The 60,948-nt window shown below is 40.4% G+C and overlaps 1 protein-coding gene across 1 annotated transcript; it reads right to left on the bottom strand.

Moving 5' to 3' along the window:
• Positions 1-4,927: 4,927 nt before the first annotated feature.
• On the bottom strand, positions 4,928-20,164 carry LOC117225180 (uncharacterized). Its single transcript, XM_033478928.2, has 3 exons — positions 19,703-20,164; positions 19,244-19,323; positions 4,928-10,981 (listed from the first exon to the last, which is right to left on the bottom strand). Exons 2-3 carry the CDS (start codon positions 19,316-19,318, stop codon positions 7,259-7,261), a joined length of 3,798 nt encoding a protein of 1,265 aa, XP_033334819.2. The 5' UTR covers positions 19,319-19,323; positions 19,703-20,164; the 3' UTR covers positions 4,928-7,258.
• Positions 20,165-60,948: the final 40,784 nt, after the last annotated feature.

Genomic DNA, 60,948 nt, shown 5'->3' with positions numbered 1-60,948 from the left:
TCGCGTACAAGTCATTTGGACAGGCTGGATGAGTCGGTGTAGGCACTGCGCATCCTGCTCTACTGTCTCGCTCGCGAACCAGGGATGTAATGCTACCCGCGGACCTAGAAGCACCTAGGACTCGGAAATCACATTACAGAAACACCTAACAGTCGGACTCCCAGCGAAATGCTGTCGAGTCGCGTTGCGGTCGACCTTTTAGATCCGTGAGTGATCGCGGCACGGCGGCTAATTACTGCTGATTGGCCGTTAGGCACTGATTTCAGTGCTAGATGATACGGTAAGCCGCGCTTTCGCTACCGGAATTTTGCGAGATACGTAGGATTCGCGAGTCCCACTCTTTCGCGCACGGCAATCTTCTCGAGAAAAACTTACGAATCATTCGCTTTTGAAAGAGAATGGCGATTCATCGTGAGAAAGAGGATTGACGACGATCACCAGTTGCCGTATTTTGGCTAAAGCGATCTATTTTTAGACCAACGACAAATCTATCAAGCAGCGTCTTCTTATGTGTGTCGCTCACCTGCTCGGCAGCGCTCTTCGTGTGGCAACTTAAAACAGTATGCCTTGCACGTTTTGCGTTGTCACTCGTCTGCTGAGTAACGACGTTTTGCCTGTATGATCGACAGCAGTCGACCCCTGAATGTGATGAAATACTTTTAAATTAAAAATGAAAGGTAATTGAAAAATTACCTTTTAAAATTAATTCTTTGTTTTGATTTCACAACAATAAATAGTAATAAATATTCATTTAAATGGAGTTTAGAAGTGAGAACAATTTCGGACAGCTCTCTCTCTCTCTCTCTCTCTCTCTCTCTCTCTCTCTCTCTCTCTCTCTCTCTCTCTCTAGGACCGTACGTGCGCTTGATCGTCAGAACAGCACGTCCCGAGGAAAAAATCTGGTGAAATTACGCATTTTCTAATTCATATTCTGCGGGTCGAGCCCATCGGAGATTTCAGCAGAGTGCCACGTACTCATCGAGCCTCTCTGTATGGCACCCCGTAGCTAACGATCCCAATACCAAGTATTGGGATCATTCTATAAATTGCTGGCCACTCCAGAGAATACTGCGTGCAGAAAAAGGAATATCATCTCATATACGAGTGGACAAACCCAGAGACCAGCCATCCCAACACAGGAGTTCTCAGGAGCGTCCACATTTGATGTCCTGTCGGCGCCTAGTGCCGCGAAGGAAGGACTCCGTCGAGCGTGAGTGGTGTGGAGACGCTCTGAAGATGTCGATGATTTCCTCTAGTTATGAAGAAATCGAAATCGGTCTCGGGCCGGCGGTCCTACCGAATTTTAATGTTGTGTGTTTAGGCAGGCTAATAGGGGCTAAGTCCCGATAATGAGTGAGGTGGGAGGTACGCAGGATCGGCTTCCATTATCGCCGAAAATCGTGTGCCTGGCGTGCTAACTACTTAGGCCATGCGGGCCTAATTAGTCCAGAAGTCAGAGGTGCCGTCTAGCGGGAATGAGCAAGTCAAGGGCGTACTAACGACTACCATTCCATTCCTACGCGGTGAGCATTTGAGGAATTTTCACGTCGTTTCGTAGTGCTCGATGGTTCTCCTCGAGGACCTTGCGTTGAAGTAAGTGAAGTAACTAAATAAGAAGTGTAACAATCGTCAATTCTGTAATTTTCGATCAGCTGGGGGATTCTAGCTCGTTTCGCGACCAGTGTAATTCCAATGAATTTCAAAGATCTCGAGTATCCTTGTCTCTTTAGCGATTGCTCTGTCGATCTCCTGTAGACTGTTACCACGCTCTTGTACGTTTTTTGTCATCGCGTGCCAGCCACGCCGAATTGCGTCTTGCTCTGCTACCGAGCTCGAAAATCAGATTGTAATTACGTCGATTATCTGCGTTTTACGACCTATCGTGACGCGACGATTCTGTACAAAGTACATACCGCATTATCGTACTGCCATAGCATCGAGAAATCCGACAACTTTGTGCCGCGAGTGAACATCTCTCGTAAATATTGTATAAGGAGTGGGAGCTCTCGGATCCAGTCTCGTTCCTACCAAATTTGTAATTCTCTGACGAAACGATTAAAGATCAATCTGGAGCTTATGCTCGAGCCATCATTCAATACTGGGAGATATGCTCTGCCGTAAGGGCAAATCTCCGCTATTCCTGTGTTCGAATCATTGAGTCATTGTCGTGTTCATTCCATCGCGCGTGCGCCGGTGTTCAACAGCCGCCGCAGAAATAGTTTGCGTTTCACGTTGCACTCTTCCGATGCCTGACACCTGAATATCTTATCCAACTTTGCGTCGGATTCCTGGATATCGCGTCTTGTGCCAGATAGATCACGTCCGTACGGCCATGCGTGGTCCGACCACAGGGCCTTAGGATTCCGGAGTCGCGTTTTAGGACTCGCGAATGAGGTACCACATCACAATACATACATGCTATTTAAATCAGTAGAAAGGAGGAATTTTAAAAGAATCATCAATAATCACCTATAATCATAAAATATTGTATGTAATACGTAACATCATTTAAATTCATATTGTATATGCTTTTTTATGTTATATCTGTCTTGCCTTGCAACGGGATAATGGGGCTATGAACATATGAAATGTTTGAGTGATTTTGACTGTGATGTGGCGCTTTCGTGACGCCACCTCGCTATCGGGTAGAAGCGGAAGAAAACGCCGCGACAGAGGAGCGGATCACCCCCCCCCCCCCTATGGTGTACATGAATTTGCAACTGGCATGAGAGCACTCCCCGGGAGAAGAATTCGGTGTATTTTCGCCCGGATATTCGGAAGTTCGGTGGATTTTCGGAAGTTTTCAGGAGCGGACCTAGTGCCCGCCACCGACCCGCTAAGAAGGCACCCTTTGGCTGCCGTCGGAATGGGACCGTGCCCTATTGTAGGTCACCCTCAAAACGTCCTACACGCGCATAGGTGGATGACACTTCGCACACGGGCCAACCAACCCGGGGGCGACCAGGACCAAAAGCCAAAGGAACTTTAACCCTTTCGCGCCGAGCGCCGCATATTCGCGGCATCCGCTCGACGACCTATGGGTACGGGCGCCGCATATATGCGGCATCGAAATGAAGTGTACACAGAAGACGCGGATGTGTAATTTGCAGCAAAAATGATAAAAGAACGGATTCGCGCGGTACGAGTGCAAAGATTGCGACGTTGGCCTTTGTATAGATCCTTGCTTTCAAATATATCACATAGAATTATATTATTAGTTTTTACATATTATTATATTTTAATAATTTTTCTCTCGTTACTAATTATATCAAACATTTAACCGTTAGGCTTCGTAATTATGTAAATACCTATGTTACCTATAATTTTGTAAGTATTTTGCAATTATAAATGTAAATATACTTGTCACATTAGAGCGACGATTGTTTTATTCGGCACAGTGATTATTTAAGACTTCGAACAACATATATACAGAAACCACGCGCATTATGCATATCTCCGGAGCGAGTTTCCGTTCGGTACTTCGGCGGATGGGGCTGCCGTAGCGAAAGGGTTAAGGAGGAAGGAAGCGTGGATGGTGCGAAGGTGCGCTGAATGGATGTTAGGAGTACTCGGGAAAAGTCGGATGCAGCCTCGGGCCGCAGGCCTTCCGCGGGACAGTCCTGCTTCAATTCCTTATCGCACAATTAGGCAAGCCAATTGGGCTAAGACCCACGAGCGAGTAGAGTGGTGGGGGGTACCGAGGATTGCGCCCCGTCGCGACCAGAAAATCGCGAAGGATCACTATTAAGCGAACCGCCCAAGCGTAGCGTACGTATCGGAAGTGTGAGCTAAAGTCAGTGTGTAAAAGAGCGAGCACGAGTGTAAGCGAGAGAGAGAGAGAGAGAGAGCGAGAGGGTGCCAGCGAGCGGGAGAAAGAGCGAAGTCGCGGTGATGAGGAAGACACAGGAGACCGAAGGATGACGAGCGGTGAGAAGGGTCGGAGGCGGTGAGTCGTTTTCTGTGATCCTTCGCGTAATATCGCGTGGTGGCTCGGAGCTAGGCGCGGGGGAAGGCGAGTAGACCTTCGAAGAACTCAGAGCTCTCGCGCGTGGAGGCGCCTCTCGTCGCACGATACCGTCTGTTCCTGAGGGGTGACGTTTACGGAGTTTCGCGGAATCTCCGTCACGCTCGGAAGGTTTGCTCGGGGACTTGGTATTCCGGGAAAGTGGAAAGTGTGACGATCGCCGATATCGCGTGCGTTCGGTCAACTCGGGGATTCTGGTACGATTCGCGATCCGATTTGAATCCGAGTCCGACGATTTCGACGAGCTCTGGAATCCCCACAGTGTCGGCGTTTCGGGCCGCCTTCCTGACGGCCGCCGCCGTACTTTCGTGCCATTCGCGCTGCGTGGGCGAGCTCGACAGTCAAATTGAAACTGTGCTGAATATCTGCATGTCGAGAGTACTTATGTTTAGGCCCTCCGATTGTAAGGAAATCTCGACAAGCGAACCACGGACGACTATCCTCCGCCCACTGTAAAGAGCGCGGACTTTCGGGTGCAGCCACGGGGCAGCGCAATTCTGTAAACATCGACACGATTAAACATTAATCTAGAGCTCATTTTGGCGTCGTAATTTCATCCGCGAGATCCGCCTGGCCGTACCCACCCCTATTCCTGTGATCGAAACCTAAACCCCGTTTAATAGATCCTCTCGCGCCCACCGGTTTCCGATTCGGCGGTGGAGAAACACATTTTGCGTTTCGCGTGGGAGTGGTCTGGTGCCTGGCGCTCGGACTTGATATCGCGTTCCGCGTTGAATCTTAAGGGGATCGAGCTTGCGCTGGGTGGACCACGCACGTACGGCCGTGCGTGGCCTGGTCTAACGGCCTTAGAATTCCGGAGTCGCCCTTGCTTGCATCTGGGGACTCGCGGGGACCGAGGCGACGTCGCATGACATAAAAAGTTAAATCAAATGTGCACATATGTTTGTTCAAACTACATTGTTTGCTACAGAATTTATTAAAGCATACGTAGTATTTGATATAAAATAAGTGATTACATTGATATAAAAAGTAGTTTCCTAATGCAAAAGGATACCATATGTACAAACCAACATTGTCGTAGCAGAAGAATTGCTAAATATGAAATGTCATCTTACTGACGCAATAAAAGTTAATCGAAAAGGTATATTTACACAAATACGGAAATCAATGTTTTTAATAAAAAAAAACTTGTAGAAGATTATAAGAAATAACATTTTGATTTTTTTTGCAAATGTCAACGATATCTACAATTCATATAAATCAAACATTATGGCAATACCTTACTTGGTTCCAAAGCTATACTATATAATGTGACAATTCCTAGGTGCGCGTTTTCGCGACAAAGTGTGGAAGACGCTAAAGAATGGCGCCGAGTGCAAAGGATTGAAGTAAAACAATTTAGACGATAGCAGTGTGTAAAGAATTCTAACAGAATGGATAAACCAAAGGTGTTTAGAATACTTTTAACTGCATCGTTCATACCTTGCAGATGGTATGCTATATTCTAAATAGATCATAGTTTTCAAGTTTAGCAAACTTGATCAGCGTTGAAATTAAAGTTTCTATGAACTTTTCAAATTTGACAAATTCTGTGCTCAGCTACATTCACTAAATTTTATAATGGAGATAATTTGATTAAAATATGCTTGGAATAAAACGAAACTTCAAGGCTAATTAGGACACTTTGATATAGGCTATAATAATAAATTTTATAATGGAGATAATTTGATTAAAGTATGCTTGGAATAAAACGAAACTTCAAGGCTAATTAAGACACTATGATATAGACTATAATACGCAAAATTCATTCCAATATAGACCAACTCGAACATTACTAGTTAATATGTGACACTAGAATACAGACTATAAACAGCAATAGATAGTTTCCAAAATGTCAAAATATTATATTCGACACAATAATGTCACATATAATTTCGTATAAATATACAAATTCGCTTCAGTAGCAAAATAATGTTAGACGGTACTTAGGGAGTCACCTAAATCACGCTTGTCCAAACACAGTAAAGAACTGTGAACGCTCCAACGTAAACGACAAGTACTCCACAACATATCAACCCCTTAATAACAAGACCATTAAATAATACTACTCAAGTTAACTATATTAATAATACTAACTACTCAAGTTAACACTGACGTTTGTTTTTCGAAAAAAAGAAAGGAACAATAGCTTCGAAAAACCAGATCTATATTATCTTGGCAAAACCTTTGATTCTCAGCTTGCTATCAACACTTGACCAGACTGATTCAGACATTGATACTGTTTTGTCATAGTTAGCTATAGAAGTGTGCTCACTATAACACAAAATATAAACCTCAGGATCGTCCTGTTCCCCAATCTGTTTAACAGCATTCACCTTCTTTTCCCAAACGACTTCCACCGTATCAGTGTTTTCCTTCCTGGGATGAACAGCTGCTTCTTCACCGCACGTACACGATTTGTTCAGCTGTGCCAATAGGTTATGTTCTTTAGTGAAAACGATGCCACTGGTCAGAAGGTAGACGTGCTCTAGCGAAGGCCAAGGCTGGTTATAGATGATTTCCTCAACCGCCGACCATGCCCATTTTTTAGATGCATCACGAACATTGCCGGTGATGAACATTTGACATTTGTTACAGACGCGGCAGATCTCGTACACAGTCTTTATATTTACATTCTCAGTCTGTATTTCCTGCTGGGTTGAGATTGCACTCGTATCCGCCACTCAATTAATTTTTGCTAATTATTTTTTACTGTTACTACATTCATTCACATTTGTTACTACATTGGTTGCATTAACAGTTTCACTATTCGCAAAGGGAATCGACCGGTCTGCCAGGGTATGTGCTCGATGCGATGATGTGTCACGTTCCTCAATATGTAATAGCTCAACAGCTTCAGGATCATTCTGATCCATGATAAGATGAGAAACCTTGTCTTTCCTGATGTCCTTCGAGTGAAGATGGATGATATGCTGATAACGGGCCTCTAAACTGTGGAATTTATCATTGCACCAAGGACACGGGTAGTTTAGATGTTTGATTATGTTTGACGTTATGTTTAGATGTTTGACTATGTTTCTTTAAATGATCCTTCAGCAGGAACGCAAACCGGAATTTTCTATTGCACTGCTCGAAGACATAGCACTCTTCATTCGAGTAGCGAACTTTGCGATGGAGCAGACCCCTCGCGGAATCAAACGTCATCATACAATCGGGACACTTTGACAACTTGTTCGGTTGACTATTTGAAACTAGCTTAGGCTTAATATCTTTCTAGTTGAATTTTTGTGTATTTTGAGCATCACTGGTTAATGGTTTCTCTATTGGCGTGCTTGGGTGTAAGTGCATCACGTGTATCCGGACATTAACCTGATTTGTGAATCCTTCGCGACACACGGGACAGTGATATTTAGATAGAATGAAGTGCAAATTCGTGTGTCTCAACATGTGGACCTCTAGGTGATTTAGCTTTTGGAAATGACGGTTGCAAACATGGCAATTGTACAAGCCTTCGGTCGAGTATGCCATGGAATGATATTTCAATTTTTCCAAGCATTCGAACTTCGTGTCACAAATAGTACAGCTAAAAGTGTTTGCAATGTCTTCAGGTGCTTCAGTAGTTTGATTCGCGATTATTTGATTACTGCAGTCATGTTGAGAGCCGCTCATCTCCGGGTGAAAGTGTATTTTGTGAGACTTCAGTTCTGTATACGAGGGTAACACTTCATTGCAGTAGTGACACTGATAACAATCAATGAAGTTGAAGCAAGTATGAGATGAACTCACATGCTTACTGAGAATGACATCTGTAAGACATTTTCTGGTACAGAAAGAGCAAAAGTAATTGCCGTCATTAGTGTACTCCATTTTGTGTTGATGCAGGTCTTCTTCAGCTATAAAAATCATGTGGCAAATATTGCAGTTGTATTTCGGAATCGGTCCATTCGTCGATTCCATTCCATTCGCCGCACTAACATAGGCATGATCTTGTAGGTACTGCGAAGTCTCATGCAACATCGAATGTACGTGCAATTTATGTGCATGACAGTGTGACTCTATGATGAAGCCCTCGTTGCAAATGTCGCATGTGAACGTGTACTGTTTCTTCACATCTTCCGTGTTGTGCTCGGATTTAATGTGACTGTGCAGCATGTACAATCCTTGGAAGGTTTTACTGCAGAACGCGCAGGTGAATATTTGACCCTTATAGTAAAACATATTGTGCTGAATGAACTGTTCGTTGGAATTGAACTCTAGCTTACACACGCTGCATATTGTGCTCACCTCCCAGTCTTCGGTGCACTCTAACCATGGTATGGGAATGATGGGTGTGTGACCAGCATGAAAGTGTCTCGTGTGAATCTGAATCTTCATCTTCTTCCGGAAACCCTGAGTGCAGAACGTACAGAAGTACTTGTGCTTTGTAAGAGTCTTGAACGTGTGGGTGAATTGATGATGACGGTGCAGTAATGTCCTGGTGCTGAACGCGGTGTTGCAGATCGTGCAAACATGCGTGGCGGCTTTGGAGTAGGTCTGTTCGTGCATACATAAGTTTCGAAATGTTCGGAAGTGCTTATTGCAAGTAGTGCAATCGAATGTGTTCTTATTCACGCCAGAATAGTCTATGGTGTATCCCTTCGCAAAAGTGGTACCCCTCAACAACATCTTCGTTTGTTTCATTGGCGGTGATATAGCCCCATTAGAATACTCGTTGATCAAACATAACTTAGATTGTGGCGCATTCAATTTAATGTTCGCGTCATCCAATACTCGTTTCGTTGATGTTTCCACGGTATTAGACACGTTTTGCGACTGCTTCTCCCTCCCCCTCATTTTAGTACACAGTTTTTGGTGTTCCTTCAAACAGGACTTCAACCAAAATCGCTTGCCGCAAGCCTTGCACGAGCACTTCTTATCGGGCATCCTACACTTGATCACTTCTTTGATACATTGTTTCTTGCGTTTAGGTAGCAGTACTTGGGTACAGTGTAGTCTGAGGTGCTGCTTCAACATCACTAGTGATGAGAACTTCTTTAAGCACACGCAACACTGCATGCGCTTGAAACCGCTGTGTTTGTTCATGTAGTGTTTCTGCAATTCAAATTTAGTTTTGCACTTAGCGTCGCATATGCTCGATTTGAAGAACACGTGGCGCAGCTCGAAATGTTTACGTAAATTTTTCTTTATGGGGAAGCATTTTTTGCAAGCTTTACACCGGAACAGTATACGCGAATTGGCTTTCGTGTTGTCTCGATGTGCATTAGACACCTCTGAGCATAGGAACGGTTCTTTAACTTCTACTTTTATGAGTTCATTCACTTTGACTAGTGGAGCATTTTCTCTATTTAGCGTCACCTTCTTTTGCCACATTTCTGCAATTTTTTCGTCTCCTTCCACTGAAATCTGAGTGACGTCAACAGTTTCTGTTTTAACGACCATGTCGCATCTAACTAGATTAAGTTTTAAGTTTTTACATTTGAATTTTGCTCTCAGTTCCTTCTCCGTCGACTGATGCTCAGCTTTTTCTTTAGGCGTGCTAGCGGCTCGCTTTCTAAACCTAATTCTTTTAGGAGATTTTATCACAGGAGTTGTATTTAAGTCATTTAACGATCGTCTAAGACTACTTCTTGTCACGCGTTGAAGGTTGTGATTTTCTAACGCGAAATGACAAGGTTCAGCTTTTAATTCGGTTTTTATGATCTTATTCAACAAGGCCTTCATCATGTCGCAACCAATGTGTATTTTGACAAATGAACTGTTTTCCTCAGTTGTGCTGCCATTCGGCGTAGAGCTTTCAGTGGTAATCAATGTTTTCTCATTGGTAAGAGTGGAAAGTGATTTTACTACTGTTCCGCTTTGTCTAGTTATCTTCTCCTGAGTTTTTAGATGTAGATTAACTTTCTCTCTTGTCGTGCCGCTTCGTCTAGTTACAATTTTCCTTCGGCCTTCCCCTTGAGGTTCGGATGCCTCCAATATCGTTTTCATTTGACTAGGTATGGCTATTTTCGGAGTTTCGACATAATGATCAATTTTCTCTGTTAGTGTCTTATTTTGTCTAGGTATCACTTTTTTCAGAGTTTTTTTTGGATTACGAACTTTGTTTGGACAAAAATCTTCTGTTATTCTCGTGTACTCTGAAAGGAACTGAGTAATAGTCGTTTGTTTCATTTTTGTGGGAGAAGGGTCGATTTTATCATTTCCGTTCTGATGTACAGAAGGACTTGTTACGTAATTATCAGTGTTCTCTGTCAATTGCATTTTACTGGTTTTATCAATTTCCCTAGTTTCTCTAGTTTCACAATTTTCACTAAGTTTGTCAGTTTCATTAGTTTCATCAGTTTTGATCTTTTTAATTTTACTAGATTTATCAGTTTCACTATGATTATCAGCTTTCTCTGCAGAGAAAGGTAATAATTTACTGTGGTTGTGGAACACGTGGCATTTTAAATTCGATTTCGTTCTGTATTTAGCCGTACAGAAACGACAGCAAAATGATACCTTTGTCTTGATTTTGCACCTACGCATCCATTTCTGTTCATCTAAAAAGTGAGCTGATTTACAAATTGTATGATATTTATTACAAAAAGGTAGGGCCCCGTCAGTCTGATAATCTGTGTGAACCTTTGACGCCATCAATGACTTAAAGTTTAAGAAACATACGTCAGATTCAATCGTTGCTTCGATTGATTCCGGCGACTTAAGTCCAACGCCGAGTTTTTTCTCAGACACTTCAAAATTCTCAAATGCTAAACATTTACGCTTTTGCGTATTGACGACGTTTGTGCCTGATAGATCTGTATCATTCCGGTGCTTGGATAATACAAGCTCATTCTCTTGATTATTTACGTTATTCCATAGTTGTGTTTCCCGAACAATTGTTTCACCCGTTACGGTAGTGGTATTGGTATTGATATCCGCCAATGGCAAAGTACTGTCCTGACAATTGTCATCTGTAGAAATTGGCTCTTGTTTGATCTGCAGTGCAGTTGTAACATACTGAAAACAAATGTAAAAACGTTGAATAATCAAACACGCAATTCTTGAAAGAAGCTACAATACAAAGGATTAGTCTTATTAAACGACATGAGACAATGTACAAAAAAACCTACAGATACATCCCCGTTTTTGAGATTCGTCGTGATAGACATGGGCAGGGTAGGATATTTTCCTGGTGATCTTATCATACAGCACGTTCCGAGAAGTTCCTTTCATTGATATCACTCATAAGGGAACGTTGTCGAATATGATACTCATATTTTAATGAGATTTTAGTATAATATAGTTTGCTGTGTAAATTACTTGATATGCATTTTTTTATATTAGCAATGTTTCATATCTAAGGAGCGAAAAAAATAGATTCTGCCGCAAGAATAGAATAAAAACCATATATTTTTTTAAATATCTTTAGAACTAGAAGGCACAGAACAATAATATTTTCTAAATATGTTTTTGATCAACAAATTTAATCGCTTAAAAAAATTGCCGAAAGTTATTTATTTAAACAATATTTAAAAAATAAAATTTTTCTTTTCAATTTGTTTTCTTATGTAAACACGTAATTATCATTAATATTCGAAAACAATGTTATATCTTTACCTTTTTATTTGTATAAGGTGCGTGATTCGAGTATCACATCACTTATTGCATATAACGATGCGCCATTACTTACCGATTGAAAATACACAACAAACAATAAAATTAATTTATTTATTTATTTATTTATTTATTAATATTCGAACATTTTGAAAAAAATAAATATTGTATACATAAGTTATGAAAAATTCCAACCTTAATGATCTGTCAGAAATTCGATTTTGTAACGCCATTTAATCCTTTATAATAAGAAAAATTGAGAAGAAAAATTTTATTTTTTAAATATTATTTTCATTTAATTTGTCGATCAAAAACAAATTTACTCTATATTTTGAGGGCAGGAACCATTTTCATTGCTCATATAAAAAAAATGCGTGTTAAATATTTTCCAACAAACTACAGGGTGTTCCACAATTATTTTAACAATCGAAAATGAGGGGTAGCTGAGGTCATTTGAAGTAACTTTTTCCTTTGCGAAAATGCAATCCGCGGCTTTGTTCGCAAGTTATTAACGAAAAACATTGACCAATGAAAAGCGAGGACGCGAATTACAACGTGGTCAATCGATCGAGTGAAACGTGCTTCGACCGTGGAGTGCGATAGAAGAAGGGGGACTCCGTGCTGCGCTCGAATCAATGAACAAGTCAAGGTGCGCGAACTTCCGAATTTTATTTTACTACGTGACAGTGATAATTTTAAGAAAAACGCTATTCATCCTTATTTCAAAATGTCTGCAGAATATTTACTAATTTTTCGAATCCAAAATAATAAGTAATTTAACCGTGACAGCCGTTTTAATTTTCTAATGTGCATGGCACCTCATGTGCACCATATGAAGTTTTTAACCAAGGTGTATAGTGAATATTAACAAAGTAACAGAATGCAATAAAGGATTTTCAAAGCTAATTTAATAATAAATAATCGCGTTAAAGGACGTAAGTGTGTTCAGATTGCGACTAAAGCAGGCGCAGGGGCCTGAGGTGGTGATAGTAATGGAGACAAAATTGAATGGAATGACAAATATGTAGGAAGAAGTACGTTATACCTAGGACTATGCTTAAAGCTATGACTAGAACTCTGTCCACAGCTATGCCTGATACTATGACTGAGCTACCATTTTCTAGATCATCCATAAACTGAAGGCAATGGTATCTTACTAAAACTTTGCGGACTGTTTCAGATAACTAGACATCCAAATCTAGAACTGGGCAACAAGTCGTGAATTAACTCGTCCATATAGCTTGAACGTTTCTTCTTTTGCTATGAGATCCAAGTCAAATAATTAAAACTGTAGCAAAGGAACATATTATCTTTTGGATCGAACTGAGCCCTACAATGAAAATAGCTCAGGAAAAAAATATCTCCACAATATAAGTCCTTTCATCCCTCTTATAGTGGGTGGAGATTAGGAAAAAGAATGACCCGTTAATATTGAAGAAATACTAACACTAGTAACTGTTTAGAACAACGTCCTTTTCACCATTTTTTTGTGCCTTTGTTATATTGTATTGTTTGAGATAGCAAACATACAATTTACATTGCATATAATTTAGCACAAATTAAATATAGCATACATATACATTTTAGTACACAAAATGAAAATATTAGAATTTACAGCAGTAAACATCAAGAAGCTATGATGGTCACGAGTTCATCGCGAGCAACCCTAGACCCGGCGACGAAGAAAACCTGGCCCTGACCAATGTCTAATTGTAACTCTACCTGTTGCCCATATGACATATTTAAAACATTAAAATTTGCTAAGAAATATTTTTTAGTGTATTAGAGTTAGGATTAAATTTAATTTTTTTACTGTGTACCCAAATGTATGCATGTATGACGAGTTGTAACTGTAATACACATAATTGCATGCTTAACCCTTTCACTACGGCAGCTCCATCCGCCGAAGCACCGTCACCGAACGGAAACTCGCTCCGGAAATATGCACGGCGCGCGTGGTTTCTGTATACATGTTGTTCCAAGTCTTGAATAATAACTGTGCCGAATAAAACAATCGTTGCTCTGATGTGACAAGTATATTTACATTTTTAATTTAAAAAGACTCACGAAATTATAGGTAACATAGTTATTTGTATAATTACAAAGCCTAACGATTAAACGTTTAATATAATTGATAACGAGACGAAAATTATTAAAATATAATAATATGTGAAAACTAATAATATAATTCTGTGCGATATATTTGAAAGCAAGGATCTATACAAAGGCCAACGTCGCAATCTTTGCACTCGTACCGCGAATCCGTTCTTTTATCATTTTTGCTACAAATTACACATCCGCGTGGAGGCGCCCTGAGGATGTCGGGGACTCAACCTGACGCCACGAGCGACTGCAACTACGACAAAATCAAAATTGGTCTCGGGCCAGCGGCCACCCGTGACGCGGGCCCACCGTATTTTCGTATAGCGTCATTAAGCAAGTCAATAGGAACCAAGTCCCGATAATGAGCAGTATAAAGGATCAACTCCCGGCATCGCCGAAAATCGCAAAGAATCACTGTTGGGCAAGCTACCACACTGAGCATGAGTTTTCGAATAGCGAGTAAAGATTGTCAATTACGAGTGTAACGTGCTAGAAAAGTCCGCACTGCACTTCCGAAGCAAAGTCGCGAGTCTGGGAACAGATCCCTTAGGATTTCCGAGGATCGAGCAACGGTGATACTTCGTTAACTCTCGCCTAACGGACTCATAGACCATGCTGACCCATACAATGTTTATGTTTACGTATGTCGTGAAATCTAGTTGCGGCTAGCTTCGCGGTTGACTTATTACACTGTCCGACACGATTTTTGATTTCCTATAGACACTATGAAATTTTTATAGAGTTTCACTTCCCGAACAAGAATCCGAAAACCGAATTGCTCCATCACCCTCAGGTTTTGAAAAAAAACGAGCTTTTGTAAAAATCTAAAATATTCGACAAAAATGAGGTATTGCATGAAAAGTACAAATGCCAAAAAGTTCTAATTGGTCTCAAAAGGTAGAGGAAAGTTTTTCGAATATAGTGGCGTACAATTTATTAATTGTTTTCAGTCTGAAATAACTATAAATTAATGTCGACGTGCGCAGTTTCACCGCAATATTTTTGTATTTTTACGAAAAGTTCTTCGTCCAGCATTCAATCAAACCCTATATATTCAAATACTGGGTAATGCAATACAGATTTAGATCTGCATGGCTCGCGGTCATAAACGGTCCACCGTCCGAGGATTATATTTCCCAAGGTGGCTCAGTAGTAGGCGCGAGAAACGAATTAGATTCCGAAGAGATCGAAGTTTAGCGAGCGTCGAGGTGCGTCTCATCTCGCGCAATAGCCCCGCGCAGGAAACGTTTAAGCAATTTTCGTGTCGTTTTCTTTACGCCCGGAAAATTTCCTCGGAGATTTTACGTCACAGAAAAAAGTGAACAATTGCCGATATCGTATTTTTCGGTCAGCTCGGGGATTCCTGCGCATTTCGCGAAGATTGTACAAACTTCGAACTACGTCGACCGTCACCGTGCTTTCGTGTATTTTTGCGTATAAAATTATCTATTTTTGTAATAGTGCCGAACACCTGAGTTTTGCGACTTATCATCTGGTGATGATCCATTATCACATCTCACGCTAATATTGTCAAAGAGCGCGGGCACTCGGATTCCGTCTCGTGGTTGCCTGATTTGTAAATCTCGTGATACAATTATAAACACTGATCTAGAACCAACTAATCTTTACCTTGGAGGATTTTATCTTTTTGACTTCTCAGTCTACAGTGGTGTCTCTCTTCCCGGCGTAATTTCAATATGTCATCACTGACATCGTGATATTGCTGCGTCCCTGTAATTTATCGATTTTCTCGCTACGTCGATTCTAAGGTTCGACGGAATCGATCAACCGTGTGACCGAGCATACGACGCGGCTCCTTTGATTCGAATTCCCGGAAGACAACTCATAATACAATGGCATAGCTTTTTCAAATTTTAACATTTTAATACTGATTTTTTTTAACAGATTGCTAATAGTTTTCTGATTAAAATGAGACCAAACATGATATAGTTTGGATCACTTTCGGTGTGATCAAGAAGACCAATCTCAACGACTGTTGATAGTCAAGTTCGTATATTTTCTTTTTTTGAGTCGCCTTTTATACTGATTTGGTGACCGCAGTGTAACCTACTGTCTCATGTTTTCATGGAATTTTGCTGAATGGAACTATCGAGGCAAATTGACTTTTATTTTGATAATAGTTTCATTGTTTTATGAATATGATAAATTCTCCCTAATTTACGCTCAGATTGTACACAACAATGGACAATTTTTGAAGAGGAGATGCGATTATTCGAGCCTTGCGACTCGGTTTTGTAATTACCGATTGTCAACAGCTATAAAAACGAGCAGCAAGGTTCGAATAATCGTATCTCCTCTTTCCAAATTGTACACTTTTTTGCAGAATCTGAGTGTCGATTAGGGAAAATTTACTCTACATTGCCATTGTTACGCCATAAAAACAATTCGAACAAGAGTGACGAGTTGATTCTTGTCCTCACAGGAAAACGTGGCTTCGGTTCCAGCAAGCCACATCTGCAACCCACCGCTATCGGCGGTGGAGTTTCGAGGACCTCATGTCTAAACAGTGTCGTTCTTTCTCTATGTTCGACCTCTTAAAATTCCAGGGTTGATGGAAAATGTACAGAAAACTGTTCCTTCATACACTCTACGCGTAGGCTCGTCCTCAAAATGTAATCGAACCTTTACCTTGCCGGCATTTCTTACCCATAAACTCTTCCTTACCGTCATCTCTTACCCATGGACTCCTCCCTTGTCGTCGTCCCTTAACCAGGCCTTCTCTTTCCGTCATCGAACGTATGTTCGAATAGCATAACTTCACTGATACTTTCTTTCGAAAGACATATGAATGACATCTTTGACCTTGACTTTAATATTTCATATGTTAAGAATCGGTTTTGCTAGTGCTTTTTTCACAAATAAAATAAGTTACTTACTACGTATAATGAATGAATATGGTCTAAAGCATGTCGTGTTTGGTATCATTTTAATTGGAAAAATATTCATGTATAAAAAAGTTAAGTCATCGTTTTTATTCTATCACTACAATGTATTCATAGCAATGTACACATAATTACGCTCGATCCGAGTTTCTCTCTCTCTCTCTCTCTCTCTCTCTCTCTCTCTCTCTCTCTCTCTCTCTCTCTCTCTCTCTCTCTCTCTCTCTTACGAGGTGGTGGCAACTATAAAGGCGAGCCGCGAGGCTCGAAAGTATATCTTCATATGCTAGAGTTGACGCCTTACAATTCGATCCCGGCGCCAGTCCGAGAGATTTTACTGTACTTCGCGTTTCCCGTACCTTCTTTCGGTGCCTAGCGCCTAAACATCATATTGTGCTCCGTGTCGGATTTCTGCAAAACGCGCTTTGTACCGGGTGGATTACATACCTACGGCCGCGCATGGCCTGGCCAAAGGGTCATATAATCCCGGAGTTGCCTCTGACCATGTTTTAAAACTCGCGGGATCAGGACAACGTCACAAATTATATCGGAGAAAGGCATGGAATAGCGTTGGGTTTCAAAAGGATGCGCGAGATAACAACTGCTGTTTCTTCATTTTCATTAAACTTCAAATAAGTATAACACTTATCCATTTAAAACTGTTTTTCACGAGTATCCAGCAATAAACTTATTATAAAATACTATTATATGACGCCTAAACAGACTTTGAGTTGCTTTCAAATTTATTTAATAAGTTCCAAACATTGACATATTTGTAAAAGTGTTATGAATATATATAATTAAATAAATTAAATAATATATAATTAAAACCTCGGCAATTCATGGACAATAACTGTGATTGTTTTTTAAGAACATAATAAGCGTGATGATGAGAAAAATGCTTTATATCGCTTAAAATGCACTTATTCACTTATCTGGACCATTTCCTCGAATCTAGGTAACGTCAGCGATGATTTCAATCAAGATATGTTTAGACTGGAGAAAAAATTACACAATTGTAATCTTTTAACAACTTTGTACAGACAAGAAATTCGTATCCGTGCATTAAATATTGCAATTGTTCAAAAGTAGTAATAAGTGTGAAAGAAAAAGGTGCTTTATGAACATAGAAAAATTGGGGTCGTATGGGGCGGTACTGTTGATTTATTATTTAATTTCTCGATTTGTTTGAAAAAATGTCCATATAAAACAATGCTATAAGTATGTAGTAAATTCGTGCTAGACGGTGAATATTAACAACCATTTGAAATAAAATAAATTAAGAAGTGAGTATATTGATATGTTCAGGAAATTCTCGTCTATCTTTTAAGGTAAGTCCGAACTTTTTAATGTTCTTAGTTTTTACGTAATGCCTCTTTTTACTCAAAATTCATACTTCAAAATTACTCAAAATGGGGTATTTTACAAAAACTCATGTTTTTTCGAAAATTCAGAGTTATAGGGCAATTCTGTTTCCGGATTCATCTTTTTGGTGACGAACTCTACAAGGACCATCCATGGGTTAATACAGATCAATATTCTTGTCGAACGATGTAATTAGTTACCCAGCCGCTCGCTCGAATGTTTGAAAAACTGAAGCAAATGTTTAGTATTGGACAAACAATAATTATAAAATGAATTATTAGTAAAACAACAGGGACAGGATACTTACCAATGATGCCAAGTAGCACGATATGCAAAAAATTGCTATTAGTAATGCTATTAGTAATTTCTAGGGCATCCACACACGGGCTTTGAGTTAGAATGTAAAATAGTGTACATGATGACACTAGCAACAGTCGGTAAGTGGACAGGCGGTAAGTCGACGATCGATAAACCGGGGAACTACTTTAGGTATATGAAATAGGTGGACGCTGCGCAACAATACGTCGTGCTATGGCATATGATTATGTGTACACTGCGGATTTTATGCATTTATGACAAAAACTAATCAATGAAATACCGAGCCACGAAGACGTTAGTCGAATTTAATAACTTTGTTACATTATGTTCTATTTTTTAAAACAAAAGAATTACATTTTTATTAAAATTTTCTTTCTTATGATTGGTGCAGTAAGTTTATATTTTGCATAAAGATCCACTATCTAGTCACACGTGTCAGTACTCATCAATTACTACCACTTATTATTACTACTATTCATGGAAGTAATGTAATAATTCTTCTTGTATGACATAGTTTAATACTCTCATAAATACTCTACTCTATCATTGTTTATGTAGTATTTTTTTGCTGATAAGTTAACAATGACATGATGTAATATTTTATTGATTCAGCTAATAACACATGTTGGAACGTAGGAGCACATAATAAGAAAATATGTGTAAAACATATACTTGATGATACAATGATTAAACATTAATATTGGGATATACTTCGCATGTCCATACAATACAAAACATTAAAAATGTACTGTTATAAAGTTATTTAATGTTCAGAAAATAGAGATTATTTAATGTAGAGAAAATAATATTCATCTTTAAGCGTCTAAGATTTATAAGACTTATCTAAGTACCATATTGCTCATTTTATGTAAAAATGATTATAATGAACATATGACAGTAATAATACAAATGAGATAGACACAAAAATAATATAGATAATATAAAGAGTAAAGAAATAATATTGATACATGATACTCACATTCAATTTCTCATAGAAGGACTCATTCGTCGAAACAGCATCCACTGGGCGTTCGTATACATAAACTCGTGCCATTTTTTCTATGAGAAATTATATGCATATAAAATAAAGTTACTATCATTTCATGCACTATTTCAAATATTTTATCAAATGATATTAAAGAAAGATAGAGTAAGATACTGACAGAAGAGAAAGATATACTGTGAGAGAACGACACTGTATAAGTCTGTATGTGAGAGTAAAACAACTAATTTTAATAATCATCTTAAACAACTAAGCAAATTTTAATATATTCACTCAAATCATAATGCAGAATAATAATCCAGAATTATCACTCAAGTTCTTAAACAATTCATGATAAAATGAGTACAGCGATATCTATAGGTAAAAATACAACAGATAAGCAAAAATTTATAATTTCTATGTACGCTAATTAGAATATGTTATTAAAATACGTACAATGTAAAATGAGATGGCACGCAACTTCACAATTGTTCACAATCACTTTAGCAGACATAAAGTCAAAATGGCGAGCATGCGTACTGGAATGATTGGATGCAGCTTTTCTCCCCTTCTAGAAGCTTCTCTGCCATCATCATTCTACTGCGCATTCAGTACTGCGCAATTGCTTCAGACAGAGAACGAGAGATAATCGAGAGTGATAGAACGAAACAGCGGGCTGTGTGTGTGTGTCCTTACGAACATCAAATCTAGCCCTGCTACTTCACTGCACTTACAGTCTCCCTCTTTTCACGCACCGTTCGCTCGGTGTTTCACCTCGACCAATATCATCCATCCCTCAGAAATTTTGAAACTTTAAGGTGCATTTACATAGACGTCAGCGCACGGATACCATTCCGTCAACCATACCGGTAAATAAACAGGGCCTACTCCTTCCAAACGACTCGGAACCCGGCGGCGGATAGCCGCACACTATGACGACCCACACATAGAAGAAAAACCATATACGTATATTAGCTTGCAGAGGTTTACATCCACTAAGCTGACGCTTTAATATCGAAGTGTGCAGTTCGCAACTGGAAAATTTAGATTCCCAAAAGACTAAACTCGGGGGCTTCGGTTGTAGAAATATTCGTTTTGCAGTTATTGAGGAGATATTTGCAATATTCGGGCAGAGTGGTGTCAATATCACGAGCATGACGTCACAAGATGGCCGCCGCTAACAGTTTTTCGTAAATATCGAGAGATTTAAAGCTCGAATCGAAAATTCACAACCGAAGCAACCGAGATAAAGCATGTACAAAGGCAGTGAAGTGTATTTTCAGTTGATTACTTACTTAATTAAGACATACGGGGGGCTAGTGGATCTGAAATACCATTTCGAGGTTCCGACATTTTTCACTACTAGCACCATGGTTCTCTTCCAACAAAAAAGATGCACCACAGACGAGTTTGTCGGTGACTACAGTTAGTTACAGTCGATAATACAGATCGATAAGTTACATAGTTTTGTAGCGGCACACGGTCGGCGACCGTAATAACCATAAAACTGTCCGCTTGCAGATGTCAAGGGTTCGGCAGAGAGAAAACGTCCTTGACGTTTGCAAGAACCGGAAATTCCTTTGTCTCTTTATTTTTTATCACTGCCACATGTGCTGCAGGCCTAGTCGCGGAGAAAGTCGCCGGCTGCGTACCGCTACCCGGCCGAACGGCCAGCGCGCCCCTACAGCGAGGGTTGGACGATGGCTGTCTCCCCCGCCAAACTAAACGGGGGTAAAAAAAGACAGCGAGTCTCCCAAAAAGGCGTGGCCTTTTTAGGGGACATAATATAAATAACAGAGGCAAGAAACTGCGATCTTCTTCTCGTCCAAGTATTCCGCCGAGCTTCTTCTCGTCCAAGTATTCCGCCGAGCTGCTTCTCGTCTAAACATTCCGCCGAGCTTCATCTTGTAACAATCCGCACCGCGCGTCATTTATATACATCTCCGAATAAAGTCCAGTGGAGTTACACACTGTGTCCTTCTATTGTACCTCGAACACAACGCGTTACAGTTTTATACTTCCATTCAAAATATTTCGGACCAGGAGAAGGTGGCATGCGGGGCAGTCCCCATACTCGAGCGGCTCGGCAGTTACAGCAGCTACGCTCGTCGAATATTATAAATATCTCAAGTATAATAAAAAAATGGTCATTTCTACAACCGAAGTGACTCAGCTTAGACTTTTCGGAATCGAAATATCCAACTCCCGAACTGCTCACTTGAATATTAGCACGTCCATATTAGTTGATATAAACAGTTGTCACGAAGATATTTTACCACGCGCTAGGTTTCTTGATTAGGGGAAGGTTGCATGCGGGGTAGACTCGGACTCGTGAGCGGCACTTTTTGCAACATAATCTTTGAAAACATTAAAAAGTTGTGATTTGTGTTCCATTAAATACGTAACACAATAATGAGTGTACTCATCTATGAATGTTGCAAAATAATTTTTGTTATTTATTGTGGAAGGATTGATTGGACCACACACGTCCGAATGTACTATAAACAAAGGTCCTTTTACATGATCTTTATCTTTATCCTTTTTAAGTGGCAATCGTGCTTGTTTTCCTTTAATGCAAGCTTCGCATAAGTTATTATTTGGTATTATTTTATTTATCAATTCAAGAATTTACCTTTAAAGTTTTATTTGAATTTACATTTAAAGTTTTTTACCAATTAAGAATTTACCTTTTCCAATATGTTCCAAGTGTTCATGCCATAGTTCAAAATTACCTTTGATAGTACTGTACATTTGGACTGAGTTTACTTATTCATGCTTTACTTTCATGCTTCCATCATAAAATGATAGAAATGTTAATAATAAATGAGAAATTACATCTATCTCTTCTAATTTTCTTCCAGCTGCTTTCAATTCGGTGATTAGGCCATCAAATGTCGTGAAGTGTCTCATCAATGAGGTATCATTTTGCAATTTTGTAACCAGTAATTTCTTTCGCAGAGCCAGTTGAGTGTCGAGACTTTTTCGCTCGTACAAATTGTCCAAATTTCAGAAGATTTCTCTCGCCCTGTTTTCTGATTTCTCGAAACATAGTAACGAGTCTGCCAGATTCTCTGTAATTATGCCTTCTGCTTTATTCCACTTCTCCGTTTTATTCAGTGGTGGTTCTTCATCGATTACGTGTATAATGTTTAGTTCTGTCAGCACAGCACGTACACGGAATTTCCAAACACTGTATCGTTCACCATCGAACACTTTAATATTTCGTTTTGTACCCGCACTTTCCATTGTTCTAAATCACTTAATAAGTACTTACAGTTTCTGTTTATGACACTAGAACGTTACACGTTAAGATAATACTGTTCTCTTTGCACAGTCCTTTTACACTTCCGTTGAATGTAAACTCGCCAATCAGAACGAATGTGAGTCTCTCAGTAGCAGTACCAAACGAACTAGAATTTTATATATTTTATATTTTATTACATCTATTAAGATTATGACTTGGATTATTTCTTAAATGAATATGATATTAATTCTTTTTCTTAAAAGTTTTGTTATTACTTTTATTTGAGAGAAGGTATATGTACGAAATGACTGAGCGACCAAATTCAATTAAGAGACCGGCGACTCAATATCGCCTGCTTATATACCCTTTTTGGTATGACGAATATTATCTTGAATCTGACAAGTTCGGAGAAGACTGCATTTTCGCAAAGGAAAAAGTTACTTCAAATGACGCTCACAAGTACGAGTTTGCGCCGCATGCCACCTTCCCCTAATCAAGAAACCTAGCGCATGGTAAAATATCTTCGTGACAACTGTTCATATCAACTAATATGGACGTGCTAATATTCAAGTGAGCAGTTCTGGAGTTGGATATTTCGATTCCAAAAAGTCTAAGCTGAGACGCTTCGGTTGTAGAAATGACCATTTTTTTTATTATACTTGAGATATTTACAATATTCGACGAGCGTAGTTGCTGTAACTGCCGTGCCGCTCGAGTATGGGGACTGCCCCGCATGCCACCTTCCTCTGGTCTAGAAACCTAGAGCGTGACAGAACGGGCTCATGAAGTAGGAATCAGTTTCATGAAACTAAGTTTGTGAAACGGTTTTACCAACATGGCATCATTGCGGTGAGGAATGAAATGAGGCAACCATGTTTAGTCGCTATCCTTCTCTTTCAGCTTTTTTCTCACTCTCTTCCGCTACTGTTCAATTTTCTTACCTCCTTGAGTCGGTATTTCATACATTCTTTTTTACCGATACATCGTGTTCGATACCTGTGGTCACAGAAACATATACGTGTTCCACCTGGCGGTCGAAAATATTTCTAATTTGCTTTGTCTAAGGTCCGTTCGCACAACTGTAGCGCGACGATCAACTTCGTCAAGGTCAAATTCTTACCCGCCCCGTTATCCTCCGCGTCTCGCCGACATGTGCTTATATGTGCCTGCTCGCTTCTCCCACTTTTGCTACCAAGGTTCTGCATCCCACCCCAAGGGGATCACTGGTATTAATTAACAGGTAATCTGATGATATGATAGTAAAGTAGTTTGTTCAAAGGTCATTTTTTCCGGAGTTCTCATGGCCCTGCATGTTGATTTTTATAAAAGTACTTTCTTTTTATTGTATCGTACATTTTATTGCACTTGTTTCATGTTTGGAGTCAAAGGTTATGTCAAGGTCAAGTAAATTAAGTTGAAAAGTTATAAACATACATTTTTAAAAAATTTGTATTACTATTTTTATATCTCTATTGTTTAACAATATTTTTCAAGAAGTTTAATATTTTAAAAATTATTATTTATTTATGATCGATGTGGTTTTATATCATTATTTTATACAATTTTATGATTTCTTTATAGTATGTATATTTTTTGTTGCAACTTGTATGACCGAATTTATTTTATGGGGATGAACAGTCATGTATAAGACACGTGTAAATATGATTTGTTGTCTTAATCTGTTAATGCATTTGAAGAAATTTGTAAAATTGGAATGCATTTTTGTTTGATCTTTTTTCCATATTACATCAATATTAGCAGGTAAATGGGCTAAAAATACATTCTGATTTTACAAATTTCTTCAGATGCATTAACAAATTAAGATAACAAATTATATTTACACATGCCTCATACATAATATACTGTTGCGAATTACTGCACTTCTCCCGCGTCGCGGCATTTTATTTACAATAGAGAACACACACAAACTATAATACAACTAAATTAAATTATGTTAGAGATCTTTGAATTAGATGGCGTTGATCGCTCGACGGTCCGATCCCGACTCCTCGATTGTCCGTTGATAAAACACCTCCGTGGCAACCCCTCTCTTCTATTTTTCTTCAAGGAGTTGCTCACAACAGGGCAGTTTCACATTACAGCGACTTGATTTGGACAAGTCGCCGTAACATTGCCCTCCTCGCCGAATGAGCGGCCGTCCCGGCCGCGGCAAATTTCACTTGTGTTGACCAACGACAATCGAACCGTTAATCCTGCCAGCTTCAGTCCTATAACCTCGAAATATCGTTCCATCGGATAACTGACAAGTAACCTCCACCGCAAGTACTTCTGTCTGAAAAGTAGGTAAATAAGGAAAGAATGTAATTAGTTACCCAGGTGGCCTTTTCCAGACAGTTTACGTCCTGACATTTGTCCTCCGTCTCAAGGGAAAAACCACCAAAAAAACCTTGAGCAGAACGTCAGAGTACTTCTACGACGCGTACAGCTCTGATCTCTGTCGCTCACCCTTCCTCTTAATTCTTCGTTTTGAGGCTTGAGCGTTTCTTTCTTGAAGAAGTTTCGAGAACTTCTCACTTGTAGACTTCCCGGGAGTTCCCTGCTCTGATCAATCACCAAAACTCTTCCCCGGATGCACCTCCAATCACCACAGGATACTACCTGCAGTAATATGGGATCCGGTGCATCTCTTTTTGTGGACCAGTCAGGAAAGGGTGTACCCTCCTGAGAACACGTCCTCACTCCCCAATGGGAGGACGTAATCTTCCAGAGGATACAACTTCCTTCCCCCATCGAACCGTTTCTTCCACAAATGGAAAGAGCTGAGCGTGTCAGTACACAGATCACTCCCTCGTCTTCTGCGAAGAAACGTCCTCTTCTTGGGTGAGAGACAGTCAAAGGCTTCTGTGTACAGCGTCGTAGCGAGCCAAGCGGTTAACGTGTACGATCTTCGGTTTCGACTTCGGAGAACGAGTTACACGATAAATAATGTCGTTCAGGCGGTCCTGTACCACATAAGGACCTTCCCACGCGGACTGTAACTTGGGACATTTTCCTTTCGTCCTTCGTGGTTGGAACAGCCATACTTTCTCGCCTGTAGCAAACGTAATTGGATTAGCGTAAACATCATACCAAGATTTCATTTTGTCTCCGCTAATTCTCAGTCTCTGGCGAATAAGTTCATGAATTTTAGCCAGTCTGATACGCGTTTGCTGAACAAACTCGTCCTCCTCATATCTTGATTCAGGCGGGAGTCCTCTCTGAAGATCCATTGGAAGTCGAAGCTCTCTACCAGTGAGAATCATCGATGGAGTGTTCTTGATTGTCTCGTGCCTGCTTGAGCGATAGGATAGTAAAAATAACGGTATCCAATCGTCCCAATCTCGTTGATGATCCGCTACAAACATTGACAAATACTGCAGCAGAGTCTGAATCAACCTCTCCACGAGCCCATCACATTGTGGATGCAAAGGAGTAGTGCGAGTCTTCTTAATACCAAGCAGCACCATCAACCGCTTGAAGACCGCCGACTCAAAATTTCTCCCCTGATCCGAATGAAGTTCCAACGGTACGCCATGACGACTTACAACTTCTGTAAGAAGGGCCTTCGCAACAGTCGTCGCGCGCTGATCCGGCAACGGAACTACCTCCGGCCATTTCGTAAAATAATCCACAACGACCAGCGCATACTTGTTACCAGCCGCAGACTTCGGAAACGGTCCCACAATGTCGAGCGCTACCCTTTCAAACGGTGCCCCGACATTATAAATCTTGAGAGGTCCATGTCCCCTCTCCCTCGGACCTTTCCTTGCGACACAAGTATTACATCGACGACACCAGTCTTCCACATCCTTGCGATTATCAGGCCAGTAAAATTTTCAACGTACCCTGTCCAGAGTTTTGTTCACTCCAAAATGGCCACCCGCCGGTGTATCATGACAATCTGTCATCACCGAGCTTACCATTTCTCTTGGAACCATCAGTAACCACTTGTTACTTTTTTCATCAGGGGATTCCCACTTACGAAACAGTAGATCCTCGTACACTTCCAAGGAATCCCAGATTGATACGAGATATTTAATTCTCGTATTCCCCCCTGTCCGAAATCTCCTGCCAATCGGGCCTCCTACCCTCTTTCTTTCTTGACAGGATGAAACCAATTTCTTCATCCTCCTCCTGTTTTCTCCTCCACTCTTCAAAATCAAATGTTTCGCAGAGTGTCCGCAGAACTACGTATCCATTTTCTTCCGTCTTCTCCTCCAGGATGCGCTTGCATCGCGCACAATCCTGCGATTCGCAAGGCCTGCGAGAAAGACCGTCCGTGTTCTGATGGAGTCTTCCTTCCCGGTGTTTCACCTCAAAGTCATATCCCTGAATCCGCTCGATCCAACGTGCTACCTGTCCTTCCGGATTCTTCAAAGACAGCAACCAACGTAAAGCAGCGTGATCGATCCTCAGAAGGAATCTACGCCCATAAAGGTAATGATGAAAATGTTCAATAGATTTCACTATCGCTAACAGTTCCTTCCGAGTAACGCAATAATTCTTCTCAGCTTTTCCTAGCGTCTTGGAGAAGTAGGCGATTACTCTCTCCCGACCTTGCTGAATTTGAGAAAGAACTGCTCCAATTGCAAAATTTGAGGCATCCGTGTCCAAAATGAATTCTGTATTAACCGACGGATAAGAAAGAATGGGAGACTCCATCAATTTTCTTTTTAAATCCTCGAACGAATGTACCGCTTCTTCCGTCCACACGAAGATTTTCTCGTTCTCGGTCAAACGATGTAAGGGCTTCGCAATATCGGCGAAATTTTTAACCAATTTCCGATAATAAGTGCAGAGACCCAGGAAACTCTTCAACTCGGTCTTATTCCTCGGCACCGGCCAATTCTTTACTGCATCCAATTCTTCAGGATCAATTTGTACACTCATCTCGGATACTACGTGTCCAAGATATTTCACTTCTTTGCAGAAGAAATTACACTTCTTCGGGCTCATCAGCAAGCAAGCTTTCCTTAGGCGAGCAAGTACCTTCCGCAGACGTTGTACTTCCTCTTCAAAACTTCTACCGAAAATTATGATGTCCTCGAGGTATACCAAACAAATCTTCCAGTTTAACCCTCTTAAGACGTTGTCCATTAGACGTTCAAAGGTAGCTGGTGCGTTACAAAGACCAAATGGCATGACTTTGAACTGCCATAATCCAGTACCCACACAAAAGGCAGTCTTTTCCTTATGTACAGGATCCATGGATATCTGCCAATATCCACTTTGTAAGTCGATCGTCGAGAACCAACAGGAGCCATCCAAAGAGTCCAGCGTATCTTCTATCCTTGGAAGGGGGTACGAATCCTTCTTGGTGATATTGTTCAGACGCCTGTAATCCACGCAAAATCTGATGGACCCGTCCTTCTTCTTGACCAATACCACGTGTGAAGACCAGGGGCTTTGAGACTTTTCTATGACTCCTTGTCGTTCCATTTTCGACAATAATTCATCTACTTCTGAACGTCGATGAAGAGGTAATCGTCGGGGTGCCTGTTTTATGAGAAGACAATCACCGGTATCTATCTTGTGACATATACTACGTCACATTTTCCCACCTCTTCGGAATCTTTCGCAAAAACATCTGCAAATTCCGTCAATAGCTCGGCAAAAGTTTTCTTTTGCTCTGCGAACAGGCTTATAGAACATCTCTGATGAAGATCCTGAAGATGATCCGGTACTAATGTATTCCTGTTTTTCTTCATCTCCTTCGTAGCCGAATCTTCTCCATACTTCAGCAACGGCACTTGCATTCCTTTCAAATGAAGAACCTCGTTTGTAAAGGCCAGTTGACAGGCATGCTTTTTAAGAAATTCGATTCCCAAAATGCATACTTCCATCATACTGAAGAAGAAGAACTCTTCTTCGGTCTTGACTTCTCCAATGGAAACAGGAAGATGCTTTTTACCAAAAATCGGTAATCTCTGACCGGAGACTGAAAAAATCTTCACTCCTGTCATGCTCGCCGAACTATTCTGCCTTGTAGCATAAGTTTCCCGTAGAAGGTTAACCGATGAGCCGGTATCCAAGATGATTTTCCTTTTCTTCGCTCCAACGATGCCTTCGACGAAGAAAATCCCTCGCTGAATAGGTTCCAAACGCAGCACGACAGGGGGAAAAACGGAAGATGAAGTCGGACTATCCTCCATTATTCCGACTTCTTGAAGTTTCCCTGCGAAGTCTCCTTCCTTGTTTTCTTTAAACAGTCCCGTTGGAGGTGGCCCTTCTTTCCACAGCTCCAGCAATGCGGCAACTCCCGTTGATGTCCAACCACTCGTTCAGAATGCCGTTCAGCCGCATGTTCCAGCATTTCCTCGGAAGTAAAGGGACGTTTTAAATTCCGTTCACACGTTTGTGTTTTTTAAGAGCTTAATTTATTGAGAGCTTCCATCTCTAGAGTTCTGGTCACCGTAGCTTTAAGAGATGTAAAACTTTCATATCTCAACATTCTCTTCATCTCTTCATTGGCCAACGCCGTCACAAACTGAGAGGCGGCCAAACGATCCCGAACATCCATTGGACATACTGAGAAAGCGCATTGCGCCAGCCTCTCAATCTCCGTGGCCAATGCAGAAATTGACTCCCCTTGCCGCTGTTTATAATTTTGAAATAGAACGTAATTTAGCTTCGAAAAGTTTTTTCGACCAAACCGAAACTCGATTGCCGAAACTATTTCTTGGAAGTCGAAATACTTATCGGCGGGAAGAGAAGTCAGTACTCCTCGAGCCGGACCATCCAACGAAGCAATTAAAGCCGCAGCTTTCTTTGCTTCGTCCCAGTCATTTACATTCGCGACCATTTCAAATTGAATTCGGTACTCATCCCATGACGTGGAACCGTCATAACGTGTCGGCTTCACGGAATATCCTAATCCAGTTACGAAGCGTGTAGATTCACGACACGCAGGCAACGATGGCACCGACTGTGAAGCAAATACAGGAGCACTCGGAGCAATAGGTACACTCGCGTTATATACACTATTAACATTATTTACAACAGTGTCCGCACTATTTACACGCGCCTCCGAGTGTTCCACCGACGAGAATGCAGCAGAATTTAAGACGGAATTTCGCAATGAATCCGATAGCACCTGTGGCATTGGTTCTCGATCCTTGCTATCCTCTCTTCCATGCGAGCCTCTCGTTCGGATGCAGCAGCCTGTTCCCGTTCCTCGCGCTGAAACCTGTCCGCTTCCAGTCGCGCCTCGAACTGCCTCTGCTGCTCCTGCAGTTGCTCGCATAATTCTTGTCGGAGGTTTGCAAACAGGATCTCCAATGCCGGCGTGACATTTCCGATCGATTCTTCGATCCCGGACGAGCCCCCAATGTTGCGAATTACAGCACTTCTCCCGCGTCGCGGCATTTTATTTACAATAGAGAACACAAACTATAATACAACTAAATTAAATTATGTTAGAGATCTTTGAATTAGATGGTGTTGATCGCTCGATCCCGACTCGATCGGTACCCTGCGCTTTTGGCCGTGATATCCACAAGTGATTCGGATTATCCCTCGAATGTAGCGGTCATCGACTTAGGATCAGCTGTACGTTGTACGAGGTCAGTGCGTACGAGTCAGCAAATGCATCCTCAACTAAATGGGTGAGTTTCTTATTGATGATATTTTTTCATATTTCTCTAATAAACAAATCATTTACGTCCATTAACGCGATTATTTATTATTAAATCAGCTTTGCGAATCATTCGTTGAACTGTGTTCGGACACGGAATTATTTAAATTAAAATATCACTTACGAACTTTGTTAATCTTGACTGCATACCTTGCATACAAATTTCATATGGTACACATAAGGTGTCTTGCACACCAGAAAATTAAAACGCCTGTCACGGTTAAACTACATATTATTTCGGGTCCGAAAATTTAGTGAATATTCTTCAGACGTTCTAAAGTAGAGGTGAACAGTGTTTTTCTTAAAAACATCACTTTTACGTAGTAAAAAAATATCCGGAAAGTTCACGCTTCGTGACTTGTTCAATACTTCGAACGCAGCTTGAATCCGTCCCTATCTTCTGTCAAAGCCTCGTACTGCAGGCTCTCGAACTTCGCGCCATCACCTCTCATTGGCCAGTGTTTTTCGTTAATAACTCGTAAACAAAACCGCAGATTGCATTTTCGTAAAGGAAAAAGTTACTTAGAATGACCTCAGCTACCCTACATTTCCGTATTGAGAGACATTTTTGGGACACCCTGTATATAAATACGAAAGAAAGTGAGAAACAAATAATATGAAGTATATATAAAAATACAAAAATTAAAAGATAAGTAGTACTTGATATATACTACTATGTACTATGATATATAAGATTGAGTGATAATTAATTTACGTTAAAGTGAGGCGAGAATCTCGGTCATCAACAAGGAAAACGTCTAAGATGTGCAAAATGACCTTTACCACTTTTTGCGCGCTCGAATTATGTCTTGTGCTGAAAATGAATCTGATGTCTTCACGGCACTTTCGCTGGAGGAGATGCTGAGTGTGAGAGGCTTTCCAACAGCTGACGTGAAGGTAGAATTATTCCAGAGGCTGATGGAGGTTGACCTAACGGGTGCATGGATGAAAAGCGGGTGCGATGATGGCTAAGGGGAAAATTACGACAAAATTTATTTGTCGGACGCCCCGACAGAACAAGAGAAAAATGATCAAGAAAATGATCTCGCACAGCGTGAGCTTGAGCTCGCCAGTCGGGAAATAGAGTTGTTACGCGGGGTTTAAAGATCGCGCGCGCGCATGTGTGTGTGTGTGTGTGTGTGTGTGTGTGAAAGAGAGAGAACACTTGGGTTTGAAGAGAGAGTTAGTGCGAGAAAATAAGAGTTAGCGTTAGGAATGTTGGAAATGAATAGTAAAATCTTCGTATCTTCCTTTGAAAAACGTTTATTTGATCGAAATATGATCATCTCGCTTCGATACACTTTTTCCAATGAGTTTTTAATGTATAAATTCAAAATAATATATAAATTATAATTAACACTATGCCGTAGATCTTAGATATGATTCTTTTGTTCGACGCCGGCATAATAGCTTGGAAATTTTAGATTTTAAAAAAAATTTCGAAGATGGCGGTAATATAAATTCCTAAAATTAAGATAAGTCATCCAAGAATTTTCATACTTAATTCTTAGTTAAATAAGCACAATGCTATAGTTAATTTGCTGCCTTTTAACGTCCAAGAAATATAGTTCAAATGTTATTTCAGTTTTTTAAAATGGCACCAAAGTGGTACCACCGGCATACAACAGATAGTTTTTGCATGGCACCAGCGTGGTGCCACCGGACGGCAGTGTTAATTATTAAAATTTAATTATTATTAAATTTTAATAATTAAGGGGAAAAAGGGGAAAAAAGTTATAAACTTTTTTTCTATGATTGTTATTTTTTGTTTCTGGATTTCGATTATAAGTGCAAGTATTGACGAAATTTAATGTAGTGTATGAAACTGTATAGTGTATAAGAATAAGTGTGTAGACGTATGAATGTAGTGAAAATAAAGTGACTGCGAATGAATGGTCCGTGAGTGTGACAAATGAGCGGTTGGGACGCACTTGTGAAGCAAGACTCCCTTATCTTGTCACCATTGGAACATGACTCCAGGTATACCCCTACCCTTATACTCTAAGATAAAAATCATGTATATAAAAAGCCACAGAAACTCAATAAAGCAGTTCTAGATTCAGTGTCAACTCAGTCGCATCTACTTTATTCCGTACCTCTAGACCTCCGTCAGTATCGCCATCGTCCTACATATTATTTTATTATCATATACTCGTATTCTAGGCGGAAAATACCCCGTGTATTACGACAAATTGAGATAGACGCCGTATTACTGAAGACAACGAAGTGTCATTCCCTGTTTCATATACTTTATGTCCATGTGGGAATCTGTCCCGTGACACACTGATCGATATTCGTATTGAGCGAAATCCGATCGATGCGGAGAGTGATTTGATGCGAGCATGACGTCATTTATTTCTTCTTTGATGAGGCCACATTATGATACATTATGTTAAACAAAGTTTATATTGATATTTCTCATTAATCGGAAACTCAATTCGATCGGTGATAATTAAAATTTTTTTATTAAAACATAATAGTTGACATGTAACCCTTTATACCTAATTAGCAAATATACATAGTATGTACGCAGATACATACACTTACTGATAAAAGTTAAGAAACAACGTAATTGTTTGATACATTTCGGTATATTCTCTATCTTCTAAGATACATAGGTTGGAACTAAAAATAACATAATGAGATAGCATCCCATACATCAATAATCAATGAGTTTTTTCTCAAACATACTTGTACAAGAGCCATAATTAAATTGAATCGAAGGAGTAAGGCAAAAGCTGCGCGACATAAGTTAAGAAACATACATCGCTTAAGTTATATAATCACTTTCAATGAAAAACAGCGATGTCTGTAGTTTTCATAACAGTCTAATAATATGTTGTATAACCCTTGGATTTGAGGACTGCACTACATCTACGTGGCATAGATTCAATTAATCGAAAACACAAAACTCAGTCGAAATTTCTGACCATATCTTCGTGATTGTTTCCATTAATTCTGCTTTATTGTTAAAAGATTGACTTATCACCAAAATTATAAAACGTTTCGATGAATATGGAACTGTTAAAACGGCACCACGAAGTGGCAGACCGCGAAAAACAGATGAAAAACCAGATTGTCAAATTGCAAGCCTTTCTAAGTCGAATCGATTTTACACTGCTTCTGAAATTAAAAATCAACTGTATCTGGAAAACATTAGTAAAACATTAGAAAACATTAGACAATTAATCGTCGTTTAGATGAAAATAATCTTTTTTCACGCAAAGCATGCAAGAAACCACTTGTGTCGAAGAAAAATAGACCAAGCACGATTTGAGTTTGCTAGAGAACACCTCAATTGGACTGCTACCGAGTGGTCAAAAATTTTATGGAGCAGTGAGAGTATGTTAAACATATTTGGAAACGACTCTAAAAATAATGTGCGACGCCCTACTGGACAACGATTTCATGTTAAATACCTAAAACCGACGATTAAATTTCGCGTTACGGCTCTGGTCCATTAATACAAATAAAAGAAACAATGGATAGAATTGTGTATCATGATATCTTACAAAATCATATATTGCCATTTGCCAATGAAAAAATGTCATCAGGGTGGTTGTTTCAACATGATAAGGACCCCAAACATTCTTTCAAGTTGGTTAAAACGTTTCTTGCAAAACAAAATATTAATGTAATCAAGTGGTCAAGTCAATCCCCGGACTTGAACCCAATTGAACATCTGTAGGATTACATTGGACGTCAGTTGAAAAGTCACTCTTTTAACAATAAAGCAGAATTAATGGAAACAATCACGAAAATATGGTCAGAAATACCGACTGAGTTTTGTGTTCAATCAATACAACATCTTATTAGACTATTATGAAAACTACAGACATTGAAACGTCGCTGTTTTTCATTAAAAGCGATTATATAACTTAAGCGACGTATGTTTCTTAACTTACCTCGCGCAGCTTTCGTCTTACGTCTTCGATTCAATTTAATTATGGCTCTTGTACATCAAAACTTATTGATCATTGATGTACGGGATGCTATTTCATTATGCTATTTTTAGTTCCAATCTATGTATCTTAGAAGATAGAGAATATACCGAAATGTATCAAACGATTACGTTGTTTCTTAACTTTTGTCAATAAGTGTATGTACATGCAGAAATTGTTGCAGAGCACTTTCCAATAACACACCGCATTTTCATACTGTCTTCACACTTCTCAAAAGATTTTTATACAATGTCACATTTTTGTACAACGTCACATTTGTTACGACTTATTGTAAATTTGTTTCATCTTATCACTATTTAAATTTCAAATTTTATACAACTTGTTCACTATTAGTCCCTTATGCTAGTAAATTAACGAAGATTGTATTACCATACTAATAATCTATGTACACTAATAACGCTAAAATATATGGTAATATTAACTTATTGACACTAATAAGAACAGTTTTTTTATGTAAGGGAACGTTCGTTTACTTTCCATATGATGTTCTCTCTAATGAAAAGAACAAAATGGTTTCGTAACAAATCTATGCTACTTCTAACAAAAGAAACTATTTATAACAAAAGAAACTACATTTGGTCTTAGTCGCAATTTGTTAATAACACAAAATATATCAGAATCCATATTTCTAATCCCCAAAGGAAATACAATGTATATGTTGCGTGAAATAGAATTAGAACCGAAATCTATAGGAACTAAGAATCGAAAAATAACAGTTATGGAACCGATATAATAAAGGTTCTGAACAACCGAAACCGATATAGTGAGTGTAGAAAGTATTCGTATACTTTTTAAAACAGAATGACTTTTTTATAATTAGGCCAAGCGGTCTAAATTTTTTGGGGGGATGATAGGGGAATTAGTTTACTTAGACAATGACTAAAACATTATTTTCAAAAATTGCAATTTGTTGGCATGATAAAAGAATGAAAAACTGATGTTTTTCAACTTTTTTATTTGAGCCTATAATGAAAATCTAAAAAATGCATTTTTAAAAATTTAAATGCAATTTTAGCAATAAAGTATTCTATAAATTTAAACAGTGTAATTCCCAAAAATGGAGGAGTTTAGGAATGATTCTCAAGATAATGAGAATAGTGATGATGGATTAGAATTTGAAGTACATAATGAAAATATGAACAGTGAAAGTGACAGTAGTGACGATTACATAGTTCCTCTTAAGAGACAGAATGTATTAAGAATTGACAGTGACACGGAGAATAGTGAAGCTGATGTCGAAGAACATTTAGAACAAATAGAGGGCTCAAGTAAAAGTGATGAATGGGAGGACGTAACAGAAAAAGACGATTTGCCTTTTAGTTTCACGTTCAAAATTTCTCCGCGAATCGTAGGACCACGAATATCTCAGGATATAATAAGAATATTAGACTCTTTCAAATTATATTTCATCGATATATTGATAGACCAAATAGTAAAAACCACTAATGAATATGCACAAATGAAGATACGTGAGATACAGTTGGCCAAAAAGTCTATTTGGCATTCGTGGGTGGATGTTACACGTGAAGAATTTATGGCCTTCATCGGTGTAATTCTAAATATGGGAACAATGCCACTTGCAAGTATATCGGAATATTGGACAACTAGGAGCAACAGCAGAATTCCTTTCTATTCGGAGGTATTCAGAAGAGACCGATTCCGTCAAATTTTTCGGATTTTACATCTACAAGGCAATGCATCTTCTAATACATTTTTGAGAACCCGGATTGGAAAGGCAAACAACTTTTTGCAATATATCGACACGAAATTTGCAGAACATTTTATACCTGGTAAGAATATTTGTGTCAATGAGTCAATCGTCAAGTTCAAAGGGAAAATTGCGTTTAAAACGTATAATCTTAAAAAGCCAACCAAATGGGGTATAAGAATTTACGTATTGGCGGATGCGGAAACCGGATATGTATACTCCATTTTGCCCTACTATGGAAGTTTGACAACTGAGGGTTTAGAGAAACCAGAACTTCCGGTTAGCTCTCGAATTCCATTGATCCTAGTTAAAAAACTTCTGGACAACATTCCAAATTCTGAGGGCTATCAGTTGTATACTGATAGATACTTTACAAATATCCCGCTTGCCAATGAACTTCTAAAAGTAAAGGTCCATTTAACTGGTACAGTAATGCCAACTCGTAAATACTTGCCAGCTGCAATTAAGAAACTGAAATTTTCAACAAAATCGACTGTGGCTTATAAGAAGGAAAATACATTAGTCCTCGCATGGAAAAGTAAACGAATCGTAACGTTCTTGAGCACCAGCGATGCAGCATCCCTCGAATCGGTGACAAGGAAAACACGCGGTGGTGCCACAACAAATTTATTGAAACCAATTGTGGCTATACATTATACTAAAAAAATGAGAGCAGTTGATCGCGCGGACCAGTGTGCAGCATCGTATTGCTTCCTTCGACAATCCTTTAAATGATGGAGGAAATTATTTTTTTGGGGCATGGAGATGTGCGTTATCAATGCATACATAATGAATAAAATAATAAGCCAACAGAAGAAAGAAAGGCCACTAACACACTTAAATTTTGTGAAACGTTTAGTCGATGAGTTAGTTGGAAATTTCCGGCACCAAACATCATCTACAGCGCAACCTTCAACATCATTCGTAGACATTAGATTAAATAATCAGCTTCATGTAATTCGTTCAGGAACCAAAAAAAAACTGTGCAGTATGTTCCGACAGGAAAACTCCAGGAAAAAGACGAGAAACACGTACGTACTGTGATACCTGTACTCGGAAGCCAGGACTTCATATCGGCGATTGATTTGCAAAATACCACACTTTGGAAAATTACAGAAATTAGAAATTTATGTTTTAATGTATTATAAGTACTATTAAAGACAACAAATCAGTTTCAACGAATTCTGTGTTTTTTAATATCCATATATTTGCTTTAAATCACTAAGGGAGAAATAATGCCGAAAAGCTAAATTTGCTCCGATTAGCTGGTACTTCCATCAGAGAAATTTGTCGATCGCAATGGGTTAAGGCGAGTGTCTATCTGAGAGTAAAACTTTCCACAGTTGCTCTATAGTTTTGTATACGCGGGAAGCGCCAGGTCTTTCACTCCTGTCTGCATCTTGCCTAGCTGTGCTGTGGAATTTCGTGACTAGAATCGTACTAGCGCCACTGCCAGATAGCTTTTCTTATAGTATGAAATCGATTCGCGCGTTTTGTGAGAGTATGTAATTATCTGACAGTGCCCCTAGTACGACTCGAGCCTCGAGACTCCGCATACAGCTAGGGAAGACGTGGGGAACGGTAAGGGGCGCTTGGCGGGTCCCCCATATACGAAACTGTAGAGCAACTGTCGAGAGTTTTACTCTCAGATGGGCACCCACCTTAGGCACGGCACGAAGTGGGAGTGCCCCGCACATCGCGAGAAGGCCGGCTACCTGATCGCAATATGTTAGTCCCCCCCCCCCTTCCATCGCCGCGCGTTGCCACGCTGCGTAATCCAATGTGTCTTTCGGGCCTTTTATTAGCAACTTTAACATTAATTATCTCAAAAACTATAAGTCGTCTGCCCCAACACCGGGTATCATTGAATTCAGCTTTAGAAGCTCTACCAGTTGTAAGTGAAATGAATTTGTATCACTTGTCACTTGCTAAGTGACTTGAATTTTATTTAGATGATAGAGGGACTAGTCTACGAGATAATGATTAAAATGTCTTTTTTTAATTTTGCTATTGTTTAGGATGACAAAAAATAAATAAAAATCTCGTTTTTTAACTTCTTTATCTAAGCATATAACAAAAATTAAAAAAAATTCCTTTCGTAGATCTCGGTAACTTATATGCGTGCTGAAAATTTGATCGAAATCGATTAATCCAGAGTCAAGCTACAGGCGTTGAAAGATATAAAAACTGCAGACTACTTCCAGTTTTTGGTAAAAATCGTGATAAAATTGCAATTTGTTGCGACCCATAACAATGTCAGCTAATTTCGATCAAATTTTCTTGTTACCGCGATCTACAAAAGGAATTTTTTAAATTTCTTTCTAATTTTTTAAATTACTTCATGGTATTGGTATCGATCCGAAGAATCAATCAATTTATCGCAAGTTAAGCAGATAATGACATTGAGGTGGTTCGATCATGCGTTGGGGGTGTTTTACGTATAAAGAAGTGGGCCTTTTCGTTAAAATAGAGGGCATCATGCGTAAAGAACAATACTTAAACATTTTAGAATGAAATCTACCCATAGTTATCAAACCTAGAGATTATAAGGAGCCAGAAATTGTATTGTATCAACTCTTCCCAAGTTGTCCATTTTTATCTCCAAGCTGAAGGACAATTGGAGAGAATTTATTGTACATGGTACATGACAGTCAATGCCATCTGACGCGACGACGTAAACAGTACAGTAGTTCAGGAACGGACAAAACACTATTTTCACAATGTTGGAAATATATGTTATTTAGTGCGATTTTAAACAAATGATCGAATAAATAATACTATCCTGAATAGTTTTGCTGCTATTTGAAAAGTGAAGTACTTTATTTTTAATATCAAAGTCAACTGAAAATGAACCAGTGTTCTGCACTTGCAACGAAACACTATCTTTGATGTTTATTTGTACTTTATAAAGAAAGCATAAAAAAGTAAACCATCTTATTTGTTGTAGCGGTATGTTTTATGATAATAATTTATTTAAATATTTTTACAAAAGCATTTTAGTTACTTAATGGGCTATCGATTTAGTGAATCTTCAAAAAATAAAGGTTTGTTCCATTAAAACAATACAATGCCTCACCTGTTTTCTCCGTTTTGAGTATTGTTTTAAACGATGTATTGCAATGTACTTAATGACATGTAATTAAAATTAGGTGTGATAACTTGCGGTTCTATTCAATATAACCTACTAACTCATCACATTCCTTACCAAGGAAAATACAATCGCTAAGTATCGTAGTTGTTTACTTAACAAGCTTAAATGAGGGTTGTTTGTTTATTAACGGCCACATTTAATATATAATAGTCGAAAAAAATAAAAATAAATAAAAAAATAATAAAAAATAAGAAGGTAATAAAAAATATATATGTTACATTATTAATTATAATTATATTGGACACATAAACATAAATAAAAGGGCAGAGAACAAAGAAAACCTGGTAAACCAGGACGGCGGACAGTTTTTAATTCGTTGCACAGACTCTCTCTTCCTGGGGTCGATTTCGGGTGATTAAACGCGGAGACATAATGTTCTTCATTAAAGTCAATGGGAAGGAAGTTAGGGTTTCAATAAATAAATTGAAACCGGCTTTTATTTTGAACGATGATCTGAATGAAATTCCTCCACAAATAATTGACTATACAGTAACTACAGACAATATTTATTGTAACGCACAGTACTACTGACGTGAATCTAACGCACAGTACTACCGCTAACAGGATTGCAACGCACAGAACGAACTTTCTGAATTTTGTTTACTACGTGATAGTGATATTTAAAAAAAAACACTGCTTACCCCCTCTCTCTCTCTCTCTCTCTTTTATTTTAGAATATCTGAAAAATATTTACTAGTTTTTCGGAGCCGAAATAGTAAGTAATTTAACCGCGACAGTTGTTTTAGTTATTAAATAAAAAAGCCCGCCAAACTTACGCAAAAGATATTTTGATTTGCAAAGCTAATTTAATAAAAAAATTGCGTTAAAGAACATGAAGAATATGTTTGCTTAAGAATTGTGAAGAATATCATTACTAATCGCGCGCGCGCGCGCACGCACACACACACACACACACACACACACACACACACACACACACATGCAAACAAACACTGACTTCGAGGGGAATACAACGGACATTTCCTGATTGTCGAGGATTCATTAAGTGATTAGTGTTTAGCGACATCATTGTGAAAGTGAACTCCGTATTTTCCATACCGTTCCTACCTGAGGTCCCTCCAACCGCATCCCTTCCTCGATAAGGCCATCGACCTGGGAATTCGGAAAGTTCACACTCCGTGACTTGCTTCGAACGCGGCCCAATGCCGTCGCGCCTCACTGTCAAAACCGCGCGTCACCTTGCAGTTCGCGCGCTCGCTTCTCGTTTGTCACTGTTTTTCGTTAATAACTCGTAAACAAAGCCGCGGATTGTATTTTCGTTAAGGAATTAGTTACTTCAAATGATCTCAGGAACCCTCCATTTCCCGAGAATTTTGGAACACCCTGTATAGTTATATACAGTCAGTCAAAACAGTTTCCGCACACTGTACAAGAATTTATTTGAAATTGCATAATTTGAAAAAAATAGTAATAAATAAATAATTTTTGCGTTATTATATTCAGAACTATAACATAAATTATTATTAGAGCAAATCCATCTTATTTGTTAACAAATAAGCTGACAAGAATAACAAATATAACAGAAATGAGATAAAAAAAGACTCCGCACAGAGAAGAATTTAATCTGCTACGTTAACGGTTCAGCCGAATATTTACAAACAACTCTCAAGCAAGTACTGTAGGGTAATGTACAATTTAGTTGCTTGGTTATCAGTAAAGATAAAAAAGGTTTACGAAAAATAATTTCTCCGAAATGAAAATATCACTTGCGACCTACAATTTAATTATACTACTGTTTCGAGCGTGGCGTTATTTCGCACGATTTTTTGACTTCGGCTCGAAGGACCAATGTGTCGAGCTGGTGTTAGATCGCTGGTTCAAGTTCACGCTCGTATTTTGAAATGGCCGTCAACGATAGCCTGCAGGTGCCGTGAAAGTGGCCGTGAACAGTGGCCGGCAAGAGCCTTGATAGATGGCCGTCAACAATGGCCGGCAAGAGCTTGTTTGGAAGTTCCGTCCTGAAGCGTGTCTGTCGTGCTTCTTGTGCTGTCTTGTGCGTCTCTGAAGATGAGCGTAATTATCGAGACGGACCCTTGAGCTTAAAAAATACCTACGGTGTCACGTTCGGTCATAATAATCTTAGGTTTCTAAGCACTTAGTATTCTAAACAAGTACCAAGAAAAGGTGGACTATCCATTAAAAAAATAGTTCAAATAGTAAACAGAATACATTCCTCGGTACAATACATTCTAGAGAAATATAAAACAACTAAATGTATTCTAAAAATCTACAACGTACAGATCGATCACAAAAATTAGATACTAATCACAAACGTGCAATCTTACAAACAATTCGTTGTGATGCACGAACGAGTACACCACAATTGACAAGTATGATAGAGAATCACTATAACATAAAAGCAGTGCCTGAAACAATTCGAAATGTTATAAGAAAAGCTGGATACAGCCAGGGGAAATCTTTTCGTAAGTACAATTAATAAAAGAAATTTTTGTAAATGCACACGTTATTAAGGATCAAAGCTTTGGGATAACGTATTCTATGTGTGAATATAAATTTATTATTTTTATTTCGAATGGAAATGTTAAAGTATGGAGAAAACCAAATGAACAGATGGAAACCAAAAGGGGTTGGAAATTTAGTTTTCATTGACGGTATTATAGATCAGAATATTTAATCGAATATCTCGAAAAAAAAATTTAAAAGAAAGTGCCAGAAAATTACATCTTCTGTCGTTTATCTTCCAGCAGGATAACCACAAGGCTCTGAAGCAACGAGTATTGTAGTTCCGAAATAGCTGCATACATCCCCACAGTCTCCCAATATGAATGCAATTGAACATTTGTGGGGCGAAATAAAAAGGAATATGAAAAAACATACGATTAAAAACAAGGAAGACTTATGGGAAATATTATCATTAATGGGAAAATATACAATTAAGAACAACGCAAAAATTAGTTTAAACAATGCCAAAGAGGATACAAAAAATTATAAAATTGAAAGGTGACTCAACTAACCGCTAGATAACAAATTCTTAATAATAATGCTACATGTACGAAGACGACCATATTTTCCTTAAGTTTGAATTTTTCTTTTGTTTTTTGCTAACATATAAATGTAACATCGTTTTTTGTTGTACTGTTAATGAATGTCATATTTATCAACATAACATAAATATTATTTATTTATTACTATTTTTTTCAAAAATTGTGCAACTTCAAATAAATTCTTGTACAGTGTACGGAGACTTTTTTGATTCAATGTATGTTTCTCCGCTATCGACGCACAGTGCTCGATTTGACCCAAAAAGACAGCCAAATTCGAATTTCAAAAAGTTTGCATGATCCAAAAAATTTTTGTTTCCCTAGATAGTAAAATATACCAACCTTTTTTTAGACGTGCCTTAAAAGTTTAAAGATTTTCTGACTCTGATTTCGTTCCGAGCTACTCATGAAATCACCTTTCATTTGCTATCGACTTAGACAAAGCTATGGAAATTCCAACGATGGAAACACCGGTGGGAGGTTTTTTAACAATTATTTGATGGCTGCCGAAATAACAGGCGTTGAAGCGCATATAATTTATGAACTCAGAGTGCAACTAGAGGTACTACCAAGTGGCCATAAAATTAATTTACAAAAATTTAAAGTCTATGCTAGTGTTATAGCACAATTATATATATTCAATTATATCCATGGCCTCTGAATTCGCCTACGGTGCATAAAATATTATTCCACGGCACAATGGTTATTAAAAATGCAATTCTACCAATGAGACACCTATTTAAAGAGTCAGCTGGAACAAGAAATAAACATTTTCGTGTGTATCGCGAAGATGTACCAGAAAATGTTCTAGGAAAGCGTGCAACGAGGACATTCCGAATAGACTCATATTAACGTCCGACTCAATACTCACAAGTATCGGAACAACTACACATAAAAAGATAAAACCATTTCTAAAAGAATCGTTGGATGTACTGTCATTTGCGAAAATTACGATATCACAGCCGATGACGAGAACGAAGACATGAAGACGAAGACGAAAACGTAAACGAAGACGGAAACGAGGACAAGATCGAGAACTAGAAACGCGGGTATCCATCTGCAAGTCTTTCACACGAGTCGCTCTCCTTGGTCTGTCGCACGTGTTGTCCATTTATCGGAGGCGAAGTTGCCGAAACATGTCAGTAACAAAATAATTAGCTAGTTCGGACCCGCATGATTTTCTATGTGTTCGATATCTTTAAAGCCTCAAGGAATCCATTCTTCAAGGAAGGATAGATTCTTTAAGAGGAATAGTAAACGGTTGTATAATAAAATAGTAACCCTTGGTCGTCATAAGTTTGAGATTATTCACAAACCAGGATATATTAGATCGGCTTCTTTTTACAAACAGCGTCGCTCCCTGGGGCGCTCGGCCGCTGGTATTCCATAAAACATATTCTATAAAACGTTACATGTATGAAATATAAATATAAAATACATAGTTAGAAAGTGAAAAATAGTTTGTATAATTACATTTAAATAATTTTTTTAAATCGAAAATAATAATAAACATGTATTGAAATTTATTGTTTAACAAACACAAAAAATATTTAATTATCAATAGTTAAAAATTACTATTTTTTAATTATTTTTAGTGAAAATTTCATTGCAATACCTCTAATGGTTCAAAAGTTAGAATAACTCTAGTCACTGAATTCTGCAAACCAAACCACTGTGTGCCGCGACGAGCTACTCTCAGAATTCGAACCGGTTTTAAATTTTGAGTGTGGCTGTTTAGCTAGCCACGTAACCGCCACATCACACTGTGTTCGATACGAGGTAAAAAATTTTAATTTTGACCAATGATGCTCTAAAATATTAGTAGCAGAATATAGTTCTTATTATTACCTACATTTTTATTTACTTGCATTTATAAAAGAATTTATTTCTTTTGTAATGTGCCTTTTAATATAAGTAAGATCTGTCACAAATAAATATAGTTCAATTTTTATTGATTTAGGAGATTCGGACAATTTTTATTCATTTTTATTAATCATTCACGCTGCTACACGATGTTAAAGACGCACATCCTAAAATGATTGAAATATTAAATTGTTATTCGCAGTACTCTTATTTTCTTCGATTAGGCATGTATTTGAATTCTATATAATATGTGATTTAATATTTTTATTTTCATTCCCGATTTTGTATAAAAATTTAGTAGAATTCAGTAATGTCATTGGTGTCATTGTATAGGGTGAAGTCTTAACTTTAAAATGCGAAACGAATGAACTGCCATTAAGTGCTGTTGGAGTAGTTAGAGTGATTTTTGTAATGTTCGTTATAGGAATTTCGTAGGAAAGTGTATAGTACCGGAAATAAGATTCATCAAAATCCATTTATATTGTACATTGAATATTTATTCTCCTACATGTAATATTTGTATTTTGTAACTATATAATTTTACTACCTGTTTCGTGTTAATGAGGACATATATTCTTATATATGAAACCTAAGAATTAATTTTAAATTGGTCGCTAATTTCTTGTTAAACTGTTGTTAACTAATTAAGAATTAGTTATTGTTTAATTTGCATCAATTGTAAATGAATTGTTATTGGTGATAAATTGATTTTAAAACATCGTTATTTAGCTATTGTATTCAATAGTTACATTTTCATTCATAAATTTCTTTAGGATATGAAGTCGGTCAAATTAATATTGGGGCACCTTTTAAAACGGAATAATTTTATTAGAACTTGAATTTGTTTAGATTACCATTCAGCGAGTAATCGTACTACGAGGGTTAATGGGACCAATTGTATATAAAGGCTCATAATAAAAATCAGAAAATTCGGCATAAACTTCCGCACATCTGGTTACCAGGATTTTGAGTACAAACGGTACCCTACAAGTAATGATGCACCACACTTTAAGGTCTCCACTTATGACCCTATATTTCCCGAGTGTCAGAAGTCGTCTTCCACCGTAGGAGCATTATGTCAAAATAGAATCTACTGTGAAAACAATGGATACCTCTCAAAATAGATTAATTTGTTTCTAATTACATTAAATTAACTTAATTTCTTAAGGTGTTGAAACTAATTTACTAGAAAATGTTTAAATAAATTTCTGCAAACATTACAACTGAGTTGAATCAGAAAAAAATATAAGATATGTATTTTAAAACTTTGTTAAACTGAGCCTACGACTCAGATTTGAACAATGTATTTTCTACATCTTTTCTGCTACACGTACAACTTCAAATTGCAAACAGTAAATCTCGATAAAGCAACTTGATGGCTGTGCAATTCGCGCAGAACTACTCTCCAAATTCGAACCAACATTGTATTCTGAGAGTAGCTCTCCAATAGCGTATCTCCTTGAGAGCAAGTGGTATCATGACCGCTAGCGGAGAGTTCTACGATACAGTCCATTTGTGAAAAGTGCTCCTGAGAACAACTCGCGACAGTTTTACTCCCAGATGGACACCCGCCTTTAAGATGAAGACGGGGGTGCGAACAAAAACAATTTTGTGAACTTAAAAAGGTAAAGAATATCATTCAAATATACTATAATACAGGGTGTTTCGTAATTATGTGAACAGCCGGAAATTGGAGTACATGAGGACATTTGAAGTAACTTCTTCCGTAGCGGCTTTATTTACGAGTTGAAAAACAGTGATCAATGAGAGACGAGCACGCGAACTACAACGCGGTCGATCGCTCGAGCGCAACGTGCGCTAATTGTGAAGTTTGACAGAAGGAGGGCTCCGTGCCGCGTTCGAATCAATAAACAAGTCACGGAGCATGAACTTTCGATTATTTTTACCACGTGACAGTGATAATTTTAAGAAAAACGCTGTTCATCCTTATTTCAGAATGTCTGAAGAATATTTACTAATTGTTCGGACTCGCAATAATAAGTAGTTTAATTAAAACAGCCGTTTCAATTTTCTGGTGTACATGAAGTGTATAGTGAAGATTAACAATAAGTAACACCATCGAAGTATGGAAATGAATTCAACGAACGATTCACAAAGCTAATTCAATAATAAATAATCGAATTGAAAGAATAATAAATATATATATATATATTATTATATAAATATATATTATTTATATAGATATAAATAATCGAAAGAATTGTAAAGAATATCATCAATAGTAAACTCACCCATTTAATTGAAGATGCATTTGCTGCTTGTAATTGTGGCTCACGATATCGGTACTGATTTTGTACAACGTACAGCTAATCTCAAGCCGATGACAGCAGCGTTCGAGATATATTGTCAGACATTGTTTACTGTCACTGTACTGTCACCAAACACTGATCACTTAATGAATCACCGATAATCCGAAACACTAATATACCAAAATCTTAGAGATATCCTGTGGAAGGGGGGGGGGGTGTTTTTATTGATTTATTATTATCGAATTGTTTGATCCTTCGTTAAAAATGTATGGCCCTGAAAAGGGTCGATTAATGCTGCCTATGCTACTATTCGAAATGACGCCTCCAGCTTCCAGACACCATCCCACATGGCTCACAAACTCGCCGCTGCAATCTTTCCAATGTACCGGCGGTGATCCGTGCAACGGCACCGTGAATACGCATTATAACTTCATTGACGCTGTTCACTGGCTCTTTTTACATAGTATCTTGAAATGATTGTTATAAAAAAAGTAGACAAAATTAGTCTAAAGGAACAGTAAAAAAAGAATGTATTATCTTCAAGTAGCCCCAGAAATAAAAATCCAATGGATTAAATCAGGTGACCGTGGGGCCACGCCACAGGTCCAAAATAGCTGATTCACCTGTCTCGAAAGGTTTCGTTTAGATGGGCGCGAACTTGTGCTGCAAAATGAGCCGGTGCACCGTCCACTTGATAAAACATGTTCCGCCGGAACTCCAAAGGAATGTTATTCAAAAGTTCCAGCAGGACATATTCCTGAAGGATTTTATACGCCGAACCGTCTAACCTACCAGGAAGGATGTACGATCCGACGATAAAATTGCCACAAATACCGGCCCATGCATTGATCAAGAATCGAACGTGTGCTTGGTGTGCCAGAAGCGCACGTGAATTCTCATCGCTCCATAAATGCAAATTGTGGGTATTGAAACACCCTTCTTTTCTGAAGAGTGCCTCATCTGTACACAAAATGGATTTGCAGAAAAGTGGATTCCACGCTACTTCTCCCAGCAGCCATTTTCAATATTAAATCCGTTGCTTCTAGCAATTCTTGCACTCATATGAATTTATACGGATGCATAAAATTGTCCTTTAGGATGCGGTATACCGTGTAGTACTGCTAATACTATGTAGAAAAAAGGTACATACAAATGCATTAACATTTACAGATGAAGAATATTTCTTTTTATGTAATTGAAAATCATAATGATTTGAATTGTAGCACCCTAAGTGACGACTAATACCTCCTACACTTTCGGTGCCGTCCTCTTCTACAATCGCCTGTACCTCATCATTCATCATTCAATTCCTTGACGCCGCGAGTGTAAAAATGGTGTTCTAACCTACGCACAGCGTATTCGAAAGCGGACGCAAATTTGCCATCGCACTGCGCGAAAACCCAAGATCTGATATTGCTTTTGCGGCAAATATATGGTGAATCGATGATAAGCGAATGTCACGATCTATTCGGTTTGACTGCTGAATGCTGTCTCTCCTTCTGACAAGGAATACACAATTTCTGAATTTCTAAGGAGAGGGAAATTCCTTAGCCTTCAAACCGAAGCAACGCGTCCATCGAACAGTGTGATGGTCGATGACAATGCAATGACGTTGCAACGACGTTCGTCTGTCTTTCAAGTATAGCGGATCGCATCCTGGGATGCAAGAAATTTTCGGACGCGGAAATTTTAGCATTTCCGAGCGCCGGAATCGAAAATCGCGTACCAAATCTTGCACTATTATTGCAGCAACGGCTCCGATTGAAGTGTACAATTTGCTGGAAGCTAGGTTATGAACGCGACCAATGATTTAGACGAAATTTTCAAACACCCTAAACCGACAAATTACCACTACGAATAATCCAACTGGGGAAAAATGCAACACAGAAAAAAACGACGGAATTGCAAGGTTATCGAAGACAAGCGGAAGATAATGTCACTTCGACGCCCAGCTTGGAGGAATGTGCCGATTCGAACGACCCCTACTGGGTACCGAAGCAGGCATAAATGTCATCAAAAACGACTTGATCGAGGAAGCAGCAGATAGGCGAGACTAAAGAATTTAAAATGGGCAACGATGCATATACTTCAACGGAAACGGTAACCTTACATTCATTAGCACAATATCATAAATTCCACATTATTCCAGACGATTTACGAGGACGAAATAATAGACCTTACCTAAATTCTTATAGGTTTTACATTGATAATAATTCGCACACATTAAACAATTTTTGTATTCCATTGCGAAACGAACTCCTTATATCAGCCACGGCAAATAATATCGAAAGAAATTAGAATAATAAGCGGAATAGTAAAAGTTAATTTCGTCAATTCCGACAACACGGACATCGGTACAACGGAAGTTTGAATATGCCATACCGGACTTACCCTCGCGATTACGCCAGCTCCAAGATAAAATACGTACCTCACACATCGAAAATGCTCACCGGCAATCAATAGAAAAGACTATTTTGAGCTATTCCGATATTTTTAAGCTAGGAAACGATCCACCGCCATGTACTAAGCTTACCGCACACGAAATTATTGTGAAAGATTCACAACCGATGTTTAGAATTCTGAGGCGATAGGATTTATGATGCGGTCGTGTCTTTGTAACTATTTTTTGAACTCAAAAGGTCCTTCTCGGCAATTGTGGTCATTTTCGCATTTGGCACCATAAACTTCAAATCAGACCTTTGAACCTTCTCCTGGACAGATCAGCGGAATTGGGAAAAACCCAAGGCCCCGAATTTTCGGTTTTTAACAACCTAATGGCCAGTATTTGTAACAAAATTTGTATTGGCTAGTAGGAGTTCCTATCGTGCTGAAAACTCCAAAGGGTAGAGATTGGAAGTTGACGTGGAATGCCAATTAGAAAAAAATTAGTAGAAACGAATCTTGCATGCACCGAAACGGAGAAAAAAACGTACTTTTTACAAAACGTACTTTGATTCGTTGGACAATACTTCTTCCACGCGAGAACTTCAAGAGCGAGTAGATAGATTTTCGTTGTTATATGATAAATTCAATGTGCTCCAATCTAAAATTGAAATACAGCAAAATCTCCCTCTTTGTCGCCGGGACCGAATTCTAAGATGTTGAGAGTACAGTAAAATCTCCCTATCTGTCGCCGGGACCGAATTTTAAAGTGTCGAGAGTAGTACGCAGGAATTGATTTCTTCGAGCCTCGCGGCTCGTCTTTATTGTTGCCGATACCTCGTGAGAGGGAGAGAGATAGAACGAAACTCGAGTCGAGCGAAACTATATTGTATACTATGTATGTAAGGCAGCGGTCAGCATCGGAGACAGCCGGTATACAACATTGTAATGATAGAATAAAAACGATGACTTAACTTTTTTATTTCTAATTTTTTATACATGAAAATTTTTTTAATATATTGGTCACATTTTTCCAATTAAAATGATACCAAACACGACATGCTTTAGACTATTCTTATTCATTATACGTAATAAGTAACTTATTTTTACAAAGGAGCCGGGGCGCGTGCCGCAGGCACACGTATTCACCGAACATCGAACCTTAGCATAGTGAGAAAATCGATAAATTAAAGGGCCGCAAGAAAATCAATAAATTACAGGGCCGTAGAAATATCTCGGCGTCAGAATTGGCATACTCAAGTTACGCCGAGAAGAGAGACATTACTGTAGCAGTGCATGGAACTAATATCGAATAGACACATATGCAAGAACGTGATTCTTTCGAATCCATGTATTTTAAATTGCTCTCATCTGCTAAAGTACGCATTGATCAGGCACAAGATAATCGCGCGCGTACGCTACAGATACCAACACCGAGAAACGCGTTAACGTCGTACTGGTCACAAATACACAGTTTCATGTCAAACTTCCTACGTTACACGTACTGTAGCGACCAGTCGTGCGCGCAAAAAGATCTTTAGTCTTCGTGCAAACGGCTGACGTAATTTATGACTCTCCTTCGAAGAAGCTATTTTTGAGAAGACAAGCTCACCACCTGATAGCACAGTAGAGTCTTTCACGGTAGATGTTTACACAGTAGAGTCTTTCTAAGAAATTCCTCAATAGCTAAAGAGACCGTCATAGATTAGGAGAATTTCCGAAGGGTACTCGAGGCGAAGAGCCAGGCCTGGCGCGACTTTCTCGGGTCTCTGAACCGAGATCCGTGGGGGCGCCCATACAAAATGGCGATGGGACGTTTACGTCCCTGGGCGCCCCCTCTGACGGAAAGCCTGGATCCGGGGATGCTCGGACGGGTCGTGGACGCGCTATTCCCCGTCAGCGGGGAGGCGTCCCGGCCCGTCCCTCAGCTAGAGGGACATGAGTGGTCCCCGGATCTGGAGGTCGCGCCGGAGGAAATGGCCGGGGTAGTCAAATGGCTTCGGGGCAAGAATACTTTTTTTTTTCTTTTTTTTTTTTTTTTTTTTTTTTTTTTTGTTTAACGTGGGGGAAATCTGCTGGTCAGACACCCCCGTCCCGCCCGAGGGGCGGGGCGGGGGTAGTGCGGGTTTTGACCCGCTAAAACCCCCACGGCGGCCTAGGGCGCTGGCGAGTAGCGGGGGAGCCACGGGAACTCTTACAGAACACAACCGCGGCTCCCCCTCGCCTGGCCGGCCACCAGGATGGAATGGCGATGGCCGGCCGCGTTCGGGGCAAGAATACTGCCCCGGGGCCGGACGGTATCCCCGGCCGGGTCTGGTTGCTTGCCATGAGCGTCCTGGGCGGGAGGCTCAGAAGCCTCTTCTCCGGGCTCCTGAGGTCCGGGGTGTTCCCGGACCTCTGGAGGAGAAGTCGGATGGTCCTCTTAAGGAAGGATGGGAGGCCTGCGGATTCTCCCTCCGCGTACCGGCCCATTTGCCTCCTGGACGAGGTGGGCAAGATCTTTGAAAAGATCATTGCTGCCCGCCTCGCCAGGCACCTGTCCCGCGTTGGTCCCGATCTGGCGGACTGCCAGTTCGGCTTCCGGGAGGGGCGATCGACGGTCGACGCAATCGACCGTCTAAAGTCCCTCTCGGACAATGCCGTGGCACGGGGCGGGGTGTGCTTGGCGGTGTCGATCGACATCGTCAATGCGTTCAACACCCTGCCCTGGTCCGCCATTAGGGAGGCCCTGGTTGAACACCAGGTGCCTCCCTATCTGAGGCGGGTGATCGGGGCCTACCTGCGGGACAGGTGGGTGGAATACCCGGGCCGGTACGGGACGATACGGAGGGAAGTGGACTGCGGGGTCCCACAGGGGTCCGTGTTAGGACCACTCCTGTGGGACCTGGGATATAACGCGGTCCTGAAGGCCTCCCTGCCCGACGGTGCCACTGTCGTCTGCTATGCGGACGACACGTTAGTGGTCACCGTCGGGGACACCTTCGAGAGGACCATCCGACGAGCGGAGGTTGCGGTGGCAGCCGTCGTCGCGAAGATCCACGATCTGGGGCTGAAGATGGCCCCGGAGAAGGCCGAGGCCGTCTGGTTTGGACGGCCTCGGTCGCGGCCACCGGCCGGATCGTGGATCTGGGTTGGAGGAGCCTGCGTCGAGGTGAAGTCCGAGATCAAGTATCTCGGACTGATCCTCGACAGCCACTGGAGATTCGGGGCGCATTTCGGCCGCCTCGTCCCCCGAGTTGAGAGGGCGGCGGCCTCGCTCGGCCGCCTGTTGCCCAATCTCGGGGGACCGGATAACATGGTGCGTCGCCTATACCTGGGCGTGGTGCGGTCCATGGCCTTGTACGGCGCCCCGATCTGGGGGCCGTCCGCGAGGGCAAGCCGGCGCATCACTTTGTTGTTGCGCCGGCTTCAGAGGCAAATGGCCCTTCGCCTCATACGGGGTTACCGCACCGCGTCTACCGTGGCGGCGCTTGCTCTGGCGGGAGAAATTCCCTTCGAGCTGCAGGCGGCGATGCGCGCCTATGTCTATAGGCGCATATGCATCGCTGGCCGGGCTCGGGGGGACCCGCCGGAGCAGGAGGCGGTCGACGGCTTCGAGCTCCAGGCCCGGGGACTAGCGCTCGCCAGATGGCATGCGGAGCTTTGTTCCCATGCCGGCGAGCGCGTCCCTGGGGCTCTCCTGCCACACTTCACCTCGTGGCGGGAGAGGCGGTTTGGCAGGCTCACCTACCGTGCGACGCAGGTGTTCACCGGGCATGGCTGCTTCGGTGTGTACCTGTGTCGCATCGGTCGGGAAGCGACGACGGTGTGCCACCACTGTGGCGCGGAGGAGGACTCGGCGCAGCATACACTGGAGGTATGCCCCGCCTTTTCAGTGCTGCGCCGAGTCCTAAGACGGGAAGTTGGTCGCGACCTCGCTCTCTCCAGCTTAGTTGGGGCCATGCTGGAGAGCCCAAGAAAATGGGCGGCAGCCATCGCCTTCTGCGAAGAGGTGATGCTGCAGAAGGAGGCTGCCGAGCGGGGTCGCCGTGAGCGGGGGGTGCGGCGTGTGCGCCCACGCCTAGAGCCCCCCTCCCCGAGCAGATGAGAATAGGCGGGCGGCGGGTGTACCAGATTACTGGTTTAATTGCCCGCCGCCCGCCAACCCCCCCCCCCCCCCAACTGAAGCTGTCCTCCCCATAGTGGGAGTGACGAGGCGGTGTGGGGTGCGGTCCCCCGCACCGCCGAAGCAAGATGATTCATGGGGGGAGTATAAATCTCCCCCCCGGGACGCGGCCGGCCATCGCCATTCCATCCTGGTGGCCGGCCAGGCGAGGGGGAGCCGCGGTTGTGTTCTGTAAGAGTTCCCGTGGCTCCCCCGCTACTCGCCAGCGCCCTAGGCCGCCGTGGGGGTTTTAGCGGGACAAAACCCGCACTACCCTCGCCCCGCCCCTCGGGCGGGACGGGGGTGTCTGACCAGCAGATTTCCCCCACGTTAAACAAAAAAAAAAAAAAAAAAAAAGGGTACTCGAGGCGGGCCCAGCGACTCAAAGGCCAGGTGGTCCGACGTGGGTGACCCGGAGGAAAGTTTCCACACGTGTCACGTATGACTCATCGCCCCCCCCCCGATTACCGAGCCGTCCCGAAAATACGCAAAGAGCGTAAGGGGCGGGCGGTGAGAAGGACAAAATGAGCAACGCTGATTGGAAAGGCCCAACGCGTGGGGTTGACCAATCAGGGTTGTTCAAGAATTTTACCAGGGCAAACGGCGAAACGAAAGATCATTGTATCGCGACTCGTCCGCAGACATAGTCCGCGAAATAAAAAGAACTTTCTACCACCGCACACGAGTACACTTAATTACGAACGAACCTACCCGAAAGTACCAACATTCGATGGCGCGTATAATAATTGGATTCGATTCCGTGACATCTTTGAATCGCTTATCCACACTAATGAAAACCTGACGAATATTCAAAAATTCTATTATTTAAATTCAACATTGTAGGATGACACTGCTTGAACTGTTCAATCTTTGGATCTTTCCGATACTAATTATGCATTAGCGTGGAAGGCATTAATAGATCGATATAACGACTCTAATGCGCTAGTACAACATCATGTCAAAACATTATCTGACATGCCTCGAGTGACGAAAATTTCATACGCAAGTTTAAGACATTTATTAGACGACTTTAACAACTATTTACTAGCACTGAAATCATTAAATGAAACAATATTTTCATGTAATTGTATTCTTGAACATCTTGCCTCAACAAAATTTGATGTAATTACTCGGCGTGAGTGGCAGAAGGGAATAATGAAATTTCGTGATAGGCCAACGTGGAAATAAATGTCAGAATTCATAGAAAGTCACTGTAAATATCTTGAAAGAGTCGCAATTGATAAATCGGTTATGTAATACCCATCATCGAAACCTATGTCTAAAACGCCTGTAAACAGTAAGTGCGAGTATCAAACAAACGTAGCATCTTATATAGCAAGGGCGGTTGAAAAATGACCCTTGCAGCAAGCAACATCCGCTATATATCTGCACTCAATTCGAGAAGTTATCATCCACGGCACATAGTGATAAGATCAAACAATTGAATTGGTGTTTTAATTGTTTGCAAGCAGAACATAGAAATAAGGCATCCTCGCGAGGACAATGTAAGAAATGTGACAAAAAACAGTACATAACTCTGCATTTTGAGGTTGTCGCTTCGGCATTAGCAACCGTCATCGTTTATTTAGAAGATCGTTAAGGTAGAAAGCACAAGTGTACAGCACTGTTAGATCCAGGGTCATAGCCTACTTTAATGACGGAGGAACTTTCTGCTAACTTAAGGTTGTAGTGTGATTCTTTTAGCGGAACATTTTCGGGTTTAACGCGTAAGCTAAATGTTGTAAATAGTTGGACGCAAACAAATTTGCATTCTTGTGCCACTTCGTTTAAAACATCGCTTCGATGTTTAATTATTCTAAAAATCACCGAAGATTTTCAGAGCATCTGTGATGTCTCTGAAAGGGCCTACGGCGCGTGTATCTACCTGAGGTCTATAAACGAGAAAGGTCAGTACATCGCTCATTTTTTGTGCGTTAAGAGTCGCTCCGCTCAAGAAAATTACACTGCCCAGACTGGGATTATATGGAGCATTATTATTGGCACAACTAGCCAATAAGGTTAAAACGGCATTAGAAATAGCGACATTGAAAGAATGTTATTGGTGCGATTCGACCATTGTGCTTGCGTGGATTAATGCATGGCCAGCTAGATGGAAAATTTACGTCGCAAATAGAGTGTCAGAAATTCAGCACAAACCAATAATTTCTGGTCTCACGTTAACACAGGGGTAAATCCTGCAGAATCATTTCTCGGGGCATACAATCAGCAACAATGAAGCATACAGAACTGTAGTGGCATGGACCTACTTGGTTATTCAAGAATGATGACTGCTGGCCTAAATCAGAAAATCTGATTGCAGAAGGGTCAAGTGAAGATATTCTGGAGCGCAAGAATCCGTGTGTTTTAAGGGCGCGGGTCGCCGCACACTATGACGAGCCACACATACAAGAAAACCATATACGTATATTAGTTTTAGAGGTTTCTATCGACCAAAACTGACGCTTTAATATCGAAGTATGCAGTTCACAAGTGGAAAATTTAGATTCCGGAAAGACTAAACGACTGGGCTTCGGTTGTAGAAATATCCGTTTTGCAGTTATTGCGGAGATATTTGCAATATTCGGCCAGAGTGGTGTCAATCTCACGAGCATGACGTCACAAGATGGCCGCCGCTAACAGTTTTTCGTAAATATCGAGAGATATAGAGCTCGAATCGAAAATTCGCAACCGAAGTCCAGTAGATAAGGCACGTACAAAGGCAATGGAGTGTATTTTCAGTTGATTTCTTAGTTAATTAAGACACTGGAGTAGTTGATAGACCGAAGCACCAACCCCTAGCTTCCGACATTTTTCACTACTAGCGTCACAGTTCTCTTCCAACCAACAAGCTGCACCACAGCGAGCTCAACCGTCAGGTATATAACATAACCTTGACATAATCTTGACATAACCGTCTTTGTACGTGTCTTATCTACTGGGCTTCGGTTGTGAATTTTCGATTCGAGCTCTATATCTCTCGATATTTACGAAAAACTGTTAGCGGCGGCCATCTTGTGACGTCATGCTCGTGAGATTGACACCACTCTGGCCGAATATTGCAAATATCTCCGCAATAACTGCAAAACGGATATTTCTACAACCGAAGCCCAGTTGTTTAGTCTTTCCGGAATCTAAATTTTCCACTTGTGAACTGCATACTTCGATATTAAAGCGTCAGTTTTGGTCGATAGAAACCTCTAAAACTAATATACGTATATGGTTTTCTTGTATGTGTGGCTCGTCATAGTGTGCGGCGACTCGCGCCCTTAATAGGAACTATCAATAGTCACTGGGATTTATTTGATAAATATTCCTCATATCATCGATTAGTACGCGTGACTGCGTATTGTTTAAGATTTATATACAATATTAAAAACAAAAAAGGATCGAAATCTAGAGTGACAAATGAAATTACTAATGATACTTGTAATAAATTTCTAACGGTACAAGACTTGGAAAAGGCGAGAATACTCCTAATTAAATTAGCGCAACAAAATGCATCTGCAAAGGAGAATTTAGAGAATTCTAAAACTATATCAAAATCAAGTAATGCACAATTTACCTACGATGAAAAACATTCCATAATATTACACGCGAAACATCAACTTACACATTTAATTATTAGACATGAGCACATTCAATTACTACATGAAGGATATCAATTAGTAATTTCATCAATTCGTCAAAAATATTGGCCGCTCTCCTCTAGGGCTACTGCGAAAAGGTTATTGAGGTAATGCGTAAAATGTTTCCGGAGATTTACCGGCATCTAGGTTAACACTATCTCGTGCGTTTGATACCTACGGAGTTGATTACACGGGTTCATTCCCAATTAGAGAAAAATCGTGATGCCATGTAATAATAAAGACGTATATGCATATTTGTATGCTTTGTAACTAGGGCAGTTCACATTGAACTGACATCAGATCTCATTATGCAAGCGTTTTTAAACTGTCTACGTCGTTTCTTTGCGCGTCGAGGAATGGTTGATTTTTGTAGTACGAAAAATAATCAATGGCATTTTATTCCTCCCAATGCACCGCATTTCGGCGGATTATGGGAAGGTACTGTGAAATCAACAAAGTATCATTTGAAACGAGTGATTGGGGAGACCAATTTAACCTTTGGGGAATTATATACAGTACTGACACAGGTTGAATCGTCCATGAACTCCCGACCATTATGCTCTTTAATTGACGATGCATCAGACCTCATTCTTCTTACACCTAATCATTTCCTTATTGGTGGCACAATGACATCTCTACCAGATTCTGACATCCGACATGTTCAACCAACTCGGTTAATCAAATACCACCTTCAGTATATGTTGTAGCATAGACTGACTAGATGGTCACAAGGAAATATTTGCATCAACTGCAGCAGAGACATAAGTGGCAATTGGACAACCCATAAAAATTCGGACTAGGAACGTTAGTGGTGGTCAAGGAGGACAACTTGCCACCATTAAAATGGCGCACAGGAAGGATTATTGAGCTTCGTCATCTTAAAGAGGCCATTTACGAAGATTTGCATCCTACCAGTAGATGATGACGTAAATGGTCCACGGACAGGAGCACAGACAGCTGCATAAGTTCATAGATTTAGTAGATAATAAGTTTAAATGAATTCAACTGTTTTATAGTATTGGATTTTATATAACAATGCAACTGTTTATACATGTATAGGTTTAAGTGTTTATCGCATTCTATTCTAATAAATTAGTTTAGCTTTAATCTCTCTTCGTTTATTGCTTATGTGTTACCAGTCTTTGATGTGATGATCCTTTATATATCGTGCACTTTTATGATTGAGATAAATGTTATCTGTGTACTCGTGCTACATCAAGATATTTAGTAACTTATCTATATAATCGATACAATATTTGTTATTTGTACTACACACTACGTCAGCATTGTTTTCGTCATTCCATTTGTTGAACATCATACCTTCAAGGGAGGCGGCATGTTTAGAATTCTAAGGCGATAGGAATTATGATGCGGTAGCTATTTCTTGAGCTAAAAAATAATTTAAAAAATGTTAAACTTCTTGAAACATATTGTTAAACAATAGAGGTATGATACTAGTAACAAAATATTCAAATATTATCTACACAAAGTGGATGCTCCACTGGATCCCTCCATCGATGTTGATTACGCATAGCAGCGGAGCACATGGCGACAAAACGTCCTCCGCGCGTTGCCGACGAATATTTTCTCGGCCTGTTCGAAATATAAATCGTTCCGATACTTCTATCGGACCGTTTTTTCTTCAGAAATGTCTACAGAACCGATCCTGAGAGTTTTCCTGCTGGGCAAAGAACTTTTTGTAGAACTACAAAATTATTGCGAAGAAACTACGCACGTCGCCTCTTCTTTAAACTTTGACATTAACTTATAGCTATTTAGGTCCAAAAATAATTAACAAATTGTATGCCATTTTCTAACGATTTTACTTTTCATGCAATACCTCACTTTTTTCGAAAATTCTGGATTTTTACAAAAGCTCGTTTTTTTTTGTAAACTGAGTGTGATGGAACAATTCGGTTTCCGGGTTCTTGTTCGGGAAGTGAAGCTCTACAAGAATTTCATAGTGGCTATAGCAAATCAAGAATCGTATCAGACAGTGCCATTGAACTCGCGTTTCTTACATTCATGAATACCATGACCTAGATTTTTTAAAGTATAATTGAATATCGTATTAAATTTGCTAAAGTTATTTTCTGCTATGCGTATTTCCTCACGCAGCGGTTCCCGACACGTATTGTTTTCTCTGCGGGAATTATCTACGCGACAAATTGGTTGTGATGCATTGTAACGGTTCGACGAGATATAATTTCCACGAAAGGGACTTCCCGGCGAAAGTTATTACGATGGCTATAGCTTTCTTGTGTACACCTATTTGAGATATTTCGATACGATTTGCGGCGTGAAATTCAAACAATAACTTACACTAACTCATTCTCTACGCTGCGCTTTTATAATGAATAGAATAAATTAAGTGTACTTATAAAATATGTCTTATGTCGTGTCGCTTTCGTGACGCTGTCCCGCCATCTTGTAGAAGCGGAAGAAAATGCTGCGACAGAGGACCGAATCCCCCCCACTAGTATCGGGCTGACTTGACACCGGCATGGTAGCACTCCCTGAGAGAAAAATTCGGTGTACTTGCGCCCGGCTAATTCGCACCCCGCGGGCAGAGTTCGTCGATGTTTCCAGGAGCGGACCTAGTGCCCGCCACTGACCCGCTGAGAGGGCACCCTCTGGCTGGCGCTGGAATGGAACCGAACCCTATTGTTGGCCACCCTCAAAACGTCCCACGCGCGCGTAGATGGATGATCAGAGATACTTCGCACACGGGCCAGCCAATCCGGGGACGACCAGGAACAAAAGCCCACCAAGACATCGGAACTGTAAGGAGAATCCACATTTCGACGTCCTGAAGTCGTCCCATCCCGCACGGAAGGGCCTCGGGAAGCGTGGGTGGTGCGAAGGTGGCCTGGATAGATGTTGGGAGTACTTTCTCGGTCGCCAGAAGCGACCGCACCTGGGACAAGTCGGATTCGACCTCGGGTCACAGGCCTTCCGCGGGACGGTCCTGTGTAAATTCCTTATCGCGCAATTAGGCAGGCCAATTGGACTAAGACCCGCGAGCGAGTAGAGTGGTGGGGGTACGGAGGATCGGGCTCCGTCGCGGCCGGAAAATCGCGAAGGATCACTGTTGAGCGAACCATCGGTGCATAAAAGTGTTTTGTAACCACCCGACCGAGCGTGTGAAAGAGAGAGTGAGAGCGAGGGACTACTAGAAAAAGATGGATGACGAGTTGCGAGGTGCTGGAGACGGTGAGTCGTTTTCTATGATCCTTCGCTTAATATTGCGTGGTGTTTCGGAGTTAGGCGGGGAGGGGGGGAGACCTTCGGAGAACTCGGAGTTCTAACGCCTGGAGGCGCATCTCGCCCCACGATACTGTCCGATCCCGAGCGGGAACGTTTGACGAAGTCTCGTTGAGTCTCCGTCACGCTCAGAAGGTTTCCTCGGGCACTTGGGGTTCCGGGAAAGGGGAAAGTGTGCGGATCGTCGATATCACACGCGTTCGGTCAGCTCGGGGATTCCGGTACGGTTCGCGACCTGATTTGAACCTGAATCCGACAACTTCGAAAAGCTCTGGAATCCCCGCAGTATCGCCATTTTGCGCCGCCTTTACGACGGCCGCCACCGCGCTTTCGTGTCATTCGCGCTGCGTAGGCGAGCACGACAGTCAAATTGTAATCACGCCGAACCTACGTTTAGGCGAACGTCGTTCGGTCGTCCGAGGAAATAACACCCGATACCATTTTCCTCGAACGGCCGTTAATTACGTTCTAAGTATACGTCTCAGTTTACGTCTCTGCACATCTGGTTTATTTCACATGGCGGTACCTTGCGCTTTTGGCCGTTCGAAGAAAATGGTATCGGGTGTCATTTCCTCGGACGATCGAACGACGAACAACAAAGGCTCACGGTCAAGGCCTGAATTTTTCGGCAGTGAAACATCGACTCCCGAACGAACGCGTCGAATAAACGATAATCCACGAACGAGTCTCGGTGATCTTTCGTAGTACCCACAAGTGCAGTGTAAGTGAACTTCGTAAATAACCATACCAGAGGTTCCTCCGACAATATCCCTCGAATGTTGCGGTCATCGACCTGGGATCAGCTGTACGTTGTACGAGGTCAGTGTGTACGAGTCAGCAAATGCATCCTCAACTAAATGGGTGAGTTTCTTATTGATAACATTTCTCATATTTCTCTAATAAACAAATCCTTTACGTCCCTAGACGCGATTATTTATTACTACATCAGCTTTGCGAATCATTCGTTGAATTCTATTCGGACACGGTATGTGCGGTATCTGTACACCTTGCATAAAAATTTCATATGGCAGACATGAGGTGTCTTGCATACTAGAAAATTAAAACGCCTGTCACGGTTAAACTACATATTATTTCGGGTCCGAAAAGTTAGTAAATATTCTTCAGAAGTTCTAAAGTAGAGGTGAACAGCATTTTTCTTAAAAATATCACTTTTACGTAGTAAAAAAAATCCGCAAAGTTCACGCTTTGTGACTTGTTCAATACTTCGAACGAGGCTCGAGTCTGTCCCGACCTTCAAAATAACTTGTCAAAGCCTCGTGCTGCGGGCTCTCGAACTTCGCGCCCTCACCTCTCATAGGTCAGTGTTTTTCGTTAATAACTCGTAAACAAAACCGCAGATTGCATTTTCGCAAAGGAAAAAGTTACTTACAATGACCTTAGCTACCCCACATCTCCATATTGCGAGACATTT

The sequence above is a fragment of the Megalopta genalis genome, chromosome 7 (genome assembly GCF_051020955.1).
Source record: "Megalopta genalis isolate 19385.01 chromosome 7, iyMegGena1_principal, whole genome shotgun sequence".
NCBI classification, from domain to species: domain Eukaryota; kingdom Metazoa; phylum Arthropoda; class Insecta; order Hymenoptera; family Halictidae; genus Megalopta; species Megalopta genalis.
The sequence above is the reverse complement of the archived record's forward strand: the minus strand, read 5'-3'. Positions and strand labels throughout refer to the sequence as shown.

Bases quoted from the DNA above. Each gene is read 5' to 3' on its own strand.
- LOC117225180 (XM_033478928.2), bottom strand. From the start codon at position 19,318: ATGGCACGAGTTTATGTATACGAACGCCCAGTGGATGCTGTTTCGACG. The intron at 10,982-19,243 runs GTGAGTATCATG...ATTTGTTTTCAG, and splicing joins CCTTCTATGAGAAATTGAAT to TATGTTACAACTGCACTGCA.